We start from the raw sequence: 72,089 nt of genomic DNA, 5'->3' as shown, positions 1-72,089 counted from the left end.
GCGTTCTCCTTTGTGAAGACATATCCAAAGAATGTATTTAGTTGGTCAGCCATTTCTTTGTTCTCCATTATAAAATCCCCTGTTTCTGACTGTAAGGGACTTACATTTGTCTTCACCAATCTTTTTCTCTTCACATACCTATAGAAACTTTTACAGTCAGTTTTTATGTTCCCTGCAAGCTTACTCTCGTACTCTATTTTCCCCTTCTTAATCAATCCCTTGGTCCTCCTTTGCTGAATTCTAAACTGCTCCCAATCCTCAGGTCTGTTGTTTTTTCTGGCCAATTTGTATGCCTCTTCCTTGCATCTAATACTATCTCTAATTTCCGTTGTGAGCCATGGATTGGCCACCTTTCCTGTTTTACTTTTGTGCCAGACAGGAATAAAGAATTGTTGCAGTTCACCCATGCGCTCTTTGAATGTTTGCCATTGCCTATCCACCATCATCCCTTTAAGTAACATTTCCCAATCCATCATAGCCAACTCGCGCTTCATACCATCGTAGCTTCCTTTATTAAGATTCAGGACCCAAGTCTCAGAATCAACTACGTCACTCTCCATCTTGATGAAGAATTCTATCATATTATGGTCGCTCATCCCCAAGGGGCCTCGCACAACTAGATTGCCAATTATTCCTTTCTCATTACACAATACCCAGTCGAGGATGGCCTGTTCTCTCGTTGGTTCCTCAATGTATTGGTCCAGAAAAACCACTCCAAACAGACCTGAATACATTTCGTCACTTCTTCAATGTCCCTGTGTCATTCTCTGCCTATCATAGAATCATAGGATGATTACAACACAGAAGGAGGCCATTCAGCCCATTGTCTGCTTGTAGCTGCAATGAGTTATTTAGATAACTGGCTTAATCTGCTTTGCAGAGGCTAAGTTTAGAGACTATAAAAATAGGCTATCCTACAGAGCTAACTTTGCGCTGGAGTGCTGTTTTTGGCTGCAGTCGAAAGCTTGAGTTGGAGTTTGGTGACTGGCGGAGTTTGGTGAGAAGGGAGGAGGTGCTCCTTTCTTTTTCTACCTTTCCTCAGAAAGAAGAGCAGCAGCCTTGGTAAGTAGGAACCGGTGAGTAAATTAGAAAAGTGTAATATTTTTAAATGAGTAGCTATACTTGGATTTCACTGAGAAGCGTCAGGAATAAGGGAAATTTAGGACCAATATAATAAAGTAATATAAATAATCCAAAGTAGAATAAAGTTAACATAAGAAAAGTAGCGTTAAGACATGGCAGGGCATCTCAGTTGAGTGGAATGCGTGTCCTGTAATATGTACGAAGTCATGGACGCTACCAGTATCCTCGCTGACCACATGTGCAGGAAGTGCTGCCAGCTGCAGAAACTTGAGTTCAGGTTTCAGAGCTGGAGCAGCAGCTGGAGTCACTGTGGCGCATCCGTGGGGCTGAGAGCTACGTGGATAGCATGTTCAGGGAGGTGGTCACACCGTAGCTTAAGGGCCTGGAGACAGGGAGAGAATGGGTGACCACCAGGCAGACCAAGAGAAGTAGGCAGGTAGTGCAGGAGTCCCCTGGGGTCCCACTTACAAATTAGTTTTCTGTTTTGGAAGCTGGTGAGGGCGCTGGCTCCTCAGAGGAGTGCAGTCAGAGCCAAGTTTGTGGCACCGCAAGCGGTTCGGCTGTACAAGAGCAGAGGAAGAAGAAAGGAAGAGCTATAGTAATAAGGGATTTATTAGTTAGGGGAACAAACAGGTGCTTCTGTGGCCATTGAAGCGACTCCAGGGTGTTTTGTTGCCTTCCTGTTTCCAGCGTCAAGGATGTCACAGAGTAGCTGCAGGACATTCTTCTAGGGGTGGGTGATCAGCCAGAGGTCGTGGTCCACATTGGTACCAATGACTTAGGTAGGAAGGGGGATGTAGTCCTGAAATCAGAATTTAGGGAGTTAGGTAGAAAATTAGAAAGCGGGATCTCAAATGTAGCAATTTCCGGATTACTCCCAGTGCCACGTGCCAGTGAGTACAGAACTAGGAGGATAAGGCAGATGAATGCGTGGCTGGAAAGATGGTGCAGGAGGGAAGGCTTTAGATTCCTTGGACACTGGGACTGGCTCTAGGGGAGTTGGCACCTGTACAAGCCAGACGGGTTGCACCTGAACAGAGCTGGAACTGAGTTCCTTGTGGGGCGTTTTGCTGGTGCTGTTGGGAGGGCTTTAAACTAATTTGGCAGGGGTGTGGGAACCAAAAGGAAATGTTAGAGAGTAATACCAGAGTGCACAAAATACTGGGAGGGACAGACAGCACTAGTATAGAGAATAGTAAGTTAATAGGTAAAGTTGGGGTGAGGGAGAAAGTAACAAAATCTAAATCATGTATGTGAATGCACGGAGTATAGTAAATAAGATTGGAGAGTTACAGGCACAGATTGCCATGTGGAAATACAATGTTGCAGCGATAGGAGACCTGGCTCAAGGAAGGGCAGAACTGAGTGTTAAATATTCCCGGGTACAAGTGTTCAGAAAAGATAGGAAAGGAGGAGGGGTGGCGGTATTGGCTAAGGGGAGCACTGCAGTGCTGGAGAAAGAGGATGTCCCAGAGGGTCCAAGGACAGAATTAATTTGGCTAAAGCTAAGGAACAAAAAGGGTGCAATTACATTGCTCGGTGTAGTCTATAGACTTCCAAATAGTGAAGGACATAGAAGAACAAATCTGCAGGAAAATTGCAGAGAGATGCAAGCATTATAGAGTAGTTATAATGGGGGACTTCAATTACCCAAATGTAGGCTGGGACAGTGGCAGTGTAATGGGTGGAGATTGGCAAAAGTTCCTAGATTGTGTTCAGCAGAATTTTCTACAGCAGAATGTGTCCAATCCAAAAAGAAATGATGCACTGTTGGACCTGGTTCTTGGAAATAAGGTGGGCCAAGTAGATCAAGTGTCAGTGGTGGAACATTTAGGATACAGTGATCATTGTATTGTACGTTTTAGGATGATGATAGAAAAGGACGATAGGCAATCCAGAGTAATTAACTGGACAAGAGCTGACTTTGATGGGGCAAGAACGGAGCTGGGTCAGATAGACTGGAATGAAATATTGGCAGGAAAAACTGTAGCTGAACAATGGGCTACCTTCAAAAAAGAATTGGTTCGGGCACAGTCAAGGTATATCCCATCAAAAGGGAAAGGTAGGGCAAATAAATCCCTGGATGAAAAAGGAGATTGAAATTAAGATAAAGAAGAAAAAGTGTGCTTATGACAGGTGTCAGATAGAAAATACAATTGAGAACCAAGAGAAATACAGGAGGTTCAGAGAGGAGGTGAGAAAGCATATCAGAGAAGCGAAGAGGGATTATGAGAAAAGACTAGCAGCCAACATAAAGGGAATCCCGAAGTCTTTTATAGGCATATAAATAGTAAAAGGGTGGTAAAAGAAGGAGTAGGTTCCTGATTAGGGACCTAAAAGGGAATTTATATATGGACGACGGGGCCATGGTGAGGTATTAAATGAATACTTTGCATCCGTCTTTACCAAGGAGGTAGATGTTACTCAGGCCATGGTTACAAACAAGGAAACTCTGTCACCAGAAGGGTTCAAAATTGACAAGGAGGAAGTGTTAAATCGACTATTGGTACTTAAAGTTGACAAGGCATTGGGACCGGATGAGATGCATCCAAAGATATTGAAGGAAGTGAGAGTAGAAATTGCAGGGGCACTGGCCATAATCTTTCAGTCTTCCCTAGACTCTGGGGAGGTGCCAGGGGACTGGAGAATTGTAAAAATTATGCCCTTGATCAAAAAAGGTTGTAAGGAAAAGCCCAGCAATTACGGACCAATCAGTTTAATCAGTTTGGTGGGCAAGATTCCAGAAACAATTATTCAGAATAGAATTAGTAGTCACATGGAAAAATATGGGTTGATAAGGAAGAGCCAGCATGGATATCTAAAGGGGAAATCATGTTTAACTAAGTTGCTGGAGTTTTTTGAAGGGGTAACAGAAAAGTTCGATAAGGGTAATGCTGTTGATGTTGTGTACATGGACTTTCAAAAGGCATTTGATACAGTGCCACACAACAGACTTGTGAGAAAAGTTGTTGCTCATGGAATAAAAGGACAGTAGCAACGTGGATACAAAATTGGCTGAACCATAGGAAGTAGAGAGTAATGGTCAATGGATATTTTTCGGGCTGGAGGAAGGTTTGTAGTGGAGTTCCCCAGGGGTCGGTATTGGGACCCTTGCTTTTCTTGATATATATTAATGATCTAGATCTTGGTGTGTAGGGGACAATTTCAAAGTTTACGGATGATATGAAGCTTGGGAGTGTTGTGAACTGCGAGGAGGACGGTGTGGAACCTTAAGAGAACATAGACAAGTTGGTGGAGTGGGCAGATAGGTGGCAGATGAAGTTTCAGTGTGGAGAAGTGTGAAGTGATGCAATTTAGTAGGAAGAACATGGACAGACAATATAAAATAAGGGGTGAAATTTTGACGGGGGTGCAAGAGCAGAAAGACTTGAAGGTGGCAGGACAGGTGGAGAGAGCAGTTAATAAAGCATATAGTATCCTGGGCTTTGTTAATAGGGGCATAGAGTACAAGAGCAGGAAAGTTATGCTGAATTTATATAAGACACTCATTAGACTTCAGCTGGAGTATTGGGTACAGTTCTGGGCACCACATTATAGGAAGGATGTGAACACATTGGAGTGAGTGCAGAAGAGGTTTACAAGGATGGTTCCAGTGATGAGAAACTTCAGCTATGAGGATAGGTTGGAGAGGTTGGGGCTGTTCTCCTTGGAGAGAAGAATTTTGAGAGGAGATTTGAGAGAGATGTTCAAAATCATGAGGGGGCTGGACAGAGTTGATAGGGAGAAGCTGTTTCCACTCAAAAAGATCAAGAACGAGAGGGCACAGATTTAAAGTGATTTGCAAAAAAAAAAGGCAAATGTGACATGAGAAAAAAACCTTTTCACACAACGAGTGGTTCGGGTTTGGAATGCACTGCCTGAAAGTATGGTGGAGGCAGGTTCAATCAAGTCATTCAAGTGGGCATTAGATGGTTATTTGAATAGAAACAATGTACAAAGGTACGGGGAAAAGGCAGGGCAATGGCACTAGGTCATAATGTTCATTTGGAGAGCAGGTGCAGACACGATGGTCTGAATGGCCTCCTTCTGTGCCGTCAAAATTCTGTGATACTGTGATCCTGTCTGCATGCTCGCTGTCTGCAAGAGCAACTCAACTAGCCTCACTTCCCTGCCTTTTCCTCATAGCCCTGCAATTTTATTTTTTCAGATCAATATCCAATTTCCTTTTGAAAGCCTTGATTGAATCTGCCTCCAACACACTCTCGGGCAAATCCTAATCACTTGTTGCATAAAAAGATTTTCCTCAAATCAATGATGCTTCTTTTGCCACTCACCTGAAATTGGTATTCTTTGGTTCTCAACACTTCCACCAACAGGAACAGTTTCTCCCTATCCAATCTGTCCAGACACCTCATGATTTTTAATATCTCTATCTTTTCTTGTCAAAGGAAAACTGTCCCAAATTCTCCACTCTATCTACATGACTGAAGATCCTCATCCCTGGAACAATTCTTGTGAATCTTTTCTGCACCCTCTCTAATGCCTCATATCCTTACTAAAGTGCACTGCCTAGAGGGTGAAACAGTGTTGTATTCAGGGTCATCATAACTTTCTTGCTTTTGTACTCCATGCTTCTATTTATAAAGCCCAGGATCCTGTATGCCTTATTGACCATTAATTAAATCTGCCCTGCTACTTTCAATGATTTGTGTATATATATATATTTAACCTCAGGTCTCTCTGTCTGCACCCCCTTTAGAATTGTACCCTTCATTTTATATTGCCTCTCCATGTTCTTCCTAACAAAATTTATCACTTCACACTTTTCTGCATTAAATTTCATCTGCCATTTGTCCACCTATTCCACCAGACTGTCCATGTTCTACTGAAGTCATCAGCAAATTTTGTACACCCAACGAGGAACCTTCCTCCGGTCCGAAAAACAACCATTCGTCACTAATCTCTGTTTCCTAGTTGTGACTTCATATCCATGCTGTCACTGCTGCTTTTATTCCATGAGCTCTGACCTTGCTCAGAAGCCTGTTATGTGGCACTTTATCAAATGCCTTTTGTAAGTCTATGTACACCATATCAATTGCATTACCCTCATCAATCCTCTGTTACCTCATCAGAAACTCAAGTTAGTTAAACTTAATTTGCCCTCAACAAGATTCAAAAGTAAAATACTGCAGGTGTTGGAAATCTGAAATAAGAACAGAAGTTGCTGGAAATACTCAGCAGGTCACGCAGCATCTGTGGCCCCTTTACCAGAATGGTCATTGACCTGAAACATTAACTCTAGTCATTCCGTAGATGCTGCCTGACCTGCTGAGTATTTCCAGAATTATCTGTTTTTATTGCCTTTTAAAAATCTGTGCTCTCTTTCCTTAATACACATTTGTTCAAGTGACTATTAATTTTGTCCTGAGTTATCGTTTCTAAAGGTTTTCCCACAGGCAGGTTAAACTTACCTGCCTGTACTTGCTGGTTTTAACCTTACGCCCTTTTTTGAACAAGGTTTGAACAAGGAGTTTGCAATTCTCCAGTCCCCTGGCACCACCTCTGTATCTAAGGAGGATTGGAAAATTATGGCCAGTGTCTCCGAAATTTCCACCCTTACTTCCCTCACTATCCTCAAACGCATCTCATCTGGTCCTTGTGGCTTCTCAACTTTAAGTACAACCAGCCTATCAAATACCTTCTCTTTATCAATTTTTAACCCATCCAGTGTCTCAACTATCTGCTCTTTCATTATGACTTGGGATGTGTCTTCTTCTTGGTAAAGACAGATGCAAAGTACTTATTTTAGTAACTCAGTCATGCCCCCTGCCTCCACGCGTAAATTGCCTTTTCTGTTTTTAGCACCCTTTTGCTATTCATATGCCTAGAGAAGGCTCTTGGGTTCCCTTTTAATGTTAACTGCCAGTCCCCTCTCATACTCTTTCTTTGCTTCTCTTATTTCTTTTTTCACTTTCCCTCTGAACTTTCCATATTCAGCCTGGTTTTCAATTGTATTATCCACCTTTGCATATTTTTTTCTGCTTCATCTTACTCTCTATATCTTTCAACACCCGGGGAGATCGGGATTTATTTGTCCTACCTTTGCCCCTCTTGAAAATGTACCTCAACTGTACCTGAACTGTCTCCCCTTTAAAGACAGCCTACTGTTCCGTTACTTCTGTTAGCTTTTCCCGCCAGCCTCTATTTCTAATTTATCTGGACCAGATCCATTATCACCCCATTGACGTTGACCCTCCCCGATTAATTATTTTTACTCTGGATTGCTCCTTGTCCTATCCATTGCCAATCTAAACATTATGATACAATGAACACTGTTCCCTAAATGTTTCCCTACTGACTCTTGATCCACTTGACCCACCTCATTCCCAAGAGCCAAATCCAGCACTGCCTCCTTGCTTATTGGGCCAAAAATATACTGATTTAGAAAATTCTCCTGAAAACACTCTGGAAACTCTTCCCCCTCTCTGCCCTTCACACTATTACCACCCCAGTTTATATTAGGATGATTAAAGTACCCCATTATAACTACTCTATAATTCTTGCATCTCTCTGTAATGTCTTGCAAATTTGATTAACAATACCTTTCCCACTAATTGGTGACCTGTATAATACACCCAGTCATGTAATGGTACCTCTATTGTTCCTTAGTTCTGAACAATTAGATTCTGCCCATGACTCCTCAGGAATATCCTCTCTCTCCAGGATTGCAATGTTCTCCTTAATCAATACTGCCTTTTTTCCTCCTTTTTTCCTTCCCTATCTTTCCAGAACATCTCATATCCAAAAATATTTAATACCCAGCCCTGCCCTGTATTGAGTCAGGTCTCTACTATTACCACAAAATCATATTGCCATGTAACTATTTGCACCTGCAACTCACCAGCCTTGCTTACCACAATAATAATAAAAATAATAATAATGGCATTTTTTTCAAGAAACACGTTTGAAGCCCAAAGGCTGAATTGTAGTGTAACTTATATGAAGAGTTTAATTTATAAACAAGCTAAAAATATGGAAACATGTAACAGTAATGTAATAATAAAAATAGACAATAAATACAACAGGTAACAGGGAAGTGGTGGGCAGGATATTAAAAGAAAGAATATTGAATCAAGACCATACTTCACACGTTCACATAGATGAATATAAACCTAATCTAGATCTTATTACATTCCTTCTTACTCCACCCCCACATAATACCTCTCAATTTCTCACTCAGGTCTTCAGTTAGTGGTGGCGCAGGAAGGCCTTCCATGAGTTTTCCCACCCCAGACTTAATCGGGGTAGAGGCAGAACACGGTGGGGTCCCCACCCGCCACCCTCCTGCCCAATTAAATGTTCTCTTGCAGCCAAACTTGCCTTGGGTGAAGGCATTAAATTCCACCCAAGTAATGGGACTGGTTGGATTACTCTACAGAAAGCCATTATGGACTTGATGGGCCAAATGGCTTCCTCCTGTGCTGTCATGATGCGATGATTCCATCCTCTTATTTCTATACTCACTAATGCGTGGTACCAGGAGTAATTCAGAGATTTACCTGTGAGATCCTGCTTGCTAGTTTCCTTCTTAACTTCCTACATTATGACTGCAGGACCTCATCCCTCTCCCTTCTTAAGTTGTTAGTGCCAATATGAGCCATGACCACTGGCTGTTCACCCTCAATGTTCTGCAGCTGCTTAATGACATGCTTGACCCTGACACCAGGGAGGCAACATATCATCCTGGGTTCACTTCTGCAGTCACAGAAATGCCTAATCTGTTCCCCTAACAATCGAATTCCCCATCCCTATTGATTCCCCAGCCTTCCACCTGCCACCTGTCACCCCGAACTCCCAGCCCCCTGCCCTGTACCTCTGAGTCAGCCATGGTGCCATGGACTTGGTTCCAGCTGCACTCCTCAGAGGAACAATCACCCTCCCCAGTATTCAGAACTGAATAAAAGCAAAAAACTGCAGATTCTGGAAATCCAAAACAAAAATAAAAATACCTGGAAAAACTCAGCAGGTCTGGCAGCATCTGCGGAGAGGAACACAGTTAACGTTTCGAGTCCGAATGACTCTTCAACAGAACTAAGTAAAAATAGAAGAGAGGTGAAATATAAGCTGGTTTAAGGGGGGGTGGGACAAGTAGAGCTAATTAGTGCTGCAGTCATAATTAGCTCTACTTGTCCCACCCCGCACCCCCCCCGCCTTAAACCAGCTTATATTTCGCCTCTCTTCTATTTTTACTTAGTTCTGTTGAAGAGTCGTATGGACTCGAAACGTTAACTGTGTTCCTCTCCGCAGATGCTGCCAGACTTGCTGAGTTTTTCCAGGTATTTTTATTTTTGTTTCAGAACTGAATACTTGTTGGAGAGTGAGATACACTCAGGGACTCATGCACCACCTGCCTAGTCCTCCTTGGCTGCCTGGTGGGCACTTATTTCCTCTTTCCCTGCATACCCTTAAGCTGCAAGATGACCTCATCCATAACCTGTGCTTTTCATGAAAATCTCCACCTCATGGATGTGCCACAGTGACGCCACCTCAAGCTCCAAAACCCAGGGCTCAACCGCTGCAGCTGACAGCTCTTCCTGCGTGAGAAGTGTCCTGAGGCTCCAACATGGAACAGGATGCAGACTCCACAGGACTGAGCTGCCCTGCCATGCGCCTATTTATTAACTATCAAACAGGGCACTTAAATAAAGATTTGCCAGCTTCTCACAAGTTGCTTTTCCTGTGCTGAAGTCACTTGATTTTCTTGGGAGGTTAACTTACATGCTTTAACTCTTATTATCTAAAAACCTTAGATTTTAAATTGCTGAAAAAAGTCAGACTTCTATAGTGTTACTATCCCTTGTTATTTAATTTTAGCTTTATCCCCTAGATGTGCCATTGTGGGAGCATCATCACCACATTTCAACGAGAAGCCCCACCAGCACCGACTAAGAGGTGGGCAAAAAATGTCACCCACATCTCAAGAACAAACAGTACAATGAGTGTTTGAAATAAAACAAACACGTTGTGTGTTGTACACTGTGTGTCATTCTGTTGGTAGCATGTTGTGTGCTCTATATGTATATGTTATTCAATATTTAACAGTCTCTGTAGGCCGGGGTTGTGTGCTGGCACATGGGAACTAAAATCTTCAACCCACCTTGGAGTGCCTACAAACTACAGCAGCAAGTTGCATATAAGAGACTATACCTTGAGTTGCACCATCTTTGCACGAGGTAGGTAATTGAATGGATCCTGATGGGGTATCAATAATTTCCTTTCTGCTCTGAGGTCTGCAGTCCTGACCAACGGGACGTGACCTGGAAATGGCACTGATAATGTTGCTGTCTCTCTCCAATGACAGCATATTCACCCCCACTCCTCATGGCCTTGGCTATGTCAAAGAGTGAGCAGTGTCAGGTGGACGTGCACCTGGGGAAGTGCTGCAGCAAACAGCTTAATCATGCCGGTGCACACAGGTTAAATGTTACCTCAGTCCTAGAAACATCCCATGGACACACAGCTGTCAGTCACATCACTCAGTGATGGCGGATAGCATCAAGAAGAAGCACAAGATCATGTAGTACAGAAAAATGGATGGACACTGTTAGAAAGGTAAACATTGTGGTCGTTAGTACTAGGATCAAAGGCACATTTACACTTTGAATAATATGGTGACACATAAGCTATGAGTGGGCAGCATGGGGATTTGTATGGCTCAGCAAAATATACGTATAGTTGAAAGGAGTATGTGGCTGGCAATAATGGGTTGCTATGCAAAGGCAGTCAAAAGGTGATTTTTACTCGGGCATAGGAAAGATGGAATGACATGTCAAGAGCATTGGCATAAATCTGAAAAGATGTTGTCTGAGAATTTCCATATAAATCCTGTATCTGGAAAGGTTTCTAGGTCATGTGCCAACTCTGTCTTGTCAAGTACATGAATGACAAAAACCTTGGTGTTGTTTGGTACTCTTTTGCCCTGACAATTCCACTGATATTTTTTGTCAAAAATGGAATTTATGGAGATTTCATTTATTCCATAGGATTAATTTTGTACTTCAGCTCCTTCAGTGCAAAATGTTCTGTGCCAGCAATGCATATCAGGAATTTGGGAATGAATCTGAAGCAAGGTCCACAATTTTCCTTCCATTTCTTTTTCCCCACATTGGAGGATTCCCGGCACAAGGCCTGACAAGACGAGTTGCTTGTGATGGGAAAATAATAAGGAAATATGTTGCAGAAGGCTTTGGTCAACAAGAGACTGAACTGGTTTGTAAGTTCTCATTTGGTTAGTTTTTAGGGTCATCAAAAGGAGTGATATTATTGATGGAAATTTCTCATTGTTTGCATCCGACATTACTTATATAAATGAAGCTCCCTCTAATCTATCCTAACAATTTGCCCCTGTGTAACACCAAGAAGCCCCCTCACTGCATTGTTGTCACTTTTTCATATCAACTATTCCTATGGTCGTTCTTGATTGATAATCACAATCAGTGCTAGTCAATATAGAATTAGGGGTAGTTTTGTGGTAGGGTTTCTTGCTCATTACTGCACTAAGTTAAAGAAACCTCATTTCATCTAGGCAAAACACAAAATACTGCTCAAAATCTGAACTAGAAACAGAAAAAAAATGAACTTGGCAGGTCAGACATCTTCGATCAAAAAAACATGATTCAGTTGGATGTTTCAGATATAAATCCATTCTGCAAACCTATAGATATTACAGATAAACAGGATTTAAAAAGAAATAAAACTGAAAATAAAATAAAAATAAACTTCAAAACAAGGGAATGTGGGAAAAAACACACATGTCATAGGAACATAGGGATACAGACTTAGGAACAGGAGTAGGCCATTCAAGCCTGCTCTACCATTCAATAAGATCATGGCTGACCTGGTTGTGGTCTCAACTCCACTTTCTTGTCTGCTCCTCATAACCCTTGGTCCCCTAGTCTATCAAAAATCTAACTCAGCCTTGAATAAATTCAATGACCCAACCTGCACAGCTTTCTGAGAAAGAGAATTCCATAGGCTAAGGACCATCTGAACGAAAAAGGTTCTCATCTCCATCTTAAAAAGACCTCTTATTCTTAACCTGTGTCCCCTAGTTCTAGTCTCCCCACAAGAGGAAACATCTTCCCAGTATTCACCCCATCAAGATGCCTCAGGATCTTATACATTTCAACAAGATCACTTCTTAACTCCAATGGGTATATGTCCAACCTGTTCAACCCTTCCTTATAATCCCAGGAATAAGTCGAGTGGACCTTCTCTGAACTGCTTCTAATGCAATTGTGTCCTTTTTTTCAAATAAGGAAAGCAAAACTGTACACAGTATTCCAGATGTGGTCTTACCAAGGCTGCAGTAAAACTTCCCTACTTTTATATTCCATTCCCCTTGCAATTTAGGTCTCTTACGTCAATTAAGTGGACTTTTAACCTGCTAATTTGGAGAGTATTCAAAAAGCTTTACCCCAAACTAACGTACCACCCATCCTTCAAATATTTCCATTCATTTTTAATTTTTTCCATCTTTTCTAGCATGTTCATTACTTGGTGATATATAACTGATGTGACTAATTTTCATAGGGAAGATAGAATTGCTGTAGCTAGCACATATAAATGCCGAACAATAAGTGAGCTCAATCCTACTTTTCTGATGTAAGATTAAAAAGTTATTTCTATAGTATTGGAAAAAGTGCAGGAAAAATAATGTAATCACTGCAGGCTGCTTCTGGCCTAATCATCATGGTAGGCCTCGTAACCATGGTTATATCCTAATAAACTTTGGAAAACCTGAAAAGCAAACTGGATGAATTTCTAACTCTAATTAAGAACAGCTCCAAATAAGTTTAGGTCAAATATATTTACATTTAGCTCAAAGTTACATCAGTACTTTCAACTCTGTGGAGTTCACATTCCTTTCAAATCAGGACAAGACCCCAGGGTTTGCAGTGCAGGCTGCTTCCAGGTATGCTCTGGGTAATTATTAAATTACCTGTTTGGGCTAAGAAATCCAAATTAAATCAAGAGAATTCATCCAGTGTTTTCACCCCACCCATTCCTTCCTATTTTCTCTCTCTCTCCTCTTCTTGGTGTTCAGCATCATAGGAAGTGGTGACCCTCTCCTACATCATGCAAGGGGAAAGTAGTCATCGGTGAGCCTCGACAGTGAGTGTCAAAAGGCTTCAGAATCGCAGGGATGTCACAATCAAGGCCCACGATTCACATATGCACAATTCCAATAGGTGATGTTGCATAGTTATACAGATTAGGCTAAATATTCCCTCTGTAACTCATTAGGATGAGGCTAATCGCAGCGTGTCAATCTTCATTCCATTGCAGGTCAGCTAACACAACTAGCACAGGTTTGAACCTAGGACTTTAGCTGTTTTAGAATCAGACTACTTCAGATATATCTTCTCAATCCAGGAGCTTATTATTTTCTGTCTAAACTTTGAAATTCTATTTGAGGATCTCAGTGGGAAATTCTAACATGCAGTGAGGCACTGAGTCAGCAAAGTGGTAAAATGTGGTTTTGTGTCCACTATGTGAGTTCTCCCCTACAGCTAGCTCATGTCTATAGAAGAAGTTGCGATTGGGGAGGCAAAAATGTAAAATGCCACACATTAAAGGAATTTGATGGGCACTCCAAGCAGTACTATTCATGTGCACCCCCTGGTTAAGACTAGCACTGGTGTTGCTCTGGTCGGTCAATGGATTGAAACTGAACCACACAGACCAGGGTAGGTAACACGTCTAGCCCTCCTGCAGAGCATCAACGCAGGTAGTACAAATGATCTCGGCACCCCAGAGGTAGGAAAGGACAAAGTAACTAGACCCTTTGTTCTTCATTCCTATCCAGTGATCCTTGATGGGAAGTATGTGTGAATGTTGGGGTGACAATTGGGTTGTGATGCCTCCTTCAGCCGTTTGGTCAAATGCCATGAGATACTCTGTCTAGGCTGACACATGGGAAGTGATCACATGAATGAGGTACTGAAGTCCTGTCGGCAGAAAGGAATTGTAACTGCACAAGCCACAGTTTTCAAGAGCGGAAGTGAGGAAGGATACTTGAAAAGCCATAACCTTGCCTTCTTGATGGAGCATAGAAGAGAGATTTAACTGAACTAAAAAATATTTGAAGAGGGCAAGAAGATGTGCCGTAACCCAAGTCAGTCCCCTCATTCATCCCATTCTTGGCAAAGGCAAATTTATTGACAGTCAAAAGGTCACAAATTAGTTTAATTGACGCCAGAGGGGGAATTTGCCTCTGTGCTCTGAATAATGAAATTGTAAATTCATTGACAGAGAATGAAGGAAACCTTCTGCTTGTGTTGCTTCACCTTGAAAAGACACACAAAGTGGTGTTTTTTTTAAATCAGGTGTACAATTTTATTTTTCCACTTGAACATAAACTCCTCTATTTAAAAAAACACATTCTTCTTGGTTTCAGCACCCATAAGAACACCAATTTTGTGTTATTTAAATTTTGGCGTTTTTTCATCTTATTTGCATTTATATTAAGCAAAGTGCATCTTTATTTGTCTGGTTTACACATTGCACAATACATAAATAATGCTATAAAACGTCTTCATATTTACAAGTAATATAATATATTTATATATAACATAAAATACACTTTTTCTTTTATTAAATCTCATTACTTTTCATTGAAAGCGTCTCTGCGGAATCCGAGTCCTTTAATAAACCACTCTCATCGGTTATTGAGGAATACCTCCAGCCAGCAAGGGCAGCTGGTTATGAACTGTCTCGTGTAGCATTGGCCCCAGCCTTTTACAAAACTAATTTGGATGCTGAATCCAGACCATGGCTCGTGTGTGAAATCGTGGTCGTTGGGTCTCTGCAAGGTATAAGACTTCTCGTAGTCGAAAGCCTTGATGGAATAGCCCGGGAACACTTTGTGAACCAGTAACGTCCTGGAGTCTGGGTTGTCCAGTGTGACTGACTTGATGAAGATTGGGTAGTTGCTGCGGTTGTAGACCCACACCCCGTCCGGCTCTTTGCTCAGCTGGATGCCGTAGCCAATTTTGCTCCGGACTTTGGTCACCAGCTGGCTCTTGTTGTCCGAGTTTAACTGTCCTAGGCAGAATCCGTTCCCGTGAGGTAGATCATAGAAGATATCGAGGGAGGGTTCTTGGACAGTGTACAGGCGCCCAACTCGAGTCCGCTCCTCCCAGTATGCAACAACACACCAGTGCGACCGACTTCCCAGCTCCTGACTTATTCGGGAATCTGTGGGAGAAGAAAGAAAATCTTTAGCCTAGTAACCAAGATAATGGAAAGATAGAAGGATTTGCTGGTTATTTTCAGGATTATCATCCACCACAGTTCAAGTACATTGATATCAATATACCATTGGGGGATATATTTCTTAAATTACCAAAGCGACGACAATCCTAAAATACTTCATTGGCTATAAAGGGGCTTTGAAATGCCCAGACTTTATGAAAGGAACTATGTGAACGTTAATCTGTCTTCCAATAAACTTTGACCTCTTCCCATTGCAATGACAGATCTTTAACCATTAGTACTTCCTGAGAGTTAGAGACCCCTGAATGCTCAATGGCTAAGTTTGGAAGTGTAGAATTGCTAACTATGCTATGAATCTCTACATACTGCTGGCTGTTCTTCCACAATTCAAGTGGCTATCCAAATTTTTACAAAGTATTTACAAAACTATTGTTACGCTTTATCGGAATGTTACGAACAGCACAGAAATTAATGCAGAAAAAGTACTGGACTGGAAATTGAAATCACACACACACACACCACACACACAAATATGTAACCTGGTTATATGTTTGTTCTGTATATTCTGATATCTAAACCTGCACTGTGAAAATGTCTTCCTATTAACAGTGGCCTTGTCAATCCAATGGTGTTTGCTTTTAATAGATGTGGTTAGGTTACTGTCATCGCTGATGTATGAATGTACTAATCTGTACCAGCGTGTACTCGAAGAGCAAAGGAAAAAAAAACACAAACATAGACACACACATAGAAACAGACAGCAATAGAGAACCACACAGACACACACGCCCTGCTAAATACAGACAGCAATACAGGGACACATATGCATATGCCTAAACACAGAGACCAACAGAGACACATTTCAGTAACACGGAGCATCACAAAGATGCACACACACATAGGGCTGGAGTTTACTGGGAGCTGCGTTAATTGCATTCAGGCAAGGATTCAGCCCCTTTCTCGGGAGGAAGTCCCAGCTTAGAGAGCTGCCTGTCCATCGGATGGCCAGTGGCTCTGTAGTCCCAGCAGCACCAGCTGGAGTGGTGGCCAATACAAGCAGTCCTGCCAGGCTGAGGAGCCCAGGTAAATCTGGGCTCCAGAGTCTCAGTGAGGGGTGGGGTTCAAGAGGCTGGGTAGGAAGGTGTATGATGCTAAAGATCCAAAATTATAGCCCTCCCACTCAGCCTTTCCAATTTTTCATATGAGCAGAGCATGTAATGTATCCTTTCTCATACGATTTCTAGGGTCAAACTCAACTAGTTTCTCTCACCTGAAAATTAAAACCCTTTCACGCTGCCTACAGCAACAAACTTGGGCTGTAATCAAAATGATAACACTGCCGATGGAGACCATGCACAGCCTATCAAAAGACATGGGTCAGGATTTTTCCTCCAGGATTGGGAAACAGGAGCCGGGACTGTTTCCGGGTTCTGAACCTGGCCCTCAATTAACATGGAGACAGGCTCCGGGTCCAGATAAGGCAGCGGGTGGGCTATTGAAGCTGGAGGGCCAGAGGCTTCATAGGTGCACCTGGCTGCAGTAAAAGGTTAAGTAACCAAGACGGCACCTCAATGTGATGGTGCTCTATCACCAAATTTTTTAAAACTTTAACTGGATGACGTTTCTTACAGCCAGGCCACCACTGCATGTTGGGGGTGGGGTGGATGGGGGGGTGGTTGGAATCCCACTACAGGGTGGGTTATGGCTGCTCCTGCACCCAAGCAGGCAGGAAGGGCCTCGAGGCCTGCCTGAAGTGCTGCCCCCCCACGCTCCTCCCCAGGCCTGCTGCCAGGCGCCCGTCTCCAGGCACATAAACTGTCCCCTGCCTGCAGGAAAATACCAGTCAGCTTCCTTTAGTTGACCTCAAGAAGGCTTTTAATGAGCATAATCGATCATGTGCCACGTGGTTCCAAGCATGCCTCCACTAAAATGGCCAACATCAGGAATGGCAAACAGAACCGGCAGGCCAGCCAGCACCTGCATTTTCAGGGCCTGTCCACCTCCATTCCAGGCCCCAGTGGGGCCCAAAAGTCAAGTGCATGGTTTCTCTTAAAGCAGCACGTACAACTGCAACGTAAACAGAACTGGGGCATGTTTTCTTGGCGACTGGCAGGCTAGCTTGCTTTATATTCCCCGTACAGACCCAGCAGGGCAGGTTCACTCTGGAACTGGCCTCTACAAACACCTTCCAAATGCCCGGGAGTGAATGTAACCCTGTTTAATAGTTGTATATATGGAGATTTTAAACCAGGAGGAGGGTGGGTGAACAGCCCTGGTTTTATTGTACAAAAGCAGCCTGGAATCTTTTTGTTTAAATTAACATTGCATTCTAGTTTGACTTGGCTGTTTGGGGAGACTGGGCCTGCCAGAAAGCTCACCACTGCCGAGGCAGTAACACTCCTTTAACTAACCGAAATGCAGCCTGAATTATTAACATCAAAACAGTTCAGACACACGAATATAAATGTTTTATGAATGTCTGGTTTATTTACAGTTGTGACTCAAGTTTTTCTTCTGTATCTCTGGTTAATCCAACAGCCCACAGCACTGTCTCTAAATGATGTCTCTGTGTGTTTGACACGTTGTGCATTTACTTGGCTCTGTCCTAGCAGCAGGAGCTAGTCAGCAAGCGAGGTCGTTGGCTCACTCACATTTCTTGAAACTAGAATGAGGAAGTGTTGCCCTGCCTCTGTAAGTGTACCCTGTCACCCCTCCCCCATCTCCGCCACTCCCTTCATTCCCGGCACCGCCCCCTCCCCCTTACAGTGCCCCTCGTAACCCTCTCCAGCTCAACTGCATCCAACTGAAATACTGGCAGTGAACAAGGAGCAGGAAAAGGGAAAAAAAAAAGAAGAAAGGATCTGTGTCAAATTACTTCAAAAATCCCCTTCAAAAACACTCCATAAAACATGCACTAGAATCAAATAAGAACATGTTCAATGGGGCTCTTTTCCCCCCCTGCTGTTCTCAACGAAGCCCCTCAGCATGTAAAACAGGAATACATTCATCTCCAAAATGAAACGAGAGAGAAAAGAAAAACAAGGACAAAAATAATCTTAACAAACACCAGGAACTTTATTCCACCCCTGAGACCTGACTGTAACCACCCATCGCGCCAAAGAAAATCCCAGATTGGCCGGGACTGTTCTGCTTTCATCTTCACAGCCCTGCAAACCGCCCAACAATTTTCAGGGAGACGTCAGTGCAGTGGGCTCAGAGATTCCATTATTTGCTCATCCCAGATGAAATGAGCTCGGCTGCTCCGAGTCCTTAAAGTGGCAGTGCAAGCCAGTCACTCCCTCCACCCCGTCTGCTAGATTGTAAAAATAACTACTGCTCTCCCCTGCTGTGTTGAGTGTCTGAGGTTTGAACTCTTGAGCACACATTTTAGAGCAGGAAGGCTCCAAATAATTGCTATTTGAATTCTCACTCAGAGGGAGGATCTGAGCCATGAAACACCAGGAACGAGTCAGGTTAGGTCCTCAGTGAGTTAATCCTGCCAGTGCGTAACCGGGCCCACTTTAAATTCGTCTCAGTTCCCCTCATATGAATGGGTGGCGGGGGTGGGGGCGGAGGGGGTGGGGAGGAGAGAAATCAAGGCAAGAGTTTTTGCCCCTGATCTCCATCCAGTCACCCCACCCCCGCCCAGCTGGAATAGTATTTGGCTTTGCATTGGTACCCTTGTTAAGGTAGCACAACCTCCACCTTCTTATTTACACGCATACAGTGGCCGCGGCAAGTTGAAGAGCTGTGCCTCACTGTAAACCAGCATCTTTGGTAGAACAGAGAAAATGTGTGTGTGCCTATTCTGTTGGGTTGGGCGAACAAATGTGTCTATGTGGGCGAATCACCAGCATAGAGTCCGAGGGGTAGATTTTAACGAAAGCTCTGTGTGGTAATTAACTATCGGGGCGGTTGGCTGGTGAGAAGTTTGATGGCCGGCTGGTGGTGCTGACCAAGAGGCACTGGTTGGGCATAACACTGCAGCTCTGCCACCTCTGGACCACCATAATATAGGGTCGGTAAGTGGGTCAGGGGCTGGCGTGGGGGTGCAAAACAAGCATGTTTCTGCTTCCTAGTTCCATAAGATACTTCTAACTGTAGCATTCTGTTCCCTCTTCCACTGCGCGGCTGGGTAAAACTGGGAACCATGTATGGCCTCTCAAAATGGAAACCTTGGGAGGCAGGAGAGGAGGGTGCAGGCAGAGACTGCTTTGCAATGCCAAAAGCCTAGATAACAGTAAGCTTAAAATCTTAAAAGGCAGGATGTATTATTTCAGTTGACTCTGACCCACTTCAGCGGGACCTGATTATGTATAAGGTTATGTATAAAGCCGAGGGGGATGGTGGGTTGCTTGCAGTTTGTAAATGCGCCATCGCTAAAAAGAGATGGACCACACAAAGGCGCTTCTGCCTTAGCTGCCTGCTGGAGCCCTCCCATTCATTGCAGTAGCTGGGGCCTGAACAATAAAAGAAGGGAAAGAAAGCACTGCTCCTTTTGTCTGAGAGAGCCTGTCTCCAGTGAATGAGGCAGACAGCTGATTACTGCTTCCTGCTGACATTCTTTCTCCATAGGCGTATGCTCCTCATCAGCCATGCAAATTACAGAGTGCAGCTCTGTCCGCAGGGCAACTGCTGCACACACTTCACTCAAGTAAGTTAAACCCTTAAAGGGAGGGCGGGGGATTTACAGTTTAAGACAATTTATTTCCAGACAGAGTGTAATTGTCTTAGGAGCCTTCTTGTCCCTTACTTTTATATTATATAGTACATATAGATAATCATTTAATGCAAAGATTTAGGTATAAATTTAGTAAAGAGGCCATCCATAATTTTCACGCAAATACACTTTGCGCACTTTAAAATTATTTTGTAAAGATGACAATTATGCCTGCTTACTTATCTGAAAGAAACTGACAGTGACAAAAGAAAATAAAGCGCTCTCACAGTCCTCAACCAGGAAGCTGCTCCTGATCACTGTCCAGCAGAGAGAGAGAGAGAGAGAGAAAAGCAGGATCAGGCAGCATTGTGATGCACTCAATGGTCGAATGACCTACTTATAATCAATGTTTAAAAGTGTACGGTTTGAGGAATGGATCCTTTAGGGTACAGTATCAGGGGGCCTCAGCAGGAGTCAGCGCCAACTGAAAGTGGGGACGGGAGGAATCGGATAAAAGGGGAAAAACGAGGTGTAAGCATTTTAAACACATTTCCTTTATTGCAAACTCTTGTGTTCAGTGACACAGGGTAAGTATTTGTCTGCAGCTGTCAGTGCTATCATCATGGTATTAACCTAGCCCTGTTACATAAAAGGCTCTCAGACAAATACCTTCAGCCTCTTTGGCAAGGTGTTCCATTGCTCTTGAGAACTAACGGATTAACAGAGATATATTCCTATTAAGCATATGAACCTAGAAATTACAGTTGCCGATATTAGCATATGAACACTCAGTGTGATTGAAAAAAATTCTATGCCAAAGCAGGCAATAACCTATTTATTTGAAGTGGGTTAATGCCTTCACTAAAATACCACACAACTACTGCCAACTGAGACAGGGAGGGAGGCTGGGATTTAAAAATGTTAATCAAGTGCTGCCGTTGTCAACAAAATGGCAAAGGTGGTTAGATGGGCTTGGCTGGGTGCACCACTGCTGTTCCCATGGCACGTTTATGGGAAAGGCAAATTAATTTTTTGGTTAAAAAAAATGTTTTATTTTAAGCTTGCTCGTTTTTAATTATGCAAACATCACAACCGTCAGTACACTCCAAAAGTTGTTCACAGTGTGCAAAACACTTTGTGATGTGATAAGGCATTGGATAAATCTTCATCTGGTTATAAATGTGCAACGCACAAGACGACTCAAAGAGGTGTTTTTGTTGGGATGGGGAGGGGAGGAGATAGAAAGGAATCCAATAGAGGAAAGCACATATTGGTTTTCTATCGCACAGTAATGAAGCCTTCACACAGGAGGACTGCAATACCGTTACCTAGCTTGACGTAATCGGAGGAGAAAAACATATTTAATACCTTTTTCCCCTATTAAAAATGTTTTTTTTAAAAATCATATTCAAGCATGGAGATGAGAAAATCCTTTCTGCCAAGTCTTAATGACTGAACCCATTGATAAGTCTTAAGCATGTAAAATATTAAGAGGAGGGGCAATGAAAAAATAAATAACCAACGTATGATTTTTTTTTTTGAAAACACCTTCTGCAGCCAAATTTTATTCAGTTCCGTACAAGTGGATGAGGTAATTGAAACAGAGCGAAGAGAAGTCATGCTGAAAAGGAAAAGGCTGGTAATCATTTCAGTTCTGAGCATGCGATCATTTAATGCTCGCCGGTTTTGACTGAACTACTATATTAGCACCCGCTTTGTAACCAGTTCAAGGCCTTTGATAGATAGGGCTATTCCTTATATGGGATTGTGTGCCTGGAGCTAGTGTACTTGGTGGCAGCCTATTGTCCTTTCCAGGATTGTGTGCTTGGCCAACTCAAAGGGCATCAGAAGGGCCCTTAGTGGTCTAGGTAATGTACACTTAGTGTTATCATAATGTTTTACAATCCATTGTGTGCGTAATACTTTTAAATTATTCACTTGAAACTGGACCTACTAGTGCCCTCTACCCAGCAGTGACAGGCCTACCAGCACCAGCACAACTCTTCAGAAGAGATATTTAACTAAGCGGTCTGACTGCCCTTTCAGGTGGATATACAAAAATCTATGATACTTTCTGAAGAAGAGCTGGGGGTGCAGGTGGGATCTGCCCAGTGTCCTGGCCAACATTTTCTTTTATTAGTGATGTTAATTGAAAGGTAAACAATTATTTGACCATTAGCTTTTTCCTGTTTGTGGGAGCTTGCTGTGCCTAAATTGGCTACCGCATTTCCAACATTAGCACAGCTTCGGCCATTCAAAAGGTCCTTTTGGGCTGTCCTGGGGTCCTGAAAAGCACTATATAAATGCAAGACTTTCTTCTTTAATACTTTCTTCTTTATATAGGAGACCACATTCGACAATGTAATCTGAATTTCTCCCTCATTCATGACCAAGAGGAATTCTCAAACCTTGCGCCTATGGTGATATATTTCAGTCAATGGGCCTTTTACTAGCCGTATGAAAATGGCATTTGTGGCCCATATATAGGTCGCTGAACAATTCCATTAAAAGCACTTTTCCTGATAAATTATATGCCAGTCTACAATACAAGTGGGGCATAAAATGTTCTATAAACACAACACAAAATCTGTACCTGTGTTCAGTTTGTCATAGCTGAAGCTGACAAGAGTCTAAAAATGTTGCACACCCACCATTACACTTTACTGAAAACTGCTGTGGTTGTAAATCCCATGAAATTCTGTACCTTCTCTTTTCTCTTCTTCCCCACCCCCATTCCCTGCCCCTTCAATCTCTTCAACCATTGGCTAACTTTACAACTTTTAACAACCTACAGACTATGCGTCCCCGTGGCATCTGAAGGGGAAAAACAACACCATCCGGCAGACTGGAGACAGAGAGCAGCCTGAAGAAGTTAATGATTACTTCTGTCTGGCTTTATAATCAAATCATTTCTATTCCTGATCACACGACTTTTCTTCCCTGACGCACCACATAGGCAGAGAGAGGTTGCAGCTTGTGATACAGATCACTCGCCGCCAGCATTTTCTGGGTACATTTCCCACATCTTAAAACAGTTTGCATCCTGGGGGTTTTAATTTGAAAGTAAATTAGTCACCCTCCCCACCTGCCACCCCTTTTCCCCCTGAACACCCCCATCGTGAACACTCTTGAAGCTATTCTGACCCAAATAGCAGGTCATGAAATAAGAACAGACAACTGTCTGTACTGTGTCAGCTGAAATAGAGGCTCAGCAGGTCAGTCTGAAGGATGAAAGCACAGCCCCTCACAGCCTAGCTGGAGCCTCTCCTATTGCTTTTTGATCATTATTTCCACGACTCTCCAAAAGGTTCAAACGCTAGGGGATGTAATGTATTAAAATTAGAAATTTGGGACTAAACAGGAGGTTCAGTCAGAAGTTATTTCGAACAACGAAGTGGCTTTAGAGATGTTTTCAACATTATTCAGCAGTTAGATTCATCACATTCTTTTCCGCTATAGCAAAAGAGTTCAAGTACCAGGGGCAACAGTTAAAAATTAAAAGGTCCAGAACTAAGAAAGATCTTCCATTTATCTGACACCTTATCACATCCCTCAGGACATTACAAAGTGCTTCCCATCTGATTGTTTGGTAGGTAAACGGGGAAGGAATTTTTCACCTGACAAGGTCGTACAACCGGCAATGAGATGAACGAGTTCATTTGTTTGTGGTAGCACGGGAGGACAGTCAAGTGGAATTTTTATATTCAAACTATGAAATAAGTTACCAGTGAATCGGGCAGTATAACAGTTCAAAGGGCAATTTGATGAGTCCCTGGAGAGAAGGAAATTATGTAAAAGTGGCCACTGGGCCTCCTACTCTATTCCTAGAGGTACCTCCTCTACCCAGTCAAGCCAATAGCCTGTCTCAGACCTTTGAATTATAAAATGTGCCTCTCCCAGTGCTCAAAGCCCATCAGGGAATTCTTCACAAAGTCATGAATGCACCGAAGGGCAAAATTCAATATTGCCCCAATACTGTAAAGAATCACTGGATTGTTCTATGTAACCTGACGGGACCACCTTTATCGGATATCCACAATTGCATTCAACTTCTCCAAATGAGCAGGGAACACAGAACTCCACCAACTGGGACGTTCTGATCAAATCCTGCACAAGGTATGTGGCAAAAACTACCTTTCGATTGAAAAACTCAATAATGCTCATATTCAAACTATGCCACAGATCAGCTTCCCCCTCTTTATTTTGTTACAGATTCCGGGCTAAATAAATGGATTTGGTTCCACTGTCACAGAGAAGGGCCAATGTCACAGTAAGGCAGCACAATGACATCAACACAACCACCAATTACTTCCCCTGCTCCTCAGTTTATAGCTCAAGCCTCAGGCCTCCAGACCTCGGCCAGTATAAGTTTCCAAAGCCAAGCTGAGCCTGAAAATACCCCAGACAAACCCCTCCTTCCCACGCTTAAAAAAAAAGGCCATTCAAGTCTTGTATGATATCTCATGCTTGCGTGTGTTTAACTGATTGAAATCTGGAAGTCAATTGGTTGAGCTTATCCAATCTTTCATCTCAAGTTCCTAACTGTGCGCCGCCTTCTAACCCAAGAAGTCTTCAGCTCCAGTCCCTCTAATGGTTTCTCATACCTTTTCACTCTTGTCTTAAATACCTGCATGGGACCTCTTATTACCAAGATAGATTTTATGAAGTATATAGACCTGCTGTTGACAACCTTCGGAGTCTATGCAGGGTGGGAAAAAAATCATCTCCAAAAAAATGTTCCCCACTGAAACCTTGTCCAGTCTTCTTGACAAAATGCCAGCTGTTTCCTAGTTATTAGCTCAAAGTAAATGATGACATTAAATAACAGCGCCCCACCCACCAGAACTTTAACCAACAGCAGACTAGAGGAACACAATGCGTGACTCAGGCTGTGTTTTGGCTCGTCCGAAACCGGAACAGCATCAGCCTTGTAGGATGTTAGTATGTCAATGTAATCTAATTGAGGAAATGGCAAAGAAACCTGAAAAGAGAGAGAGTGCAAACGAGGAATAGAGGCGGGTATTATGTAACTGGGTAGCACTTGTGTGTATCAATGGCACTCAGATGTTTTTCAAAAAAAAAAATTTAAACTGTGTATGGAGCCTGCCTAAATTGGCTGCGACAAACAACAAAATCAGAGCCCGTCAGGAAAAGCCACCTACGTGTTTTCATTACAGCGTCTGGTAAATTAATTCAGAAAAGGAAAGGGCAGCAGTTCTGGTCAAGAAGAACTTCTATTGATAAAAGTTCAAGAACCTGAGAGTGAGCTTGTAATGATTACAATATTTTAACAGCCCCAAGCAGAAGTTCAAGGCCAGCGTGCGGAAGTACCGCTGCTGTCTTCAGAGAAGCAAAACTGATAAGCTTTCCCGCACTTACTAACACAAACTGCAGGCTCTGGGGTGGGCTCAGGGTTCTGCCCACAATGACACATTCTGGCCCTGTGATGTCTCGTCATGGGCCTTACTGCTTTGGAACTGCACTCCTACTGCCCTCACTTTCGAAGGAACCACCATTGTTGATCACAGGGTCATTGGGCCCTCGTAATTGCCAGCAGGTCCCGACGTCACTGCCCACCACCGAACCCATCACTGGGCCTTTCAAGATCATGGGGACGAAAACAGTCCAGTAGTGCAAAACGGATTAGGAGCAAATTGGCAGTTGGTTACTCATCGTGCCAGTTTTTATTGTCCACTGAGTTGGAAAATATTGTCAGTATTTTTGATTTTGAACCGAGTAAAGGCAACAGTGAGACTAGGAAATGAGTTTCCAAAAAGACTCTGACCTATTGTTCTGTAAACCTCAGTGGAAAGCAGTTGGGCGCGGTGAAAAAGTCAGCCATTTTATACCACTGGCTTAGACTAATTCAGCCTCTAAATCTCAGCACAGGCCCCATTGCTGCAGCTTTTGCCATTTCAAATCACAATGCTACAAGAAATTTTCGATAATTACCGAAACTCTTGCACAAGATCCGACAGATGTAGCAAACAAGCTGCGTGAGCATGAGTCCATGTGGCATCAAGTTTCCCTCCTGATCTTTATCAGGAGTGATCGCAGAGAGTAGAGGGATGTAACAGGCAGCCAATCCCCTTTCTGCATCCAGTACTGCAAGGGGATCTTCTCAACTCTTATAGTGCCACATACCCTTGAAAATATTGGGGCCAATTTTCATGACTTTTGCCTCCGGTCTCCCCCCACCCCCCCAACAATATCCATTTTCCAAGAACCCAAGATCATAGAAAAAAAAAGGGGCAGAGATCTATTTGCCCATGTTTTTTCTGCCTTTACTCTGCGTCCAGGATTCCCAAGGCTTTTCCTCAGGGGCAGAGCACATGAGCAGCCACAACACATCTGCAAGCAAACAAAGTGGAAGGGGTGCCAGATTTGGTGGCTTGGAAGGTGGTGGAGGGAGCGTGAAGAGTGGTGGTTGCATGGAGATATTCCTGGCCTTCTGACCTCTATTTACTAGGAGTGCCCAGACACAAAGCTGGAACCTCAGATTTCACCAGGACCATGTTCAGATCAGAGGGCTTAAGGCTGTCTGGCATCATACCAAAGATAAAAAGATTTTTTTTAAGTCTAGTTATTCTTGGGTGTAGGGGAGCAGCAGACAGGAGGCCTACAACCAGGGATGCAGCTGCTGACCTTTTCTGATCTACAGCTAAATTCCATTCCCCCCTCCACCCCCATTTACCAGTACTACACCATGCCAGGAGCCACATTAATGCCTTGCAAAACTAGTCACCATTTGGCCTGGGGAGGGCGATGTAACTTCAGGGCAGTGTCCTTTTCCGGTGCCAGAGCTTGGGAAAGGCCAATAAAGTCCAACAGCAAAAAGTAACCCCCATGAAGTCAACTGGGGAAGCAGCGAGGAGAGATGAGGATCCCTTCCATGTTGTACACCATGTTTGGTGTCTCATTAAGAGGTCTGGCGGCTTGTGTGGTGAATATAAACGGTTTACTGTTAACACACAGCTATATACATATCTCCAAGGTATAGCCCTATCTAGGTGCTATCATTATGTGCACTTCTCTCAGGCTCCTCCACACATAGTCACGTACTGGTAGACTATATTACAACGTGAGCGGTACTGCTCACCAGTCCCACATTAACCAAACGCCTTCATATTCCATTCCGCACCCCACCAACGTTACAGTGATGGAGCAGGAGCAATTCAGAATTCTCGGCCACAAATGTTTCTTGGTTATTTCAAAGATGTAGCAATCTAATTAATAGTTATTTGAAAAACGTTCAAAGACACAATTATAAAAATGTTGTACTCCTTTTACGCTACCATCTTAGATCTGCCACTTGCTCTGCACCGCCCAACTATTCATAAACAATAGATGAGAAGTCATTGATTTTCCTTGCAGGATTGATACTTCCTCTTTTAATCGCCTTTTGTTCAACGAGCTACAGCTTGCCTACATCTGAGCCAGATTTGACAATTCACCCTCCAGTGCTCCCCGCACCTATTGCCAGTTGCAACTTCAGCTCAATGACAAATGAAAACAATAATTAAAAGCAACTTGCTGTCCACAACGTCCGGAATTAATAAATTATTGATAACGTAATGTGTCCAAACTTCAAGAAGCGCTCCAGGCAAGAACACGTTACCTTTCATCATTGTTCCATATCACTCAACTTGTTCTAGTCTGCTGAGAGAGACATTCCTTTCAAACTTTCTCTCATGATTTACATACAGATACAACCTATGTAACAATGCCATGGGACAGTGGAAACTGGCTGCAAACATTAGATGCTGCTTGATTTATATCAAAGAATATGCATATGAGTCATAAACAGAAAGTGTAAATAAATTTTGGCGTAAACTTTCAAAAGATCCTCCTTACGTACCTCGTTGGGCTTCCACCTCTAAACCAGCAGAGATCCTGTGTCATTGCTCATGGCAAGTCAGATGATATTCTGTTTCTAAGGGGAGGAGCATTACACTATGTAACGCCCGATATAATATTGTTACTAAGGTGGGGCTGCTTTTGAGATGCGCTATCTCTTTAAGGGCAGAAAGGCTGATTGCTCTAAATGATGAGGTCAATTAGAGGTTTACTGTTGATGACGTCTGCAAATTGGCAAATGCTTATATGTTCTCGGTTCCAGTCAGAAGAAACCAGCTACAAAGGGGTAAGAAATGCCTTCATTTGTAAAATCATTTTCACACTTTGAAATGTGACAAAAGAGGCTAGAAGCAGCATTCATATATGGTGCTGAATGAACTAAGTCCTTAGAAGAAACTGATGGGCGTGTTTTATACTGCTTCTCTAGTAATGGCAGCCACAGTGCTATAGTGAGTGGAGGCTTGTTATGATTTGTGTGGGTTAGAAATTCTATTCGGAATGAAAAATTGGAGAATTCCCTTTCTGTCTCTTTAATTGATCATGAATCACATGCAACTTTGAAACTTGACTTTTTGAAAACATTAATTACCGGGAAAAACTGTTTTTTTTTGTTCTTTGACACGAGTAGCAACACCGTCACTTACATCAGAATTACAGTGAGTTGCGCCTTATACAATTTTAGATCAGCAGCGGTTCAGGGCGACAGCTCACCACCACCTTCCTAAGGGCAATGAGGGATGGGCAATAAATGCTGGCCTAGCCAGTGATGCCCACATCCCATGAACGGATAAAAATAAATCACAACTACTCTTCTCCATCATGCAGACAGTTGGGGCTTAGCACTGTTTACAAAACTAACAAGTTCCACGTTACGAAAAAAGAGAGGCAACTGAGATGTCATAGAGTGCACTTTATCATATTTCCAGGATTGCAAACCACCGACCTCCCTCACATTTTCCGCCCTCTCTGACAATCTACAGGCTTCTAATACCCAAGCTAGGCCCCACCAAACCACAAATTCCTGATTCTATTCTTTTCAACAGGAGTGGTATCTTAGACTCATAGGCCTCTCAGCAATTAAAACGTTAGGACTGGGGACTGGGTGGTGGGGGGGGGGTCAATTCAGTAAAATGCACTTCCCATTCTAGCAGAATAATAATTTATTTGGGGACAGGAGGAGGAGGAGGAGGAGGAGGAGGAGGAAGGGGTCCAAGCAAAGGTGTAATCCTTTTCCTAGTTTGTGCTGATGAGACTGGGTGGAGCCCAGTGTGCAAGGCCCAGTGGACTGGGACCAAACCCAAGTGCAAATCAAAACCAGCTCTTCAGCCAAAAGCTTCCTTGGCTTCACAGCAGGGAAGGAAACTGGGAAAGGAATGAAATATCCATAAACAAGAAGCAGACGACCACATCCCTCTGGGTAATGATCAAGGCCGTATTTAAATTAAAGAGAAATGTTACCATCCTACCATCAGGAGCAGAAGAAAAAATTAAATAAATAGAACACAGTACTTTCATTGTCTGTCTTCCTCTCTTCCATTCTGCCTTGAGAATGTCTCTAGTCAGTCCCAGTTCTGTGTACATAGAGCAAGAGGATAAAAACTATGCTACCTCAGCAAGGTTGCATTTTATTTTCCCTTTTTTTTTTAAAGCATAGTAGGTCAGATTTCTCGCTCTAACGCTCCTATTGCACTATTTGAAAGAAAGCCGGCACCTCTCCCAGCGCCCTGACCACATTTCTTACTTCAAACATACCAACCCGAGTAATTTCACTGGTTTTTGCAGGGCCTCGCGGTGCGCAAAATGGCTGCTACTCCATGTACAAACAGCAGGGACTGCAGATCAAAGCAATTCCTTTGGATCTTTCAAATGTTCGGTGCCATTTCTTCCGCTGCGACCAGATTTCCTGCCTATAGCCTCCCGTTAGGAATACGCAGTAGGCAGAAATGGGCCTAGCTTAGAATTTCTCTTCAATTAAATTAAATCAAATCAAAGAAATAAGCATGCGTGTGAAACTATAGGCATGAGTCAAATTAGGTCGCGTGACCTCTGCTGGGAAGTGCATGTGTGGATTTTGGGTTTTGCCCTAGTCCAACTGGCTGCCAATGTTCACAGTCTAGGTGTAGACGTGAAGAACAGTCACACAGGAGAAGGGCTGGACATCTAGCTAGTGGAGTAAGCACATCCTGACAGAGAGAAGAGGATAGAAAGATGAAAAGAAATCATGTTCCAGCCAACAATATATACAAGCAAGTGACAGAGCGACATACTGACAGACGCAGAGAATACTCCATTTTGTTTTTTAAAAACGGCAGAGTTTATATTTTGATATTAAGTTGTCATTAAAACCTATGCTAAGATAATTTGTTTATTAGCGGTTGAAAAGATTGTCATCATGTTTGGACAAAGAAGCTTCTGACAGCACTCGTTGCTATGACGACACCTCCTCTTGAGCTGATAGGAAGTGATAACCGATAAGGTTGAAGCTAGGCTTATTGAATGCATTGGCACCATAGGAAAATTCACACTTAAGTCAACAGGCTTTAATGTTATGCAACATAAACCTTGTGTGATTTCAATACACATCGCTTTAAATTGCCACCAACAGAAGTGAACAGTCCTGTCACCAAAAGTACCACATCTACAACGATATATAATGGAGCTCTAAATACTTTGCTCAGAAAAACCCAGGGCCTGAATTTCACGGTTGGCGTGCGTGCCAAGTCAGCGGGCCTAGAACGGATGAAAAATGCGCTTCCGTCCGCAATCGGCCCCCGAAAGCAATTTCACACTGGCTGGCCAATTAACGGGCAGCCAGTGTGAAACGTGTGTGAAGAAAGCCTCAGCGCTGCGGGGACGGGGGGTGGGGGAAGAGGGCGGGGGGGCCGACAAAAGTGAGGGTGTGGGTGGGCGCTTCTAGCGAGCTCCCTGAAGGCAGACAGCTGGTGCGGAGCCGCAGACCTGGACAGGTTAAATGACAAGAAAAAAAATGTACCAAACTGTGTATATTTAGCACGTTCAAGCGCCTGACAGCAGAACACAAAAAGCATCAGCGCCCAGATATCTATTTTTTTATTATTATATTTCATCCTGGTCATTTCATCCCGCCTTTGGATGAGGTTTTGTTAAAAACGGGCTGCCCACCTGCCCATTTGACGAGCGCGAAATCGCACGGGCAACGTAAAATCACGGGCAATGGGGCTTTTAATGGCCTTAACTGGCCCTTCAATTGTCGGCAGGTGCAGCTCTGACACCTGCGCCGACCTCAATATTGCTCGCGTGCGCGATGACGTCGGGACGCACGCCCAACGTCATTTCACGCAATTTCATGCGCATTCGGGTCGGACGCGCGCCCACCCGATCAACGTAAGATTCTGGCCTATGTTTTAAAACAGAAATCTAGTTATTCGGTGCTTCTTTTATTCAGATCAAGACAATATGCTGAATACTTGGTAACAACAATGTACACAGTGGGTTGGATATTCATGGAGCCGGAGAGACTTCATGGAGTGGAAAAAATCATGGGGCCAGATCCTGGGATTCCAAAACCCATTCCTGGGCTTTCCAATTTTGAGGAATGCCTTTTAAGGATGCCGGGCTGGTTCGGTTCTCATTATGCATTGTTGGTTAACAGCCCAGGCATCCATTGGAGTACTGAAACACCTGAGCCCCAGGGCGAACGTCGCTTGATCGACAGCTCTGGCTCTCAGATCTTTATTTACACAAGGTGAAGGGGGTTTAAGTGCTTGCAGTTTCAGTTATTTATACTATAAAGGGTCTGGATGATTGATACTTTTACAGGCCTGTAGCCAAAAAAGTGTTTTTTTTAAAGAAAGTGGAACGTTATCAATGAATCACTCACTCACTCCCTCACTTATCCAGAAACGCTTCATCCAATTCAGCATCACGGGGAGTCGGAGCCTATCCTGACAGGCAATGGGTGCTAGGCGGGGTACACCCAGGATGGGACGCCAGTCCATCAAAGGGCACATACTCACACACACACACACACACACACACACACACACACAAGGGGAAAATTTACCATAGCCAATCTACCTAACCAGCACACCTTTGGACAGTGGGAGGAAACTGGAGCACCCAGCGGAAACCCACATAGACACAGGGGGAATGTGCAAACTCCACACAGACACCCAAGGTCAGGATCAAACCTAGAGCTGCGATGCAGCAGCATCAACCACTACACCACCGTCAATGAATTACTGTAGTTTTTTTTTGCACATCCTATTGGCACTATAAGGCTCATTGACTCTATACAATGCCTAGTGGGTGAATGGGCATGGAAGTGCCATAGCTTGGCATTGGTGGGGGGTGGGGGGGGGGGGGGCATGAGGTGGAGAATGGGGAGTGTGTGGGGACTGAGGGAGTGCAAGGGTGAGGGTCAGGGGGCCTTACCTTTTTCATTATAACAGAGATGAAGTCCCACAGCATGTGGGTTGGCTGGCCTGACTGCAGCTTGCACCCAGCACCCCAACAATGAAAATCCCGTCTTTCCTGGCACTTTCTGCTGAGGCAGGCAGGCTGAGCCAGGAATTTTCCCGACTCTTGCTATCAGCCTCGAGGATGAAAAATCCAGCTCAATGTCTTGTCTCTCTCATCTCTTGCCCTAAAATGGGTAACTCCTACAGGGTACAGTTCCTCACCAAGTGGTCTCTCTCTATATATGAGCCCGACGGTGATTTTTCCCAGGCAGTTTTGATTGAGGATTGCATCGCAGGTGAGCCAATCGTGATCTCATTTCATGGTGCTAATCCCTCCATTCCCCAGCTCAAATTGTATCACCCCTATTGCCAACAATAGTGCAGTGAAGGTTCACTAGGCTGATACCAGGGATGGCAGGACTGTCGTATGAAGAGAGATTGGTTCGACTGGGCCTGTATTCACTAGAGTTTAGAAGAATGAGAGGGGATCTGATTGAAACGTATGAAATTCTAACAGGGCTAGACAGACTAGATGCAGGGAGGATGTTCCCCCTGGTTGGGGAGTCTAGAACCAGGGGCCACAGTCTCAGGATACAGGACAGGCCATTTAGGACTGAGATGAGGAAAAATTTCTTCACTCAGAGGGTGTTCAACCTGTGGAATTCTCTACCACAGAAGGCTATGGAGACCGGGTCACTGAGTATATTCAAGAAAGACATTGATAATTTTTTGGATATTAGGGACATCAAGGGGTATGGAGAGAAAGCAGGAGTATGGCATTGAGATAGAGGATCAGCCATGATCATACTGAATAGCGGTGCAAGCTCGAAGGGCTGAATGGCCTACTCCTGCTCCTAGTTTCCAAATCTGGAGTCAACCAACCAAGCACAGGCCTGGGACTTGCTGGCCTGGGCTACAACCTTTGCTTACTAGATCTTCAGAGAGCACAAATAGCTCAGAAATGATCAGTGCTTTAAGGGGAGTTGTCTGTAGCAATGATTCATGCACATTTCCTTTTTCCCGGTGTAACTGGGGGAACACGGAGCTGCTTCACTGGTCAAACCATCTGCCATGAAAAAAAAATGAACTATGGATAACCTGAGAGCTAAATCTCTCAGAAGGAAAAAAAATACACATGAACACACACACACACACACATGCAAGAGGAAACATCTCTATGACAGTGGGCAGGCAGCCAAGCCAGTGCCTGTGGGTCATCCAATCCTGACTCCAGGGCGATGCCAGTGTCAGCACGATGTTTCAGCACTCTCTCCCACAGTGGAGCTCAAAAGGTCAGTACAAGACGACACCAGCAAGTATCCCATGTCCTCTCGGTGGAAGGCAACCGTGACGTGCAACTGGTAAGGACCCTCTGGCGTCCTCTTAGCCCTCCACAAATAGTCCTGAATCAAGAGGTTAGCTTCTGCATGTGACTATGGCCTCAACCAAAGGCAAAAAGCCAAGGGGGTCATCCTATCAACTGCTCCAGCGATGGGACTTCTGTTGGCTGCTAGCTCAGCACAATATTGAAGTATGTCCTTGCTTGTCTAATGCTTCTCTTGACCTTTCTGCCACTTGGCAAATGGCCTGCGGTCAAGGAAGCCAGAAGGGCACACATGCCCTCTCAGGACCCAAGTTAATAATAAAAAAAAATTGTTTTGTAAGATTACTGTATTTCTTTGGCAAGTGGCAGCAATGTCCAGAACAAGCAATAAGATAGCAAACTGTGCCTGCAGTGACTGCTTAAAGGGAACTAATGCAGTCTAATGCCCCATAACACTAAAGGTTGAGAAAGGCTTGATATATGTGAACTTTCCGATGCCTTTCATCATCCCTGCATAACACGGTAGGATGACTGGTCACAGTCCGGAAACTATCATTAGCCCAGAGTTTCTTCTGGGCTGCTCTGGCTCTGCTTCTGTAATATTGCTGGAGGTGGGGATGTGGGAGAAAGGGAGGGGTGAGGAGCAGGGGTGGGGGGGTGATGACCGCGTGAGTGGTGCGGGAACTGCTCTGAGGAAATTCTGACCCATTTTTGGTAGAGCTTTCAATACATGTGATATCATGAATTCAACCAGTTTGCAGCACTGCCCACTCATGATGTCACTGGAGTGTGTTATCATCTCTGTAGAAACCGGTAACGATTTAAAGAGAAAGTCAAACTTCCAGTTATTCGCTGAAGGAAGGACACAGGACAAGATTTCACATTTTAAAACTTTTACTGTATCAAATGGCTAAACAAAAAGAACACTATGAACCAAACACTATTTTATTTTCATAGGCAACTTAACGAAAACCAAAAACCCCAATTTTGTTACAATACTCGGTCTCTTAAGTAAACATTCACTCCTCATGGGGCCAATCCAAAGTGTTTCACAGCTCTCAAGGGTTTTACTCATGTTCTTTTCCCTTTCCAGTGACAGCTTCCTGGGAATTCTCCCTCTAGGTTCAACAAAGCGAATCTTGCAGCCTTTCAACTCCTCGCAAATTTTGTTAACAAACTGAGCGCGAGCTCCCTCCTGCATTCCATGTGGTGAAGAGTGTCTGCATTTGCTCTGCTTTGCAAACCTGGCCGACATCTATCTCATTTTGCTCTCTTCCTCCCAGTCAGCTACAGATCATCAAACATGAGGAACTGCAACTGCCCTGTCTGTGATATCTCTGAGTTTATGTGGAAACCTGTAATCTGATCTCAAAATGGCTTCCTCTACCCTCCTCTCTGTGGCAACAGGAAACACACTAGCCCGATATCCAAGTAGAAATATTAATCAGCTACCTCCGATCACCACGGCCTTTCACCTTCTAAACAAAGAGGAAGATTGCAGCACTATTATCGATAACACCTTTCTGAGTTTTAGGAGACTTAGGGTCTCGTGAATGTGGGCCTAAGCAGCTGCCGTTGCCCAATTTGTTAACATTTGGCACCTTAATTTCAATAACACAATGTGACTCCCCCTTTGATCTTTAGCAATTAAACCACCCAGGTTTACTGTCAGACAGACTAGCCTAGGTCACATGACTCCTTTTATTTAACCTACATTTAAAGATAAAGTCTCAGACTATGATAATCTTATAAGCCAAAAGATATAGCCCTAAAATGCAATAACCCTTTACCTCATACTTGCAACAGGAGCAACTAAAACTGCAAGAATCAGTAACTGAGACACATCAGTAAGTTTATAGGTATTGGCCCTCATAACAAGGAGAAATATCTAACATCTGTGCTCAGTTAACTAATCTCGGCTAGGGAAGCAGTTTGTGGTGCTACTATTGGCTTTACTAGCCTTGTGCTAGTGAGATGGAAAAACAGTTTGGGATCCTCATTCCTCATCACTGTTGTAGAGATCGGTGTTGCAAAGGTACATAAATAGGATCAGGACAGGACCTGGCTCACTGGTGTCATCCTCCAGTCCTCTCACATTCACTGTCAAGGCTCAGACAGGGAAGAATGGCCACTTTCCTGAGATACCAGGGGCCTGCTAGCATCCATGAAAGGAAACCGCTAAACTAAAAATGTGAGGAGGGCGACAGAAAATCAGATCGTTACAAAATTGTTATGTGGCAATGCTGTAGAAGGCACTTCCCCTTTAATTTCACGGAAAACCAGTTGTTACAAAATACAGATCGTTCACTTTTTACGAACTTGATCTTGTGGGGACGGAGGTGGGTGACGATTTGAGTAGAGGAGTCTTCCAAGCAGTGGGCCTACAGCTTTGGATTTCAGCCTCAGTTGGACTCAATGGCACCTTTGGATAAGTTTTGGTATCTAGCACTAGTTACAGCAGCATTCAGTTGTTCTTGTGGGGAGCTGGGGATGGAGGAGGGAAAGGAAAGAAAAAGAGGTGTTAAAAATAAAAAAACAAAAGGGACGGGCCCACCCAAACCTGACCCCAAGCGGGAACTGGGAGTTAGAGCTAGCGAGGACAAGATGGGTCTTACTTTCCTTTCAAAGGAAAGATACCTATAAGGTTAATTCGCAGGGAAAAATAATTGTGTGAAGGATTTAACAATTTGATTTTTTCCTTTGAAACATGAACCTTTATGGGGCCTCTTCAAATGATAGACCCCTGCCCTCCTTACCACATCCTGCTGCTGCAGATCCGACAGAAAGGAGAGAAAAAGCCCACCCTGCCTGCCCTAGAAGGGAACTGGGACAGGGGTTGGGGTGGGGACAGGAGACTGAGGGACAGGGAAAGCTGGGGGTGGGTGGCGTTGAAGGCCAATAGCTACAAGCAGATATTGCCAAATCCTTGTCTCTGCACTTCACTGGCCGACTACATTTTGTTCTGGCCATGTGATGTGTGAGAGGCTAGTCGCAAGGCTCCCAGCCTGGCTGACAGCCTAGAGAGCAATAAAGGCGTTTCATAGCTAAGTTAACCCTTCAGTAACTTCCTTCGATCTGCTTTTTTAAAAAAAAATAAAATAAACATGCACTAAATATCAATAAAGAAAAAGTCAGTGCTTTATATGGTCAAAAGATTAAATTCACAGCTAGCAGAGAGGCGCAATCTTTTTTACATTTAAAGCTATACTGTTTATTACTATGTTCTTTCAGAAGGTAAATATATAATTTTAAGTATTTCTCTAGTGCACTTGTACCTTTTATAGTGTCCCAGGTAGGTCTATAAAGTGGGAAGGAGTCAGTCTATTCTACATTTATTTAAAAAAACAAGACACCGTAACAGGGGGCAAATTCAAAATGTCAAACTACAATGCTCATGCAGGAACACAGACATCTGTGACAGTATTCCCTCCAGTACAAATGAACTGTTACCATTTTCCACAATGATTGAGAGAGTTGAATCCTCGATTGACATCCTGCCCCCATTGCCCCACCTCCCCCCTGAGCAGGACTAAAGGCATTGAAGTGACTGAGAGCACCTTCCCGTTACCTGCAAAGGTATGATTCGCCCATCAAACCTTCCCTTTCAACTTGGCCCCACACAAGGAAAGCTGGGGTAAACACTGCATGTCGACCATGTCACCTCAATCAGTTAAACCTCACAACGAGCATCCCAAAAGTGTATTGCTGATCATAATTTTACAGAAGGTGCTTTAAGATATGAACATATACGGTGAAAATAAAGAAGAGCCAACTAGAGGTGCTGTGATTGTACTTCTTGACTTAAAAGAGGATTAGTCTTAAAAAAAGTATCTCTTCACTGCTGAGCCCAGGCTCAGACACTCTTCCCCCACCTCAAGTGTTTTATATACGACGTGAAGGGGCACAACCAGTGAATTAAAGGTCATCTCTAGGCTTCCAGGAGGAGCTACTTCAGCTCCATTGAGGCCCCAGGGATTAAAGTCGTGTTCAGATTTTTTTTCCTGTAGTTGCCAGAGGATCTCGAGTCAGTGCCTGGCTCCAGCCTCCAGCCTCTCCTTTTGCCCTGTGCTGAGCCCCATTCATTACTCTAGCTGACTAGCTCTGCAGTTGACAGGAAGAAAAAGGGGTAAAGAGGGAGAGTATGATAGATAGTTAATGGCAGAGAAAGATAGGGAGGGATAAAGAGTGACATAAAGGTATTGGCGAAGAGGAGAGGCTGAAAACTACATAAGTATGGAAAGAGAAAGAGACAGAGTTAAAAACAGGAGAAGGCAAAGATGGAGAAAGATACAGCGAGAGGGGGAACCAGGGTTAAAGGCAGAAGGAGAGACAGGTACACAGACAAGCTCTGAAGAAAGAAAACAGGGACAGAGCCAGGCAGATTTAGACGTCTGTGATTTTTAAAAATTCGTTCACGGGATGTGTTGCTGGCTGGGCCAGCATTTATTGCCCATCCCTAGTTCCCCATGAGAAGGTGGTGGTGAGCTGCCTTCTTGAACTGCTGCAGCCCATGTGGTGTAGGTACACCCACAGTGCTATTAGGAAGGGAGTTCCAGGAGTTTGTCCCAGTGACGGTGAAGTAACAGTAATATATTTCCAAGTCAGGATGGTGAGTGACTTGGAGGGGAACTTCCAGGTGGTGGTGTTCTCATCTATCTGCTGTCCTTGTCCTTCTAGATGATAGCAGTAGTGGGTTTGGAAGGTGCTGTCTAAGGAGCCTTGACAAGTTCTTGCAATGCATCTTGTAGATGGTACACCCTGCTGCTACTGTGTGTTGGTGATGGGGAGAGTGAATGCTTGTGGATGGGGTGCCAATCAAATGGGCTGCTTTGCCCTGGATGGTGTCGAGAGTGTTCTTGGAGCTGCACTCATCCAGGCAAGTGGGGAGTATTCCATCACACTCCTGGCTTGTGCCTTGTAGATGGTGGACATGCTTTGGGGAGTCAGGAGGTGAGTTACTCGTCACAGGATTCCTCTGACCTGTTCTTCTAGCCATGGTATTGATATGACTAGTCCAATTCAGTTTCTGGTCAATGGCAACCTGCCAGGATGTTGATAGTGGGGGATTCAATGATGGTAATGTCATTGAATGTCATGGGGGTGATGGTTAGATTCTCTCTTGTTGGAGATGGTCATTGCCTGGTACTTGTGGCATGAATGTTACTTGCCACTTGTCAGCCCAAGCCTGGATATTTTCCAGATCTTGCTGCATTTGGACGTGGAATGCTTCAGTATCTGAGGAGTCGCAGATAGTGCTGAGCATTGTGCAATCATCAGCAAACATCCCCACTTCTGACCTTAATGATGGAAGGTCATTGATGAAGCAGCTGAAGGTGGTTGAGCCTAGGACACTATCCTGAGGAACACCTGCAGTGATGTCCTGGAGTGGAGATGATTGACCTCCAACAACCACAACCATCTTCCTTTGTGCAAGGTATAACTCCACCTAGCAGAGAATTTTCCCCCTGATTCCCACTGACTCCAGTTTTGCTAGGGCTCCTTGATGCCACATTCCGTCAAATGTTGCCTTGATGTCAAGGGCAGTCACTCTCACCTCCTCTGTGGAGCTCAGCTCTTTCATCCATGTTTGAACCAAGGCTGAAATGAGGTCAGGAGCTGAGTGACCCTGGCGGAACCCAAACTGGGTGTCAGTGAGCAGGTTATTGCTGAGCAAGTGCTCCTTGATAGCACTGTTGATGACCCCTTCCATTACTTTACTGATGATTGAGAGTGGACTGATGGGGCGGTAATTGGCTGGGTTGCATTTGTTCTACTTTACATGTACAGGACATACCTGGGCAATTTTTCACATTGCCAAGTAGATGCCAGTGTTGTAGCTGTACTGGAACAGCTTGGCTAGGGGCGTGGCAAGTTCTGGAGCACAAGTCTTCAGTACTATTGCCAGAATATTATCAGGGCACATAGCCCTTGGCAGTATCCAGTGCCTGTCATTTCCTGATATCACGTGGAGTGAATCGAATTGGCTGAAGACTGGCATCTGTGATGCTCGGGAGGAGGTACTTCTGGATGAAGATTGTTGCAAATGCTTCAAAAGCCGCATCTTTTGCATTGATGCGCTGGGCTCTCTCATCATTGAGGTTGGGGATACTTGTGGAGCCTCCTCCTCCAGTGAGTTGTTTAACTGTCCACCATCATTCACGACTGGACATGGCAGAACTGCGGAGCTTAGATCTGATCCGTTGGTTGTGGAATCGCTTAGCTCTGTCTATCACTTGCTGCTTATGCTGTATGATACGCAAATAGTCCTCATTTGTAGCTTCACCAGGTTGACACCTCATTTTTAGGTACGCCTGTTGCTGCTCCTGGCATGCCCTCCTACATTCTCTATTGAACGAGGGTTGACGCCCTGACTTGGTGGTAATGGTAGAGCGGGGCATATGCCGGACCATGAGGTTACAGGTTGTGACGGAGTACATTTCTGCTGCCCCTGATGGCCCACAGCACCTTGTGGACGCCTGATCTTAAGTTGCTAGGTCTGTTCGAAATCTATCACATTTAGCACAGTGGTAGTGCCACACAACACAATGGAGGGCATCCTCAATGTGAAAGTGGGATGACTTCTCCACAATGACTCTGCAGTGGTCATTCCTACTGGTACTGTCATGCACAGATGCATCTGCGACAGGCAGGTTGGTGAGGATGAGGTCAAGTATGCTTTGCCCTCTTGTTATTTCCCTCATCACCTGCTGCTGAACCAGTATAGTAGTTATGTCCTTTAGGACTCGGCCAGCTTGGTCAGTACTGGTGCTACCAGCCACTCTTGGTGATGGACATTGATTATGGCAGATGAGAAGGAGACACAATAGGTACGCCCTGTTACACCAGGTAAAAATAGATGTACGGACAGAAGAAAGTCAGAGCGCGCGCAAGAGAGCGCGGGGCAATGAATACAGAGACAGCAAAAAAAGACTTGCATTTATATAGGGCCTTTCATGACAACCTGATATCTCAAAGCACTTTACAACCAATGAAGTGCTTCTGAAGGATAGTCACTGTTGTAATGTTAAGAAATGTGGCAGCCAATTTGCACACAGTTAGCTCCTACATACAGCAATGTGATAATGAACAGATAGTCTTTTTTTGTGGTGGTGATTGAAGGATAAACACTATTCAGGGCAGCAGGCTTCAGGTCCATGGATTGGAGAATCAGGATTGGGACTCAGTGGGCGTGGCAGTCTGCTCCCTTGTTTTAGCGACTTGAAAATCCCATTCCCAGTTCTCCAATCAATGCTCGCTTCAAGCGTCACTCCTGCCTCAACGGAACATGCTCAGCCTCAATGAACACACCCTAAGGGAAAACACAGACAGATATGCAGACGTGGGGAGAAGAGCAAGACAGTTCAACAGAGAGACACAGACTGGAATAGAGGGATGAAAATAGACAAAAACACACGAGGCTGAGACAAAGACGACATTACAGGAGACAGAAAATTAAATCTCTACCAATCCAACTTATATAACATTTCAGACAGAAGGTAATTCAACAGGGTTACAAAGCGTAGATTCTTATTAACAAAAAGCTCAGCAAATCCCTTTGATTCTGTTAAAGTATTCTTAGCAGCTTCTAAAGACAAATGGAGTTTTGTGTCAGGCCAAAATGAAGCATGACCCTCAGGCCACGTTGTAACCCACACTTGCACCACACCGTTTTACGTATGCGCTGGGAAGGAGAGAGGTGAGTGTAAACACAGAGGATATCAGATTCTGGCTTGACCAATGTGATTGTCATTTGAGTTTGATCTCTAGTGTAAATACCAGAGACAGACTACAAAAATGAGTAGAAATATTCAAGTGATGAATGGGTTGGTGGGTGGGGGGGGAAACACAGAGAGACAGGTGGATAGGAGGAGAGACAGAAACTGATAGAGAGAGATTTGGAAGAGAAAAGAACTTGAGACAGAAACAAATTTAAAAAGGGAAAGCAGGGGTGGAATAAGTGCTGATACTCACTGGGGAAAATGTACTAGGCGATGTGATGCAGGTTAAGGCCCAGGTTTGATTCTTGGTTTGTCCCGAATTAATTTACCTGAAGGCAAATCAGGAGACCACAACTGGCCATGTCATCCTGGACTGGGAATGGAAGGAGGTCGAGGGGGGGGAATTTGGACAGGGGTCGTTGCACTCCTGATTCCTATCTGGCGATCCCTGCTGGAAAATTGTTTCCGGGGAAGTCTCCTGCCAACCCTCGCTGTCAAAAGTCACACTGAGCAAAGTACAGGAGAGCAAACGGCAGCCATGAAACCTTCGCTCTCAACACCTTCAGGGAGGAATTGAGCAAGGTAAGGGTGGGGGGAGTGTGGAGAGAAGCAGGAAGCAATAGATTGAACATATCACCCACTCGCTTCCTGCCGGTTGAAAGCAATAGACTGTTACACAGTAAAAGTGTTTTTCAACACAGTTCACTCCAGTGACAACACACTGTTAGGTTGATCAAAAACTTTTTTTTTTCTCTCAAAAAAAAAGTCTTCCTTTGTGGGTTTTAAACTATCAAAAGAATGTAGCTATGAGTAGCAAGAAAGCTAAGCACAATCCACACCACCCTGTGGTCTCTGGTGGTGCACTCAAAGAGAAACAGATTCAGTAAGTATAGAACTCCACAAACAGCTAGCTTGATATTTAGCAAATGCGGGAGCAGCAGAGCCAGAAAGACACTTGAAAAATGGAGAGCCCTTAAATATTCACAGGCAAGACACTGATTTTTAAAAATAGCAAGTCTGGGTGGGCCCATGAAAATTTATATAAAGACCCTCTTATTTCAGCAACTGAAGGGAGGGGAAGTGAATAAGGATTACAAAGCTTAATATTTCTTTACTTTTTTTTTAAAAAAAAAGATCAATTCTAGTCCACACCCAAACCAGTTCAATCATTTGCAGGTCCCAGTGGGACAACCATTATCAAATCTTGACTCTACTTTTTGTTCCTGCACTATCCTGGTCCGCATCAGCACCTTCCCTTCAGCAAATCCCATTTCCTCCCTGCAATCCTCCTCCCTCCCAGTCCCACCCCCACCCCTCTCTCTCCCCACAACTGGATGTGGCAGACAAGATGTTATCAGGAACAGAAACTTTCAAAAAGTTTGTGCATCCTTTTGGCTGTTCCATCAAGGATCTTGAGGAACTCCGCTTCCCTTCCATCTCACATCCCTCAGACCGGGTCGTGAAGTGTACACTTCAACTCCAGCTTTATAACTTTCTCCATTTCCAGAAATAAACTCAACTCGACAGTTTTAGGAAAAAGCAATTGCTTTTCTGTTGCTGTCGAGCTCTCACTGAAACCCCGCAGTCAAACAATGGACGACTTTTTAAAAATCCTTTTCTGCGGAAACACTAGGCCAAAAGGGAGACAGAGGGCTTTTGCGCCCGGGGTGCTTTCTCACACAGATTTCACATCCTCTGAATGCACCTTCAGGTCAGAGAGATCCACTCTATAAAGCAGTGATAAAGCTCATCACTGATTTCCAAAACTAACGTAACTTGACAGGGGCATTGAATGTCAGCCTTGGTTCAGTTGGTACCACCCTTCCCTCTGAATTAGCTGGCTGCAGTTTCAAGTCCTACTCCAAACAGTTGAGGCTCACACTCTCGTGCCATTGAGGGACTGCTGCACTGTCAGGGGTGTCGTCTTTCAGAGGAGAATTAAACTGGCGCCCTGTCTGCTTTGTCAGTGTCTCATGATACTATTTTGAAGAGGCGGGTGGGGATTTATCCCTGGTGTCCTGGTCAATATTTATTCCTTAATTAACATCACTAAGTGGTCGCCAGGGACCTTGCTGTGTGAAAATTGTCAGCCATGCTTCCTACATTATGACAGTGACCACACTTAATTGGCTGTAAAGTGCATTGACACGTCCTGAGATTGTGAAATGCACTATGTAATTTCCCCATGTGCAAAGAACATTCCTCTCCCTCCACCGACTCTCCCACCTGTGTTGAGTTGGTGGAAGGTGTGTTCCAATTAGCCTCAGTGTCTTTGGGCTAGGGAGAGAGGTGAAATTCAGCCATGTTCCTGATCCTACTCATGATCTAGTGACCTATGTTGAAGAATACTGGCTGCTTGGTCTCACCCATGAAGAATAGTCACATGTTACCAGAGAATTATTTGCACTACTGGGGTTGTGCCCCATCTAGGAGTCAAAGTTTTCTGGATAGCTATGTTTGCATTATTTGCTCCCCCTTCCTCCGAGGGTTGCCGGCTCCCTGCCTATGGTAATTGGTAAATCCTTACATGGGCACAAGAACCTGCACAAGTGCAACCCCTGGAGTTTCATCCTCCCTGTGGTGGCACTTTCACCTCCTGATTGCACAAACCGAGGTCAGTTGGCTGGTAAGGGAAAAAATAATAATCACATTCAAAGGTTCCTACAAACTCTCTCCAAAGGAGACCCTGTCTGGTCTCACTCTTCAAGAACAGCCTTTCAGCCAAGATACCAGCGACTGTGGAGTCGTCTATCTCTGTCTAAGTTAGTGTATTTCAGAGAACAGAGAAAGAAAGATGGCCTTTAAAATGGATGCTGTGTATAGTCATTGATGAACAAAGTCACTGTTGTGTGTTCACCTAGTTAAAGTATCCCAACAAGATAGCATATCAGATAATGTCCTCTTATTGGGGTCTGGCCACTTTAATGAGTTGAGCAGAGTTGAGTAAATGCAAGACCCGTGAGGGTGAATGAGAGGCTAATGGTGGCCCATGTGTTGTTGCTGCTGCTCCTTGAGTCATGGTTCAGCCAGAGTTGTTGGGTTAAGCTGGCAGCCATTTCAATCCGTGCACTGTTTTGGAACAGGCAGCACAAATGCAGAACCCTCCATTGTTACCAAGCCACAGTGCTACTAAAAATCCATCTGCATTGTGCTACAACACAATGGTGTGTGTGGATGGTCACAGCACGATTGGACTTAGTGCTGTTGCTCTGAACCTGGCGTAACCATGACCCATTTTCCTCAGGGAGGGGCTCATCAATATGTAGGCTGGGCTCACTCCCAAGAGGGAAGCTGCTGCTGCTGCAAGGGTGGAAAACCATGGTGGAATTGCTGAGGCCACTGCTACTGCACTGACGGAGATGCCCGAGATTTAAGAGGGGCAAAGAGCCCCAGAGAGGAGGACAGAAGGCATTTTAGGCCTTGGACTCAGCCATGGTCCATAATAGTCAGTGGTAGGGGCCAATATATCGAATAGGAGACGACAACAAACTGGCCATTCACCTCCATCCTGAAACTTATGGAGTCTTACCATCACTAACAAGAGACAACTGGTATCCTCTTCTTGGGGTCTATGACACTAGCAGTGGTAAGCTGGAAAACATGCTGCACCTGCCCACACTGGTATTTGTATGCAGCAGGTAAGGATAGGGCAGATGACGACTATCTGGTCAGGAAAGAGGGGGGTGGCAGCAGTGGTTCGGGGGGGGGGGGGGGGGGGGGGCGCGGGGTGGCGCTCGAGGTTAAGCTGGAATCTGACAGTGGGCATCATCGTCTAATTTTCCCCTCATTTTCTTCCAGTATCCCACCCAATCTGAGAAGAGAAACCAGCCCATGGTGCCTAAGGTTTCATATCTGTCAACAATTTATCAATAAATTTTGGGGGGTGGGAGACATTTCTATCGAGATTAAGTCACGAAGGTCACTTGCTAGGAGTTTCTCTGCTCCCAATAGAACAGCAGAGGCCTGGCCATGCAGACAAATGCAATACCACCTTCTTGAACTACCCATTATTAGTCAATGGGCCTATCTTTGCATGCAGGGTCGCATTACAATGGGGCATTTTGCTGTATAAGGCTCATCACCTTATCAAGCTCCCCAATCTTTGCCAAGTGAATAGGAAAAAGTTGACCCAATAGTCCAACCCTCTCCCGCTCACACTTCATTTTTTCCCTTTTTGGAGTCAGAAATCACTGCTGGTTTTTAACCGGAGTTACAACTAATTATGAAAGCAAAATACTGCGGATGCTGGAAATCCAAAACAAAAACAAAAATACCTGGAAAAACTCAGCAGGTCTGACAGCATCTGCGGAGAGGAAAACAGTTTCCTTAGTTCTGATGAAGAGTCATACGGATTCGAAACGTTAACTGTTTTCCTCTCCGCAGATGCTGTCAGACCTGCTGAGTTTTTCCAGGTATTTTTGTTTTTGTTTTACAACTAATTATGCTGCTTTCAGCCTCAGTGTGACAGATATTAAGGATTAAGATCGGATTAATGAGGTGTGCTACTGTTTTTTAAAAAAATATCAGACCAGAGAGAGACTGGCTTCATGTAAAATGTTAATAGCGTCCATTCTGGCTCCTGGCACATTCCTTTGCTATTACTAACTCAATTTCAAACTCCTCATTGAGACAGATTGCCCTTGCTAAATAGCCATAAAGCACGTATCCCAGTCATTTGCTGTAACTCCATATCAGCAGCAGGCTTATTTTGATTATTGGTACTTGTCAGCTGTACACAAGACTTGAATGAACGCACTTTGAAACAACATCGTCCATTCGTTCTGTGCCATTCAATTAATTAGCTCAAATCGCTCCTACTGTCGTTAACAGACCTGTAATTATCAGTGCTTCACCTTAATACTGTACAGCTCAAAATAATCACTTCAGGCACAACTTATATCACAAAGCATCATCCACGGTTCAAATTAAGAGCACAGAGGATTCATTGTGCCCGCCACTGCACCTAAAACGAACTCCAACCAATTGAATTGACACAGCTACCCTGTATCAGGACTGACCTGTGCAGGTTAACAGTGGTAAGTGGGGCTGATGCTTACTTTGAGTTCCAACAACTTCCTACAATGTAGCACCACAATCTAAAATTAACGTGTTAGATCCTGACCAGAATGTTTGTCACATGAAAAATCAACTCATACATTTTATTTGACAGAGAGCGAGCGCAAAGGGTACCACTGGCTTGGGGGTGGGAGGTGGTAATTCACCTTTTGTGTCCTAATTCATTTCCTAATTCATTTCCTATTGTCAGATAGTTCACTTGGTATTTTAAAATTTCCCACAGACCATCCATTAGTCAAACACACTTGAGTGAGGCCCCAACTAAGGGGACACACAACCAAGTATGTTGGTGCATTAACACAATGTATGAATAGGATGATGGTTGGCTCTGCCCACCTTTTCCTGCACCCATCACTCCCCCACACTTTCTACACCGTCATCATAATTCACCACATGATAGATTACAAACAAATGTTGAAATATGAAAATAAGAAACATTTCACCAAGGACAGCCCTGCCCCTTTAAAATCCAAGGGATTTAGCCTCCACTGACGTATTTTATTGCATACATCTGATAGAAAGCCAGATCCAAGTTTCACAAACAACTTTCAAGAAACACTCCTCTACTAGTCAAAGCCTGCATAACGGGACCCCTTAGACTCAACTTCACCTCTCTCGGGAATCCAAACACACAACTACAGTCCAGACGTGGGCTGAACCCGTAAACTTCAACACAGAGCACAAACCTCAACCCAAGTCTGCAATCCTTGCCGGTTTGCAACTTAAAATAGGCTGTTGTAATAATGATATGGTTACAGCTCAAAAAAAAAAGTTGCAAAATTACAATAACAATCCAATTTGCCCTGTTTTGGCAGCTCCAGTCAGTTTAGGGATCTGCCATTTTGTCGATCCAAACCATTGCCTGTTTTTATCCCAATATCACAGGATAACAGAGTGCAAGGAAAATACAAACCCCTACATCCTCCCAATCGCCTGGCAAAATATGGATCCCTTCAAAATCAGTAAGGGCAACACAGCATATGCAAAGCACAGCCTTCTGTAACAATGTTAGAGGGAGCAAAAGAACATCGTACTATTTATCTAGACTACCACACTATAATGTTATACCTAGAATATAAAGTAGGCATATCTAGAATACCACACTACATTGTACACCTAGAAGGCTACTGTGTGGTGCACACTTACAATAGGGTTATATACTGCACAGTTAGAATTCCAAATTACACTGTGCGAAACCACAATATCTAGAATATCCAAATATAGCGTCTATGTGAGATACTATATAGCATTGTGCATCTAGAAAGGCGTAGCAGACTACACACCCAGAGTATCAAGCCATATTCTAATACTGATCCACGAAGTTGAAGTCATCAACATTCCTGTCCTTTCCTCTCAATTGCTTGGGGGGGGTGGTGCTGCTGACAGTGGGGGGCGGGGGGAGGGGGCGGGTGTAGAATTATCATCTTCACTGTCTGGGCAGTAGTCAGGTGGAGGATATTGGCTACTTGTTAAGGAAATGGTCTGATTTTCGTCCCATTGATATCAATGGAATGAAAACTAGCAGGCAATCTGCTCCACCAGAACACAGAAAAATAAAGACAAAAGATCCACCCAATCTCAAACCTCCCCCTCCCCCACACACTAAGGGTGGAATTTAATGCGGCCACTGAGAGCGGGAATCATAACGGACAGGGTGGCTTCAATCAGGAAGGTGCCAAAATCTCGGTTCCTGATGGCTGGTTGAGTTTAAGGGTTAAGTTGGCAGTGTTTCAGTGACAGGTTGGGACTCGAGATGTCCTTTGGCGGGAACCTCTTTTCCCTACAGTTGCATGCCAAGAATACTCGTTACATCATAACTCCAAATTAAATCAGACCTTCAAGATTAAGTCAGCAGTGAACGGGAAACTCGTATCAGCAGATTTACAACTGATTAAAAGGTAGTGGGCACCAGGTGAGATGGTCCATTTGCATCATAGATGAGTGACTGTCTTTGTTGAACACTGAAGAAAAGGACTGGGGAGCAGGGGAACGTTCATGTACCTAGACTGTCAGCAGTGAAAAGGACAAAGCAGTGGGGATGGGGTGGGGGCCGGGCAGTGATGGGAGATCCATGGAGGTGATTGGACTGCGGGGGGTGTGGGGGAGGAATGGGAATGATGAGGTGTCCCACGAGATGGCATAGAATTATGATGGGGTGAATGATGAGGGTAGGGGATTTAGATCTACAAAGAGGGACGAGGGCTTGGCTTCCAGACAATATCCTTCCAAATCTACAATTGTTGTCCCCCAGCTAACCTGCTCCTTGCCTGCAGAGACTGCATGCTTGTCCCTTGGGACTGTTATAGTCCTCCTGGGGCTGCACTGCAATCACCTGATTGGTTTGGCCACTTCCTGCCCGCCTGGCCATGTGATCATTCGTGCCTCACTTGGCTGCTGCCTGCCCTTTAAAATTAACAGTGAATTCCATGCACACCAACTGGCGACACGCGAGTGGAAGTGACACACACTTCAGTCACCGGGGATGTGCCTCATGGATTAAATTTCACTCATAATCCTTTACTAATTTTTTTTAAAAAAGTGAACATCCCATTTTAGTGAGTCACATCATCATTAGCTGGCTGAGAGTGCCACACACTGTCTCTTACCTGAAAGCCCCCCAGGGGCCATATAATGAGATCCCCCAGTTTCAGTCGAGGGAGGCACAGAGTCTGGTAAATCTGCTGTAAGCAAAAGGAAAAACACGCCTTAAAATATTTCAGGACATTTTTTTTTTGGCATAATTTCAATCATTCAGCCTGGACGTCACATCTAATTACTTCCCCCACCCCGCCGCATAGTTAAAAAGCCTGCTGGCACTCACTGACTAGACTCTCGTACAAAGGTCACTTCAGCAAGACACGGGATGGCCACCAGTGTCTTTAAAGCCACATCCCAGCAAGTTATAATTGTCAGGAGTTGGGGAGGAAAAAAATAAACTATTCCCACAACTTATCACACTTCTTTCTTCAAACGTCTAACTGCTATCATCGTATTCATATCCCAGTTACTCCTATCCCACTTACAAGTTGGCTGCTAGGATATGGGAGACCCTCTCCCAGGATGACATATATGGGGCTGATTTTTAGCTTTGGGGCTAGGGAACAGGAATCGGGACTGTTTCTGGTCCAGAATACGCGCAGGGGGAGGGGGGTGGGGGGTCCAGTCACTCTTGAGGATTTTCATGAATGCTCACCCTTAATTGGCACGGAAACAGGTTCCTTCTTGTCCAAACAAGGGCAGTAGGTGGGCTTTCAAAAGCTGAAGACCAGAGGCCTGAGAGGAGCAGCAGGGCACTAAAGGGTAAGTAATTAAGAGGATACTTCAACATGGAAGCACCCTCTCACCAACCTTTGTAAAAAAAAAGAACTTGCAACTAAGAGTTTCCGCAGCCAGGTCACCACTGTGGTGACTGGGGTAGGTTGGAAATCCTTCTACAGGGGCAGCCTTTTGCTACACCTGCTCCCAGGCAGGCAGGAAGGGCTGGCTCCCCAGCCTGCCACTTGGGTGCCCACCTCTGGGCAGTTAAAATGTTGCCCATGTGGTACAGGAAACTGAAGGCTGACTGGAAAATCCTAGCCAGCCATCTTTCACTGTGGCTAACAAGGCTCTTAATGAGCTTAAATTGGCTGCCCTACCTCATCAGGGGCATCAAGCTTCTAATCTACTTTGGCAAAAACAGCAGGCGCCAGGAACAGGGGTTGGGAAACCAGCACACTGGATGGCACTGGTATTTTCAGACCCCATCTTCCTCTCTTCAGGTCTCGAAGGGCCCAAAAACTCATCCCATAAGATTGACATCCTCTGGGGGAGGCATGACTGCCTCTTTATTGGTCCATCCTCTGACTCATTGCCTGATTCAGGAACTCACCAGGTAAGCTTTCAGAAATCTACAGAGGGTATGCAGCAGGCACACAGCTGCAGAAGTATGGTTGCAAAGCTGTATTGGAGAGATTGCCAGTGGGGAGGGAAACGTATTGAGGTATCGGGGCTTTCAACTGATGGCTGAAAAGTTGGCTGGAGACCTGCACTGCCTCTTTTCTGGAAGGCCCGCCAAACTATCAGTCAATAAGGCAGTGGTGAGGCCAGTGGCAGACATTCCTGTGGAAACAAGACCCTGGGGGCATAAGTCTCACCTACTGAGAGCTGCCGGCCAATCAGAGGCCAGCACCTCTTATGCTCAGCAGCACCACTGGGGAGGCGGTGGCTGCTGCCGGAAGGACAGGCACCGGAGTCCCAGAATCGAAGGAGGGCAGGGGGTTGGCTCTCATCGGACCTCTCCCTTCCCATATCCAGTCCTTCGATCAGGCACTGAGTGCCTTAGATCAAGGGAACTCCCCCCCCGCCCCACAGGAGGTTACAAGTGGCCCACACAGTTTTAGCTGCTGTGCTCACCAAATGGCAACAGGCCTGCTTGCAGCTTGGTTAATACCAGAAGTGGGATGAGGTTCTTGAGTAGTAATTAATAGACCACTTAAGAGCCTCAATTCACAGCAGAGAGGGAAGGTCAATCAGGGGCTTTCGAGCTCCGAACTTAATCCGGGCACAGGTGGGAAGGCGGCGGGGTTCTGGTGAGTCACTGTCCCACCTAAGTACTTGCCCATCTCACCTCCAAGCTCACCACCAGCAAGAGCACAAGGTTCCACACAAAAGCTTACAAGTCAGGGTTACAATGCCAGTTATTGATGAGCAGGTTGAGTGGTGAAATCTGGTGAAATGACATTGAAATCCATCCAGCCCTCAAAGGGTTAACCTTAATTTTCCTTTTCCTTCAGCCATTTTTGACTCAGCTGATGAAAGCCATCTCCTAAAAAGCTTCAGCCTTGTTTTCATGCCACAGTTCCACATTAAGGAGCTTGGACGGTGAGGGAGTGATGTGGGCCCATTTTCTTTGGCTTCTCTCCAAGCTATCTCCATTTCCCAGCCAGCCACACTGAAATACCTCAAACACTAGGCGACACACTAAAACCTAGAGGCTTTGAGAAGACCAATCCCTGATAAGACTGAGCACAATTGTTGTGCATTTCCAAATGTCTCTCTCCTGTCTCTCTCTCTTATGTTTGTCACTTCAGAATATAACATTGAAGTGGTGTAGTGAGCCTGATCAGACGTCAGATGAAAGCTTGTCAACAGATCTGCACAAAAACTACCTTTAACCCACATCAGTCTCCTGCTGTTCTGGCTCCAAATTCCACCCAGCTCATATCACCAGAAACTTTTCAAAGCCAGCCCCTGATATTTAACAGCCAGTGATATCTCATAACCAACATGGGGCCATTACTAAACTCTATATAGGTGTAAACTTTGACTTGCTTAAGAAAAAGCACATTCCTGAGCTACTCAGGCCAGCTCAGCTCCTGGGACAGCTTGGGCCAAAAAATGCCCACTGTTAGTGTTCAACATAGAAGGATATTTTCTTCCCTGAATTGGCCTCCGGTTTTCTTTTTCATCTGTTTTGTCTGTCTCCCAGGAGCTTACACGGCTGCTAAAGGGTGGAGGTCAAAAAGCTGAGTTGCAACATGACTATATGGGATGGGCTCAACAGGCCACTGGTTTTTTCCTGTCTGCCATTTTCGTACGTTTGTAGCTATCTGAGGATACGAGAGTGCACTCCCAACAAATATTATGTCTGCTACACCAATTCACTTCAGTTGGGAGCGTCCTTTAAAACCCACTTATGCCAACAGCAAAGAGTTTGTTGGATATTTCTGGTTTGTTTGATTCCGTTCCTCACTGGCCAACACCTGTATTTTACCTTTCCAACATTTATAGCTCTTCAGATTCAAAAACTTGCTTCATGGCATGAAATAATACATTTCCAAATGCCCAAATTGTACGCCCACAAAATCTTTGGGATTGCTGCTCAGACACCCTGACTTATAGTACTGCCTATCAGAAGCGTGTTTAACAAAAAAGTGAAGCCTATATTGCCAGTGTCTTTTTTTTTCAAAGAATTATAATCTTAATTTTAGCCCAATTGATGAAATTCTGACTAAACAGCATCACCATTTAAAAAAAAATACTATTATCACTAACACTGGCAAGCAGGTACACAGAAATTAAGATAAATTCTTGTTTGTTTTCACTCCAAACCAGAAGGAAAGCCTTTCTGCAGCTTCCAAATGCCAGAATCGACATTACTTCCTCGAAAGTAACTGGGCTTTCCCTTCCATAAATGCAGCTTCAGATTGTGGCTTTCTGTTTACATACATAACGTTAACCTTTATGTCAACACTTCACAGGAAGTTGTTCCACTCAACTAATGGGATACATCAGGTGCAGAAAGTCGCTGAACGTCTAATTTACTTGAGGGCCCAAATTGTTTAGTTAAGTCTCTTCCCTGTTCAAGCTGCTGCTGCCCTGCTCAATACCTCAGGACAGAATCTGTGATGGGTACAGCCCAGTAAATTTGGTTGACCAGTAAAACTTATAATTTGTTAATATATTTATATTTTGTTACTAATTGCCAAATTTATCAGGGCTCCCGCTCCCCCCCCCCCCCCCCCCCCCGCCCCCCGCCCCACCTCTGGGTAGAAATCAGACTGGTTGTAAGCAGAAACACTTCAGAGGGAAAGGATATAGCGCTCATGATTCAAAAAAACACAAATGCTTGGTTTTACGATACTTGTTTGCTTCCTGCGCACTGGGGCACCACAGCTGTACCAAGCAATAAGATAATAAGAATGCTCCTGCCAGTCCCTTCTCAACTCAAGAAACATCTACATGTCTAAGTTAAAGTCTATAAAATACCAGTTCAATTGAAGAAACTAATGGGCCACATTTATGAATAGGAAACAGTAGGCCATTCATCCCCTCTAGCCTATTCAAGTAGACTGATTAGTATCTTAGCTTTACTTGGATCCATATCCTTTAGTATCCTCTCAGACTGGGAGATAGTAGAGATGCTAAGGCTTGGTCTCTCCAACTTCGGTTAGGGAGAGACGAAAAAAACAATTAGCCAATATTCCTGCTGCATGTCCTTGTTTGAAATGTTGTGCCTGGGTATTGGGTGCGAGCCTTGTATCAGACTCAGGTGCAGTGCCCCTACAGTCAAGTTAGCTTACTGACAACTTTCTAGGCTCACACATGAAGTGGGCACATTATCAAAATCCTACCAGCCTGTTGAGCTATAATTGAGCCTGAGATGAGGATGGTAATACTTTTAAACCACACTGAATCACACAAAGAAAAGCAAATTCAATTTCAGGGCTTTTTTGATTTCTTTTCTCTTCTGTGTGTTGTTTATAGTCCAGCATGGCTGTCACACAAAAATCCATTGTGAACTGTCACTGCTTCACAAGTCACTGGGTAAATTACTGATATGGATGCCATGCAGTCCATGAATAATCCCTCCATGGGCTAACAGATCTTCATCTCACTTAAGAAAATAAAAATGTAGGGGCAAATATTACAATTTACAGAGCTCCATGTGACAGGAGCACATGCGAGGAACTTGGATTGAGTTGTATCCAGTTTGTAGCTGGCACAATTTTCTGCCCATGGGTGTGAAATTCCTCAGGTCGGTAGTAACTTTATTGCAAAAATCAGTTTGGTGGGGGGTGGGGAAGAAAATGGGATGGGAAAGTTGCTTTTTACAAGTGATCAGCTCCTACGAATTACACAGCAGCACCAAGAGTGTTCCGAAGATGGGAGTAGAAAGAGTAGTACTCTATGGGTTTGCGACTGCACACTGCATTTCACTGGAAAGGGAATCACATTTCAATGTGCTATATAAATACTTGCTTTTATATTGCACATTTCACTTCAAGAAATCCCAAATCACTTTATTATGAATCACCATCACTGTTATGATGTAGGAAATGTGACAGCCATTTTGCACACAAGATCCCAAAAAAAAGCAATGAAATTGAGGCCAGGTAATCCATTTCAGTGAGATAGCCGAGGTTTAAATATTGGCTTTCGACACTGAGAACTCCCTTTCTCTTTAAAATAGTGCTATGGGTTTAATGCCTCATCTAAAGATGGTACATCCAGCAGCACAGCACTCCCTCAGCGTTGCACCAAAGGGTCTGTCTGGATCTGTGTATTCAAGTCTCTGGTGTGCAATTTAAAACCACAAAGTCTGACTCAGAGGTGAGTGTACTACTACTGAGCCACAGCTGACAACTTAAAAAGAACTTTGGTGTCTAAAATAATTATTGACCCATTTCCACAGATACCCATCTCAGCTCACCTCACCCAAAGCCAACTTTCCTGCTTCAATCCTTTAATGAAGGCTACTGTCTGTAACCAGGAGGCTTCAGACATCCACATAATATCAGACTCAGGCAATTAGCTGACATTGCTGTGCTCTACAAGAGTTACAGGGCTCACATTAAAATATCACTGCACCACATTAAACCAGAACTCTGATGCCAGAAACTCGTGTAGAGGAATTTTACTGAGTGCAGTGTTCCTCTCAACATGGAAGCCTATAGAACAGATATTATGCTTTTCATGTTATGGTAATGAAGAGATGGGAGATGGTTGGAGAAGTGTCCAATTTCACTTATGCACAGACAGACAGGCAAATATGAAGGGTGAGTAATACAGCCTTTCCCAAAGAGGTATTCTTGCATGCCTCCTAAAAAATGGTTCAGAGTGGCATTAACAGGTCACACCCATTGGATAAATACTGTCCAATACTGGGGGATTGTAAAGAAGCAAAGAATGTGCCCTTTGGGACAACATCATCTGATTTGCATCTGTAACAGTTCACTAGGTTTCTCTATACACACCATGGACATTTTTCTGTCATGTCTGAGCCTCAGCAGATTTATAAATGTTGCTGCTTAAAACTCACATAAGATTGTCCCATTTGTAGTCGCAGGTGACTCCCAGCTGGAACACAGTGATACAGTGCAACTGGCCTCAGCAATCATGAGCTAGAATGGGGTAAACCAGCCATGGTTCCATTCTAGTCACTGAACCAAATGATCTGGTCACTTATGGGAGCTTGCTGTGCACAAACAGGCCATCACATTTCCTGCATTACAACAATACAGCCAATAATCAATTGTAGTTAAAGTGCTTTGGGGTGTCCCGAGGTTGTGAAAGGCACTTTCTTTCCTTCACTTGTCTATTGGAAAGTGAGAGCAATGGGTGGATGAGGATAAGACCAAGTTTGTCTGTCACAGCCCCAACCCCATCAAATAGACTATTAATCATCAATGTATAAGCTCACAAAAAAAAGTATATGGGTGAGGCCCTGAAATGTGGCAAGCAAGCAGCAATGGGACCAAACCCAAGAATATGGTAGTAACTACTTTCACTGGCTCCACTGAGTCTCTAATAAACTCCGCACATCAAAATTTCCATATGTTTAGATATACAGATATTTCAAAGAAATACGTGTGGAAACCATGCATGCCACATCTTGTCTTGAGCTGTATATGGTATATTTATTATTTTCTTCTACAGTGTGAATGTAAACAGTTAACACTGGTTTAACTCTACAGGAACTTAGAAACCAGCCCAAATTTCCCCAACCGACAATCCCCTGGAGCACCAACTCTCTGGCTGTGTCCAAATCAGTTGTGAATCAATCTCCTTCCGGATGGAAGTTTCTATAAACATCTACCCCTTCCCCCTCCTCAGTTTTGGCTCATTGGAAATACCTTCAATAATGTAATAAATTAAATATTTTAGAACATTAAAAAAAATTGTTGCAACTTGCAACAATATAAACAGTAAAATGTTATTTTAGGTGGTTGGTGGTAAATGAGGAAAGCGTTCTTAAAAATAAAGAAAAAAAACTGCAGTTTAAGTCACAAATAACACAATACTCACTAGGTTGTTTGAATGAGTCCATTGGAAATCTAGAATACGGAGGCGGGGGTGACTCTGGAAACATAAAAATAAGAGAGAGAGAAAAAGGCAAAGCCATGAGAAAAGAGATAGAAACTTATGATAACACTGGCAGGAGAGCCGGCATTCTTTCGTAAACTGTTTGTCTTAGCTCTGGGGGCTGGAGGCAGAACAGCAAAGGCGGCGATTGCCTTGATAGTTAACAGTCACATAAACAAAAGAGTCAGCCTGGCGCCAGTCTCACTGATATGCAACTTGTGTGTCTAATCGCCCCTCCTTGGCTCACGTAAGCCACTTCTGCTCTGGAAATTACCACTGAACCAGTCTGGCTGAGGATCTGTCCGCGCCATCTAACTGGAAAATCACCCATTTACCTCGGCGACAAGTCTTCTAGACAACTTTTTTTCCCCAAAAGGAACAAACTTTTAGCTACTTGATTGAACATTTGACAGGATTTACAGGGTGTTTTAAAATAACTCCCCTCCTCCTTCCTTCTTAAAAGAATGTGAATTTAAACAGTAACTTTTGACGTTCAGACAATTTCCAGAAACATTTAGACAAATTAAAATAAAAAATCTATTATTGCACGCCCCCACCCCCCCCCCCACCCCCCCGACACCTTGTCCTCGATCTCAATCCAACAGTTTCAATTCAGACCACAACCGTGAATGAAAATATATCTAACTTTATGGAGTTTTTTTTTAAATTAGACAATGCTTTGAAATCGCGACATGTTTATATTTTAATAGGCAGAATGCTGCCCAGTAATATTTGGATAGGAGGACAGTTTTAAATCAGCATGTGCTTCTGAACTAGAATGGGGCAAAATTCGGTTTTAAACCGGATCGCCCGGAATTAATACTAATCCGGGATCAAACTCAATTATTCGCAATATGAACGTTGCAACGTACCAACTTTTTTTTTTAAACAAAAGAAGCGATTTGTTCTTGAAATTATACAATAAACTTCCAGATTTAAAAAAAAAACTCACTTAAGTAAATTTTATGTAAGCTTCACAAAGCAAATTCTGCTCTTAAAAGGGACCCTTCAGGGAGTGATAAGAGTGACAGCGGCTTAAAGTTGCAGAAGAACTAAAGTTAAAGTCTTTTTTTTAAAAAAAAGTCACCATGATTGTAACGCCTGGTGGGTTTAAAGAATGAATGTGACCTCTGTTCCTTACGAGATGGCCCAGGTGATCAGAACACAGAAGGGAAGTCATAAAACTAGATTTTTCAACATGTAACCTACCCCCCTTTTTTTTAAAAAAAAAAATCAACATTAAATATTTTAAAATGATCTTACCGAGTTCACAGAGTCTGCTAAGGTGGTGCGGGTTACAACAGACGGAATCCGGATTATTCGTTCCGTACGATTCACAGCAATAAAGTCTTTTCAGTTCCGAAGAGTTCCTCAGGTCAGTCCAGCGGAAGACTTTGCAGATCAGTACCGGCAAGGAGTAAGTTTGTTTGCTCAGTTTGGGCTCAATCATCTTGGGTAAAAGGAGGCAGCCGGTGCGGGCTCCCCCTTTGCTCTCCACCGATTGCAACAACAATTCCAACTGTTTCTCTTTCAGCTTCTTCAGCAGCGAGTGCGTGAGGGCTTTTAATTCGGGGTCCGAGGCGGTGGATTTGGATGCTTTCCCCCCGCAGCATCCCCCACCACCGCCGCCGCCGCCGCCACCACTACCACCACCACCACTGCCGCCGCTGCTGCCTCCGCCTCCTCCTCCTCCTCCTCCTCGGCTTGCATCGCCCTCCTTATCCGTCTGGCCGTCTGCCTCTCCCAACGCACGGCTTCGCCAAAGTCGCCGGACCAGACCCGATCGTTTCGTCCTGAACATGCGAGACGAAGATCCGCCAGAGAGAAATCTGCTAAAACCCAGCCAGGTACAGCAAAAACATATCCGCAAAACATGAATCCAGCCTGTTCTCGATGGCAACAACACAGTAACAGCCGCACAAATCTGTAGCATACGCCACCCCCTTATTTTTTTTTAATTTTAAAAAAAAAATATAAGATCCGGTAAATTGGTTTCAACAATACTGTAATTAAATACAGGGGGATGGGTCAGAGCTCCCCACAGATACAATCATGCATTGTAACCCACCGGCATAAAGTAGGAGAAATGTAACCAAGAATATGTATCCATAAAAATGTAACCCAAGCGTTCGCTTCTTGTTCCCTTCTTCGGTTTTTTTTGGGGGGGCAGTTTAATCCAAATCCTTAATCCGGCGGGCAAGGCTGTGCTGACGATTGTAGAGATCGCTTTCTTCCTCCGTTTTCCCTTCTTCCTTTCGGCGGTGATAGATATACATGCAGTGTCTCTAATCTTTTCCCTTCCTTTTCTCTCTCTCTCTCTCTCTTTGGCTTGATTTGTACGTGCGAGGGCTTGTCTGGTCTCTCTTTGCCACTTTCCTTTCACTAACTTGATCTCTTTTTTAAAACAAAAGCACGATTTACAAAGATGGGGTGGGGGGTGGGGGTGGGGGGGGGGGGGGGGGGGGGGTGGGTAAAGAAACCAAAAAAAAAAGCCCTAAGAAAGTTGTCGCCGTTTGCAGCTCTGCTCTGCTCTGCTTGTGGATTTCCTGAGTGCTCCGGACTCCTGGCTGAAACTGACACAAGACTTGAAATTTACAAGCTCTTGCTTTGGCTGCGCATTGGCGCGGTCGATCACGTGTGCGTCTAGACACTTTGTCGCGGCCCCCGGTTTAAAGTGATTGTTACGCAAACAAGCGATCACATTACTAACAGCCCCTTTTACTTTATAAACCGTTACCCCCCTCCATCCATACATACACACCATTAAAACGAACTACTGGAAACATTAAACCTCTATTAATCCTGTAAACAATTAATACACACATCTTTTTTTTTGGTGTTGGGGCGGTGGGGAGAACGAAAGGCAAAAATCAGTCCGGAAATTTTGGGAACTGAAACTTGCTCCAGACTCTTGTATGAAAATTTCTGACATTTTTTTTTTTGTTTTGCTTTCGTTGGATTGCGCGGAGACAGATAAGCGAGCTGTGGAAAGCAGGCTGTCTTGCGCAGGTTATTGCTGGGTGCTATAAGGAGGTGGGATGGGTCTGAATTGAATTTTGAAGGTTGGGTTAAAGGTTTGAAACTATGGATTCCTGTGGGATAACCTGATCGACGATAACCACTTTTGCATCTTTGCAGGGTCTTCTAAGGCAACAAAATAAGCCTCACGTCTACCAATTGACAGCTCGTGGGGATATGGTCCAAAGTGTTACAGATATTTGGTCACCCTTCATACAGAAGCTAACTACAACCTGCATTTACGTTGCGCCATTGGGCTCCCGGTCTCACAACATTTAGCTGGAGGAAATTGCTGCTCCAAGACTGCCTGCCAGTCAAGCATGGTGGAAACATGAGAATAGCAGTAGGCCATTTAGTCCTTGAGCCTATTCAGCCATTCAATGAAATCCTGACTGACCTGAGACCTAATCCATATACCCACCTTTGCCCCATATCCTTTAATCCCTTTGGTTAACAAAACTCTTATCAATTTCAGATTTAAAATTAACTATTGATTTAGCATCAATTACCATTTGCAGAAGAGTTCTAAACTTCTACCACCCTTTGAGTGAAGTAGTGTTTCTTAATTTCCCTTGTCTCATTTTTGGACTATGCCCTTGAGCTTTAGATTGCCCAAATAGCGGAAACAGTTACTCCAAATCTACCCTATCTGTTCCCCTTGATATCTTGAAAACTTCAATGAAGCCAGTGCCTAATCTTCAATATCCCAGGAAATACAACCCTAGATTCTTTAACCGCTCTTTGTAACTCAGCCCATGGAATCCGAGTGGCATTCTGGTAAATCTTTCCTCTTTTCTATTTTTCCTTAGTTCTGCTGAAGAGTCATACGGACTCGAAACATTAACTGTATTCCTCTCCGCAGATGCTGTCAGACCTGCTGAGTTTTTCCAGGTATTTTTGTTTTTGTTTTGGATTTCCAACATCCGCAGTTTTTTGCTTTTATTCTGGTAAATCTATGCTGCATTCCCTTCAAAGCCAGTATATCCTTCCTAAGGTGTGGTGCTGAATGACTCTCAGTATTCCAGCTGAACACGAACTTTGTTTACCTGAAGCATGGCTTTACCCTTTGGATTCTAACCATCTAGATATAAAGACTCCCATTTCATTAGGCTTTTTGATTAGTTTTTGCACCTGTTCATGACATCTTAATAATCTGTGTACCTGGGCCCCCAATTCTCTGTAGACCTCTACTGTTTCCAATGCTCTGTTCTATCCTTTTTCAGTCCAAATTGAATGGCCTCACATTTTCTTACATTGAAATCCATTTTCCACAGTTTTGCCCATTCACTTAATCTGTCGATATCTCTTTGTAATTTAACACTTCCACCTATGCTGCTTACAATGCCTCCTACTTTTAAGTTATCACCAAATTTAGATATGTGGTTTTCTATCCAATCATATATCATTAATGAATAGCTGAGGCACCAACACAGAACCTTGCAGGACACTACCAGTCACATCCTGTCAATTACAGTACCTACCTGCCCATTATCCCTACTCTGTGTCTCCTTCTGCATAGCCAATTTCCTAACCAAGTGAATACTTGGCCTTCAATGCCATGAGCTTCAACTCTAGCTAACAGTTTATTACGTCATACCTTATCAAATGCCTTCTCGAGGTCTATATAAATAACATCCATAAAGTATTGACCCATTCACTACTTTATCATCTCTTCAAAAACATCAATCAGATTCATCAGACATGACCTACTCTACAAATCCATGCTGGCTCTCTCTGATCAGCTGGGTGTTCAGTCATTCCAGCACCAGTTATAGACTCCAGCAATTTCCCAACAGCAGATGTTAGGATAACAGGTCTATCTATAACTCCCTGGTTTCCCTCTGCCCCCTTTCTTAAACAGTGGAATGACATGCATCATTTTACAATCTAAAGGAACAGTTCCTGAATCAAGAGAACTTTGGTTCTCACTTACTTCTTTTAAAAACCTTGATGAAAACCATCTGGTAGTGAGGGTTTTCACTCTTTAGTGCCATTCTTTTGGCAGCTTTCTGCCTTGTGAGTTAATGGCTTGTTCCTTGGTGGTGAATTCTGTGTTAAATGTCACCTGGTGTGATTAAGGAACCCCACCCTGGCATGCTAGTTTCTGCCACATTTGCTACAGTTGGAGACAGCAATCTGAGAAGGTGCACAAGGTGCTCAGCTGGGCTCTCTTCCTGTCCAGCTGAGCTTTCTGTTTCAACTCACCTCTTCCAATGCTGCTCTAGGCAGGCAGCCTCCAGAGGTCACAGCTGTTGGTGAGTGTCTCCTAGTTGTCCACCATCTTCATATCTCACTTGCAGGTGTTTTTGTAGCAGAGGCATGGGCATCCAGCAGGTCCTGACCCAGTGGCCAGTTCACTGTACAGAAGGTTTTTGGGTATAGGGCCGTCATCCATCAGATCAGTATGGCTGAATCGGCATTGACGTTGTTGGCTTAGCAATGAGTGCATGGTGATGGAATTAGCACACTCCAGGACCTAGAGTTGGTGACCTTGTCCTACCAAGAGATGCCTTGAATATGTCTGAGACAGGGAGGATGGAAACTGTTCAGCCCTTTCTCCTGCCTATCATGTTATCCAGGCCTCACCTCTGTAGAGGAGTGCGCTGAGAACACATGCTTGGTCGACTTGCAGTTTGCTGTTCTCGATCAGATTGCTGTTGTTCCACACTCTCTTACTCAGCTTGGTTATAATAGCTGCAGCTTTTGCAATGTGTGTGTTGATTTCAGTATCAAGTGACAGATTGCTGGTGATTGTGAAGTCTAGGTATGTGAAGCTATCAGCAATCTCCAGCGTCACATTGTCAATGCTGATTAATGGCAGTATGGTAACATCCTGACATTTGTCATCCTTATGCTGATGGTCAAACCAAACTCTTTACAGGCAGGAGAAGGGCTGTCCATTTGCCACTGAAAGCGCTCCTCAGTAAGGGATGTCAGTGCAGCATCATCAGCCTAGACCAACACTCCGATGAGGACTTGATACACTTTTGGCTTGGCTCTCAGGTGAACAAGACTGAACAGCTTTCCGTTAGTTCTGGTATGTAAGTATAGATGAACCCTCTATAGACGAACTGACAGCAGCAAAGAGAAGATATGCCAAAGAGTATCGGCACCAGAACACATCCACTATGGGTCGCAAAGGGTCCCAGTGTTGCCCTGTCATAGCTGACCTTACCCATCACATTCCCGTGGAAAGAGGAGATCACATTGAACAGCTTTGGAGGACAGCCAATTTTCTTCAGCATCTTAAATAGGCTGCCTTGCTTATATGGTCGAATGCCTTGGTGAAATCGATGAAGGCAATATATAGTGGTCTGCCTGTTCATGGCATTTCTCTTGCAGCTGCTGGGCTGAGGAGATCATGTCAATTGCAGATCTTCCAGTTCTGAAACCACACTGGAATTGGGAATAGATGCATTCAGCCAAGATCTGCAGCCTGACAAAGGCAACTTGGCAAAATATTTTTCCCACGATTCTCAGAAGAGAGATACCTCGGTAATTGTTGCAGTTGCTGTAGTTGCCCTTTTTCTTGAAAATGGTCATAATTTTTGCAACATATGTAACTCTCAACATATGGGAAGGGTGGAAAAACACTGACTGGTTCAAGGCTAATGTCGCTGTAATGGAACCTGTCATTGAAGCCAAACTATCCACTCTAATTAATTAAAGAGAGATCTGAACAAGAAAATTCTGAATGCAGTAGGAGCCACTTGAAGTAAAGTCCAGCAGATGCTAGGCCTTGCGCCAATGACTACTGGTTACAACTTTGCAAGATTATCCAGGATAATAACAAAAAAATGTTGCTGGTAATCTGAAATTAAAACAGAAAATGCCAGAAAAACTCAGCTGGTCTGGCAGCATCTGTGGAGAGAGAAACAGAATTGTTTCAATTTGAATGACTCTTTTTTGGAACTCCAGGTGTATCAGATGCCCTTTGACACAGGGGCATGTATGAAAGGATCAAAAAGGATCAACAGGTCCGTCAGCAAATAAAACGGTTCCATTGAGAACAAAGGCAGGGGAGGTTATCACCGACTGCAATAAACAGTTGGAGAGATGGGTGGAACACTGCCTTGAGTTCTAGTCTAGGGGGGGAACACAGTCACCGGGGGAGCTCTGAATACCATAGATAGCCTGCCTATCGTGGTAGAACTAGATATCAAACCCACAGTGAAGGAGTTTAGCAAAGCTATTGATTTGCTTGCCATTGGCAAAGCTCCAGGTGATAGTGTTGTACCATCTGAACTCATCAAGCACAGGAAACTGGCACCCCTGCAGCATCTGCACGAGCTTCTCTGTCTCCGCTGGGGAGAGTGGACAACAATGTGTGATGCAAAGATTAACTTTTCCATCAGCGTTATCTTGCTTAGGTTAATTTTGTTGAGTTCTTGTCCCAGGATCAAATGGGTCACTGAATGGTGACCAGGAGCAAGAGCCTTGGCCAATTCTTGCACTTTCTAAATCAAAGACATGGGTGTTCACTTGTTGTGCTACCATTGCTGTCCTTGGCTAAGATCAACTCACTCAGCACAGAAATAGAGCCTGGAACATTCAACAACTACAACTTGCATTACAACATTGCCTTAAACTGGAAAAGCATTGCAGGATGTTTCCACAAAAGCACGTTCAGACAAAAGAAGGATGTATTAAGAGAGGCTACCTAAAGCTTGCTCAAAGAGATGAGTTTTAATGAGGTTACAGTAAATCATCCCAATGTACTTCACACAGGTGTCATCAAAGAAAATTTGACACCAAGCTGCATAAGGAGATATAAAGACAAGTGAAAGAGGCAGGTCTTAAAGGAGGAGAGAGATCAAGTGACAGGGGGGTTTGGGAAGGAAATTCCAGAGCTTAGGGCCTAGGCAGCCAAAGGGAAAGAAAATTAGGGATGTGAGTGAGACCAGAATTAGAGGAGAAAGATTTGGAGGAGTGGAGAGGATTAACGCGATCTGGTCTAAATGACTTAATACCGGGATTTTAGATACAAAATAAGTAGATTACAGGCTAATTTAGATAATTGGGTCTGGGTGTGGTATATGTCTTTCAATGTGGCTGAATGCATCTGGGTAAGCGTAATACCAAGCTGTGAGGCTATTAAGGGTAGCTTTCTAAAAATTGCGTAGTAGGAAAGGGACTTGGGGGTTGATGAAACTCGAAAAACTTTGCTCAATGTCACAGTGAATAAGGTGTTAGGGCATATAGCTAGGCTGGCTAAATACAAAACTGGAAATATAATACCATACCTTATGCAAGTTCTTGGTATGCCCACATCTGGAATACTATACCCACTATTGGTCCTCACACATGCTGAGGGATAGTGAGTGTTATTAGTCACTACAATTACTTGGAGCTTGACTGATTCCCTTAGGGGTTGGAGAGGAATTTCCCGGAATTTTTTTTCTTAAATTGACAAGGGTTCTTATATCCTGAAATTTGCTTCTCGAGGGTCTGGAAGAGTGATTTCATAATGAATGCAGGCAGCATCATGTCTGGATGGAGCTGGATGGATAGATCAGATGCTCTTTTCAAGTCATTTGTTTGCATATATTTCAGATGTACAGTGGAAGGTAATGTTTCTCTTAATATATGGACAAATCATGGTATATCCGAGAGTACTTCATGTGGACTTTGGGTGGGAAAATTGGAAAATTGTTCAGTTTCCCAGCACTGATATCCCTTATCTTAGTGAGAACAAAAACTCAGCACTATGAATTATGAATTTGACATGCATAGGAAAACAATGTCACAGCAAGATAAAATGGGATACAACATGGCTGCTTCAGCCAATCGGTTACACTTAGGCCAGGATTTTCTGTGCCCACCGGTGTCGGGCATGTTCGGTGGCATGAGCGGACAATATGGCGCAATTAGTTTCACGAAGTCTTGAAACCAGTTCGCGATCATCCGAGAGGAGGAAGGCATGCGGAGAGGGGTAGGAGTAAGGTTGGCGGAAGAAGTAAGAGTGGAGGAAGGAGTCAGGAAGGGGGAGGGACTAAACGGGGGGAATCGGGGGGAGTTGGGGGGGGGGGGGGTTCCAGGAGGGGAATGGGTGTGAAGGAGGGAAGGGGTGTGAAGGGGGAAGGGGTACGGAGAGGGGAAAGGGTGCAGAGGGGGGATGTGCAGGTGAACATGCACAGGAGGGGTCAAATAGGTCCATGTCCACCTCCTGGGGAGCGAACTGAGGGTGGGCATGGTATGAAGGGTGAGAATGACTGAGGGCAGAGTGAGGCAGTAGGGTGGGACGGTGAGGGTTCGATGGTAATGACAGAAGGGACGGTGAGGGTGGGCACCTAGAGGCAGACGTGGACTCTGAGGGTGGGAAGGAGGAGGTCAGTGAGGTGAATGAGGATGGGGGTGGGATTTTTGGGAAGGAAGGGATCGTGCATGTTTACCTGGACATCCCCGAAGGAAAAGGGTTGGGGCTGGTAGATAACGGAGGGGAGATGGAAGGTGATGCCGGGGGGGGTCAACTGTGATGGGGGAAAGGAAATGGGTAACTTGGGGAGGGGAAAGGACGGGGGAGCCAAGGTAAAACCGAATTAGCACCATATTGTCCAAATCAGAAGTGAAACGAGAGTCATGGTGGGCGAGATCAGGTGCTACATAGGAGTGTGATCAGTGGGTGGGTGGAGATGCAGGTCAGCTCAGATGGACAACTGAAACCGAACCCCAGAAGGCAGCACTGAAAATGCTCGGGACATTGAGGTGAGTGTGATACTTGAAGGAACCATGTGCGTGGGAGAGTGCTTGCACGAGGCTCCAAAAGGCCCTGCCACACACACACTTTTCCCTCCAGAATTACTCATGGGCCGGCTGCTCCCTCTGTGGTGACAGGACTTCTGGGCAGCTTATTTCCACCTCTTCACTGGAGGAGGTGTCCTCTTGGCTGGAGGTGAGGACGTGGATGGAGCTGAGGGATTGGCTGGCTGAGGGTGTCAGTCTTTTGGCAGAGCTCCCTGTGACCCAAAGTAGAGATAATTAATGCATGGCAGCAGAGTCAAAAGCAGGAGAGAGAGAGAGCATCACAATTGCGTTAAGGGAGGGATGATGTGATGCAGGATCCTAAGGCCGCCGCAGGCAGGGTTCACATCCTCATTATTCTGCACAATAGCACGCTCATCAAAGTGTGTGATGGGCCTAAGGTGGGCCATTGACCCCAGGTCTGCTTTTCCTATTGATGTGAGCCAGCTTCTCCTGCATGAAAACAGATGGAGAGAGTGTGAACAGGACACATGGCACTGCTTGGGATGTTTGTGTGGTGAGCGGAGTCACGGACAGGATGAGGATACGAGCTCCAGAGGGTATGAGCCTGTTGGAGATGTGAGGGTGTGTGTGAGAGTTAGTGATGTTGTCCCTTGAGGTGTGAGATCCCTGTGGATGTGTGATGGGTTTGTGAATGTGTGAGTTGAGAGTGATGAGAAGAGTGAGTTACCCTGGCGGAACGGATGAGACCATTCATCCTGTCGTGGCACTGGGTGGCTGTCCTCTTTTGCACGGCATTGGCACTGACCAGCACTACCACTGCCTCCCTAGCCTGGTTGGACATGCTGCTGCCTATCCTGCAGCCAGAGCAGGTGTGGGGGACACCACGGCGAGCCTCCACAGCATCCAAAAGGCGTTCCAGTGATGCAGTGCTAAACCTGGGGGTTGCAGTCTTCTTGCCTTTTGTGGATATCTTCCCTGCAGCAGTCCTGGGCTGGAAGTATCAAGATGTGGTGCATGCGGCTGGACTTTAAATATGACACCTGGCATGATGAAGTGGCGAGGTGATGGTGGGCAGGCAGGCAAAGGAGAGCCCGCCCGCCATCGAAACAGTGTGTTTCCCGGGAATGCATAAATATGTAGGTTTGGGTCGATAACCTGCCATCGTGGCCAGTGGGTAAAACGTTGTTTTACCAGCCCACAACCACACTTAGTGCAAATCTGGGATGATTCCTCCCTTAGCCTGATAGGAAAGGGTAGTAAGGGGAGGGTTGGGGCTGATCAGGGGCCAAGAAGGAGACCCACGCTTGAAAGCAAAGGACATGGCAGAGGTACAAATGAGCGCTTTGGCAGCATTCTATTCCTTGGTTATAAAAGATGCAAAGTCAAAGTTAAAGACAAGTAATGCAAGATGGGCTGAAAATTGATAACATAGAAGCATAGAGACATAGAAAGACTGAGTGCACTTAACACCAACAACAACATATGCTATATCATGCCTTTAATGTAATAAAATGTCCCAATGCGTTTCACAGGAGCATTATAAAACAAAATATGGCGCCGGGCCACATCAGGAGATATCAAGTCAGATGATCAAAAGCTTGGTCAAAGAGGTAAGTTTTAAGGAATATTGTAAAGGAGGAAAGTGTAGTAGAGCGGTGGAGAGTATAGGAAGGAAATTCCAGAGCTTGGGCCTTAGCAACTGAAGGCATGTCCACCAGTGATGGCGAGATTTAAATCCAAGATCCTCAAGAGTCCAGAATTTGATGTGTGCAGATATCTCGGAGGGTTTGGGGCTGGAGGAAATCACAGAGAGAGGCAGGGGGAGACCAGGGAGGGATTTAGGGATGAGAATTTTTAAATCAAGGCACTGCTTGACTGGGAGCCAATGTAGGCCAGGGAACATTGCAGTGATAGGTTGACAGGACTTGATGTGAGTTAAGAAACCGGCAACAGAGTATTGGATGACCTGAAGTTTGTGAGAGACCAGCCAAGAGTGCATTGTAATATTCAAGTCTAGAGGTGACAAAGACATGAATGAAGTTTCAGCAGCAGGTGAGCCGAGACAGGGGCAAAGTCGAGCGATATTATGGAGGTAAAAACAGAGAATGGCTACAGAACTCCGAGGTGCAGAGGGGAATCTATGTGTTCTAGTGCATGAGTCACAAAAAGTTAGTGTGCAGGTGCAGCAAGAAATTAAGAAGGCTAATGGAATGCTATCCTTTATTACAAAAGGGATTGAACATAAAAGTAAGATATCCAGCATCTGCAGTATTTTGCTTTTATAAAAGTAAGGATGTTATGCTTCTGTTATACAGATCATTGGTGAGACCACATCTCGAATACTCAGTGAAGTTTTGGTCTCCTTATTTAAGGAAGGATGTAAATGCATTGCAGGCAGTTCAGAAGAAGCTTACTAGATTAATACCTGGAATGAGCAGGTTGTCTTATGAGGAAAGGTTAGACAGACTGGGCTTGTTTCCACTGGAGTTTAGAAGAGTGAGGGGTGATTTGATTGAAGTATACAAGATCCTGAACGGCCTTGACAAGGTGGACGTGGAAAGGATGTTTCCTCTTGTGGGTGAGTCTAGAACTAGGGGCCGCTGTTTTAAAATTTGGGGTCACTGTTATAGAACAGAGATGAGGAGAAATTTTTTCTATCAGAAGGTTGTGCGACTTTGGAACTCTGCCTCAGAAGGCGGTGGAGATAGGGCCATAGAATATTTTTAAGGTGGAAGTAAATAGATTCTTATTAGGCAAGGGAATGAAAGGTTATTAGGGGTTGATGGGGATGTGGAATTTGAAACAAAAGCAGATCAGCTATGATCTTATTGAATTGTGGAGCAGGCTTAAGGGGCCAAATGGCTTACTTCTGCTCCTATTTCATATGTTCATAGGTAGATTATGGCATGAATATATTGTCAAAAGCTCATTTCAGGATCAGTTATGACACCAAGTTTGCAAACAGACTATTCTGAGAGAGTTGTGAGGGAGAGAGATGGAGTGGGGAATGGAATTTAGAGCGGGGCATGAAAACAATGGCTTCAGTCTTCCCAATATTTAACTGGAGGAAATTTCTGCTCATCTAGTATTGGATGTCACATAAGCAGTGTGATAAATTAGCAACAACGGAGGAGCCGTTAGAGCTGATGGTGAGGTAGAGCTGGGTGTCATCAGTGTATATGTGAAAACCAATGCTGTGCTCTCAGATGATGTCATTAAGGGACAGCATGTAGATGAAAAATAGAAAGGGGGCCAAAGGGCATTGGGGCACACCAGAGGTAATAATGCAAGAGCAGGAAGAGAAGCCATCGCAAATGATCTGTTGGCTTCAGTAAGAAAGGTAAGAATGGAGCCAAGCGAAGCCGTCCCGGTCAACTGAACGTCAGTGTATAGGTGTTGGAGGAGGATGGTGTGGTGAATAGTTGAGAAGGATGAGGAGGGATGGTTTACCTTTTTCACAGTCTCATTGGATGTCATTTGCGGCTTTGATAAGAGCTGTTTCAGTATTGTGGCAGGGGTAGAAACCTAATAGGAAGGATTCAAACATGCAATTTCTGGATTCAAACATGTAGTTCTGGGAAAGGTGGACACAGACTTGGGAGATCACAAGGGGTTCAAGGATTTTGAGGAGATAAAGGAGGTTGGAGAAGGGTTGCTAGTTTGCAAGGGTTGTGGGTTCAAGGGTTTTTTCCTGAGGAGAGGGTTTGATGATAAGAGATTTAAAGGAGAGAGGGACAATTCCTGAAGAGAGGGAACCATTAACAATATTGGCTAACATGGGACTAGGCAGGGAAGTTGGGCGATCAACAGTTTAGAAGGAATAGGATGGCAGGAGTAGGAGGTGGAGCTCATGAACAAGATGAGCTTGGAGAGGACATAAAGGGAGATAAAAGAGAAACTAGAGAAAGATGTGAGTTCAGGGCTAGGGCAGGGGTTTAGTTAAAGAAAGTTTGGTCAGGTGAGCTAGTGGAAGGGAGGGACACGCCTGGTCAGATGGTCTCGATCTTAGTGACCAGGGAACCCATGAGCTCGTTGCATTTGTTATTGGAATTGAAGGTGGAGGAAATAGGGGAGGGGGTCTTAAGAAGATGGTTTGCAGTAGAGAAAAGAAGCTGGGATTATGTTCGCATTTCAGGATAATCGTGGAATTGTGAGCAGTTTTAGCAGACAAGAGCAGGACCGATTAATGTTTTAAATGATCCAGTCAGATTTGGCGTGGGTGGCTAAACCAGTTGTTCACCGTATCCTTTCAGGTCTGCAGCCCTTAAGGGCATGGAGATGAGGGCTGTACCAGGAGGAATGGCCAAGGTGAGAGAGAGTAATGGTTTTATGGGAGACTAAGGTATCAAAGGTGGGTACAGTTGAACAAATCAGTGGTTGCAGAAAAAATGTTGTGATTAACAGAGCCAAAGGCTAGACATTTGGGATTTTGAAAGTGCAGCTGTAAGTAAATTGGTGGATAGTGTTTTCCAGGGATGGATGTGGAAGGAGATAGGGTTGTGGACAGTGATCCAACAAAGTGATCAGAGATGGCCTTATCTGTGATTGATACAATGGGGCTAGCAAGACTACATGAGGTGGCAACGTCAAGGAGATGAATATGGGCTGGGGAGTTTACATGGGGTGGGAGAGATTCAGGGAGGGTCAGCCTCCGAGGTTCTACAGTTATTTATTTCCACAGTCGATATATCTCCTCAGTGAAAAGCCACATCACTCCTACATTATCACTGATGGAGGAAAACAGCGAAGCTATCTCAGTGAGAAATGTTTTATTGTACTTGGGAGGGCAGTAGAGAACAATGATTTTGAATGAGAAGTGAGAGGGGTGGCGCAAGTTGAGATGCTAAAAGGAGGAGAATGTGCCAGAGGAGCAGAGGGCGGGGCCAAAGTGTGATCTGTTGGCCAAGTACGGAGACAGGTTTAGTGAGTGAAGTCGAGAAACTATGGGATTTAAAATTGATAGGTCACCAGGATCAGGTGAGACACATCTGAGGATGCTGAGGGAAGTAAAGGTGGAAATTAGGGAGCTACTGGCCACAATATTCAATCCTCCTTAGAAAAAGAGTTCCACAGCACTGGAGAACTGCAAAGGTTACACCCTTTTTCAAAAAAGGGTGTAAGGGTAGGCCTAGCAACTACAGGCCAGTCAATTTAACCTTGGTGGTGGGGAAACTTTGAGAAACGATAATGTGGAACAAAATTAACAATTGACAAATGCTGGTTTTCCTTAAAGGTAAATCATGTTTAAACAACTTGATTGGATTGTTTGATGAGGTAACAGAGAGGGTTGAGGGTAATGCGGTTGATGTGGTGTACATGGACTTCCAAAAGGTGATTGATAAAATGCCACACAACAGATGTGTCAGCAAACTTGAAGCCCGTGGAATAAAAGGGACAGTTGCAGCATGGATACAAAGTTGGCTGGGTGACAGGAAACAGAGGAGCGGTGAATAGTTGTTTCTTGGACTGGAGGAAGGTATACAGTGGGATTCCCAGGGACCACTAGGTACTAGGACCACTGCTTTTTTTGATCCATATTAATGACCTAGATTTGTACAGGACACAATTTCAAAATTTGCAGCTGATATAAAACTTAGAAGTATTGTGAACTGTGAGGATAATAACTTCAAGAGGACGTAGACAAGCTGGTGTAATGAGCAAACACGCAGCTGATGAAATTTAATGCAGAGAAGTGCAAAGTGATAAATTTTGGTAGAAAGAATGAGGAGAGGCAATATAAACAATTTTAAAGGGAGTTCAGGAACAGAGAGACCTGGGGGGTATACGTGCAAAAACCATTAAAGGTGGCAGGGTGGGTTGAGAAAGTGTGAAAAAGGCCGATAGGATCCTGAGAATTATAAATAGGGGCCGAGAGTACAAGAGCAAGGAAGTTACAATGAACTTTTTTACAACACTGGTTTGCCCTCAACTGCAGTATTGGGTGCAATTCTGGGCACCACATTTTAGGAATGATGTGAAGGCTTTAGAGAAGGTGTAGAAAAGAATTACATGAATGGTTCAGGGATAAGGGACTTCAGTTACATGGATAGATAGCAGTTGAGGGTTGTTCTCCTTAGAGGAGAGAAAGTTGAGAGGAAATTTGATCTTCTTCTTTAGTTCTCTGCCAG

The 72,089-nt window shown here is 44.3% G+C and overlaps 1 protein-coding gene and 1 long non-coding RNA gene across 3 annotated transcripts; one reads left to right on the top strand and one right to left on the bottom strand.

Moving 5' to 3' along the window:
* Positions 1-14,417: 14,417 nt before the first annotated feature.
* On the bottom strand, positions 14,418-58,669 carry smad7 (SMAD family member 7). Of its 2 annotated transcripts, none has more exons than XM_078552728.1 (4): positions 57,502-58,669; positions 56,182-56,235; positions 49,002-49,076; positions 14,418-15,303 (listed from the first exon to the last, which is right to left on the bottom strand). In XM_078552728.1, exons 1-4 carry the CDS (start codon positions 58,169-58,171, stop codon positions 14,765-14,767), a joined length of 1,338 nt encoding a protein of 445 aa, XP_078408854.1. In that variant the 5' UTR covers positions 58,172-58,669; the 3' UTR covers positions 14,418-14,764. The 2 variants fall into 2 exon arrangements, with proteins under 2 accessions (XP_078408854.1, XP_078408861.1); XM_078552735.1 differs by having other exon boundaries at positions 49,002-49,073.
* LOC144686910 (uncharacterized) lies at positions 28,011-31,631 on the top strand. The gene is made up of 2 exons (XR_013578018.1): positions 28,011-28,124; positions 31,263-31,631. It is a non-coding gene; the product is annotated as an uncharacterized LOC144686910 (long non-coding RNA).
* Positions 58,670-72,089: the final 13,420 nt, after the last annotated feature.

Source organism: Cetorhinus maximus, chromosome 1 (genome assembly GCF_964194155.1).
Source record: "Cetorhinus maximus chromosome 1, sCetMax3.hap1.1, whole genome shotgun sequence".
NCBI classification, from domain to species: domain Eukaryota; kingdom Metazoa; phylum Chordata; class Chondrichthyes; order Lamniformes; family Cetorhinidae; genus Cetorhinus; species Cetorhinus maximus.
This window is presented reverse-complemented; position numbering and strand designations above follow the sequence as displayed.

Coding starts and splice junctions, on each gene's coding strand:
- smad7 (XM_078552728.1), bottom strand. CDS start 58,171: ATGCTACAGATTTGTGCGGCTGTTACTGTGTTGTTGCCATCGAGAACA. Junction 49,077..56,181: donor GGACTCATTCAAACAACCTA/GTGAGTATTGTG, acceptor TTTTGCTTACAG/CAGATTTACCAGACTCTGTG. Junction 15,304..49,001: donor GGCCCCTGGGGGGCTTTCAG/GTAAGAGACAGT, acceptor CTTCTCCCACAG/ATTCCCGAATAAGTCAGGAG.